Genomic DNA, 70,150 nt, shown 5'->3' with positions numbered 1-70,150 from the left:
AACTTGTGGTGTACAACCCAAATGAAATAAATCAATAGGGATTTGTACCTTAAAAATGAAAATTATTTTATAACTGAAACAAAAATAATATTTCGGATTTTCAAATCATAGTCATCCTAACAATAATAACCAAATAAGCAAAAAGATAGGTGAAGCGAAAATTTTCCACTCTTGACCATGACAAACTAAGGAGTTTGAAATTTCTACATAACCCTTTTTTTTTTTCCCCCGGCTCAGCAATCAATGTCTTATTTTAACAACGTAATTATGTTAATCACACGGCTATAAATGAAATCCATTGGTCAGAATTGGACCCTACTATAGCAAAAGACAATTTAAATTAAATATCAGATTCAATGTCCTTGAAAATTTCTTAGAAATATCTTACATCCGGTCAACTTCTTCGGCCACAGTTTGGATATTGAATGAGAGGGCAAACTACTCTTCGTACAAAATCAGTAAGTACACACACTAGAGGTTCATATAAGAACAAATATTAGGTATTGATGTGTGAATTGGTGTTCATAATTTGATAGCGTAATTTGATTTATGCAATATGAATCAAATTTTATAGCTAGTGTATTTTCAACAATCATCAAAACGATTCACCCAAAAAAAAAAAACTTTGTGATTACATGCCCAAATTTTCAATAATTTGTAACATTTGTTTGGTTGTATTGATTAGAAATGCAAACTTTCAATCCAAAAATGCAACTCACTTCACTTTCATTCAAGAATGAATATATTCTCAAGAAGAAACGGGGTAGTTAATCTCTGTAATGTGTATGACAAAAAACAAATACTATTCAAGCCTTCATTGAGAAAGGGTGTTTTTATCCCTATCAAATCTAATCCACTTGTACACGAAAGAAGGCTATCGGTTAATGAAAGTTTGATCAGTTTCCCTCATGAAAAAAGAGGTTATGAATCCACAACTCATTTTTCTACATAATTTTCGAGTTAAAAACTAGTAGAATTTACCACATAAATATCACGAGCATCCTGGCCAGTTTCGACTCAAAACTTCTTTGTTTCTCGCACTTCCATGAATATAAACTTTGGGCTCTTTTACCTGACACCAAGTAGAAAGCAGGTTTAATATTTCAAACAGAAAGGGTATCATCCCAATTGTTCAATTCAGATAAGCTCAACTTCCTACCAGTAAAATGAGTGGATAGCGATACTGAAGACGTAGCCTTGAGAACCCATTTACAGCAAAGAGACACTTGAATCCATCAACAGAAGGATGTTCACTGTTATAGATGAAACCAATAAAACCATAGAAATCAATTTCATCTGCAAACAAAAAATAATGTACTAAAAGAATAAAGAGACCTTCTTCATAATTTAAGGACACTGAAGATCTGAAACTGAATTTATTAAGGGATTGACTGCTAAGTGATCTGTGCTAATTATCCTACAATAACCTTATTCTAGACTCCGGAGCCCAAAGTAGGAAAAGATTTATTCCTTTTGTCTTTATCCTACTAACTGCCAAACTACTATAATTTTAAAAGCTCAGGTCATGACAAGAACTGGATCTATCCAAAAACAAAACCACTTATGGATTAAAAATGACACTTGCTCTCACTCATTCCAATTAGCAATTGTTAGCACAAAGGACCAGGAAAGCTACAATTCAAGTCTTTACTTCGCTGAGACTTGATCCAACAGAAAGATAAAAAGGAAGATGAGGAAAAACTCACTTTATGAGGTAGGTGAAATTTCTCTGTTTCAACTCTTCTAGGGGAATCCCTTCTTCCTTAGAATACCTGCGTTACATTGTAGTCTAATTACAAACTGATACACAAACCTTACAATATTCCAAAGAGCATCAAACATGTACAGAAACATGAAGCAGATATTCCTTTGCAAGGTATATAACTAAAATACACTATTGAGGAGATAACATAAGGATTTAAATGTAAGCATATTATCCCTACTGCAAATTTCATTTTGTTTAATTCAAAGACCACATCATCCTGAACTAGCTATAATAAAATCTTAGGACAGTAAAAGTATTAACTAGTTTGGTTCCAAAAATGATTGTTGCTTCATAAAGATTTAATAAATGACTTTCCAGATAGATAAATACCATCAGGAATATGAGTAAAGCTACCCTAAGCAAGAATCATATACCTCCATGGAAAATCACTTTCACAAAAGCGGGATATTCCATTCATAGCTGAAAACGTATCAATGTGAATCCATTGTTCATTTTTATGATTAGCAACATTACCTGTCAGAGAAAACATGAATGACCAAAAGAGACATCAAATAAATGTAAGAATTAAAATACTGAGACAAAATGCACTTCAACTAAAAAAGACAGAAGACCATGGAGGTAAGGATGGAGGGAAGAGAGAGAAGACTTACCATACTGATGAAAATATTTTAAAGCATGACCACTGGGGTAATTCTCATAGGATGCAAGGAAAGTTATGATGGTGCACCCTAGACTACAAAGATAGAAATAAATACAAAAGTGATGCAAATTATCAATCCATAAGTGAAACAGAATAAGCAAACATCCAACCTGATTAATAGTAATCCGATCATCACAAAGTACATCAACTTCCAAAAAGCTTTCTTCCTATTATTATAGCTGTAACAAATTGGAATAAAAGATCACACAGGTTGTTAGTATATTAAAGAATTTATACAGGTTGACAATCCAAAAAGATGTCAAATGCTTTGAACAATACACATTAATTTTTTTTATTCATCTGAAACTTAAAACAGACAGCACATACATTCTATTAGCTGCAAGTGCGGCAGACAAGTTGAATATTGGAACTGAGCTAATAATAAAACGAAGTTCCTGGATCATGAAAATACATTGCATTAATGTTATAAATTGTAAAGGAAAGACCATATCACAGTGAATGAGCATTATACCTTATGAGGAAGCTTAGAGTAAAGTAAAACAAAGGAGAAAACTGGAAGAATGAATAGCAGAACCCTTCTGTCAAGAAAAATCCCAAGCTGCAAGAGAGATTGCACATCAATTTAGGAAGTCGGAATTTGGAAGTGAGGGAAAGAAAAAAAAAATAAAAAAAGTACCCAAAACATTCAATAGATCTCACTAAGTCTCCTATCTCCATTTGATTAATTTAATAATCAATTACTTTTTTGACCTTTCTACCCCTTACTTAAAATAGAATCATTTCAATTACAACAGCTGAAATTAATCATTTCAATTACAACAGCTGAAATTAATCATTTCAATTACAACAGCCGAAATTATTTTAAGTAAAAATATTCAAAACCAATAATTTCATGTTCTTAAAATTTGACCTTTGCGATGCCCAAATTATAGGCACCATTTTAGGCCTCAACTTCGAAAGAGATCAGGGACCAACCTTTCATTGTGATTAGCTTATGACAGAAAGATATTATCAAAGTTTACATTTGTACTTTTAGTTTTCCTATATAGAGTGTTCTCATCTCCTGAAGAATTTTGTTTATTTTATTTGATAAAATTATGCTTCTATCAAAGAGGAATTGCTTCAAGAGTTCTCTATTAGAGAAATTAACTTCATAGAGTGTTTATGTCAAAAGAAGAATAACATTACAACATCATGATTCTAGTTACAAACGAAATGAATAAAAGCTTTTGTATAGTTATATTATGAAAAGATAAAAGAATTATTCAAAGATATTCACAAAAAATATAGGTTTTTTCCTTCAGTGACGCATCCTATTAATTCATTCTGACCAGTATTAGCATCCAGCGAAGGAGGAAGAAAATGCTTGGAACAATAAAATAAAAAGATGACAGAGAAGGTTACACTCATAATATACTCCATCTCTTGCAAGACTTACCATAAAAAGAGGGTATGCAGCAAGCAATGAGCGAGGGAGTGCAGAAGTGAAGTACCAGTGGAAGGGATGTGTCTGAAGAAAAGGTAACATTAAGAAAAACAAAAAGGTGTAAGTTTCAGATAAGTATTTTTTCCGTTATGACAACTTCTTCAAATATCTATCACCACAGAAAAGCTGATCCTCCCGGGGAACCTCAAGCAAAAAAAGGTTCTGGCTCAAGTCTAATGAAGTCTAGATCACATTCTTATTCCAATATGCAACCAAGAAAATATCCACCAGGTTTAACATCTCACTTCTAATAAGACACCCAAGAAATCAGCAACCACCTTTGAACTTCCATCAATACATCCCCAAATATTTGGAAAAAAGCAGTTACGGGATAACATGCTATAAGAGAAGTAGAAAACTGCACTACAGAACATCATTAAGACCCATACTGCAAACCAAGAAGCATGCACTAATCACCAATATGGATCAACAAATATCACATGACAAAAAACATCAGTAAAATATTTCAAATTCTAGAAAAAAACACATGGCAGAAATGAAAATTAATTAAGGATACACCCCACTCAGAACTCCGATTTTGCACAGAGTTGAACCAGAAAACTTCAAATTCAGGCCACAACAACCTTTTCCACATTATTGAATCAACCATTACAGTAAGACCTGTGCTGAAGAAAATTCAAAACCATATACTAATTCGGGGTTTTGATTTGTATATGAAAAAGAAAATGCAGAAAGTAGCATAAGGTTAACCAACCTATCGACAAGAGAGCAAACCAAAGGCAGCATTTTAATGTCCCCCATATTGAAATTGATTTAGTCTGTCATCAAAAAGATCAAAATATTAGTTAGACACAAAAAATAATACAATATTACCTAATCATAACTGACAAGAAATCATATAAGCAATTAGGAATGGCGCTACTTCATGTTAGATAGATCCCAACCGCAGCACAATCAAAGGCATAAGGGCAGCATAACAGTTCTTCATTGTAGTAAAAGTTCAAAATAGCACACAATGAAACAAAATAGATAGTAAGACTGAAGGTATCAAGCAGAACCCACCAAGAAAAGCTCTAGGCCAAGAGGGCAAAGAAGTAGAAGGATATCACATCTAAAGATGATTGTAGCAAAAATCTGTTCATTGAAAAAAAGAGCAGTAAGAATAATACAGCAAGCAAAAAGGAGATGCATGGTTACAATCTTACAATTAATTCATCAAATGGCAATAAAAACATCTATACCTGTGGGGAACAAAGCAAAGATATTTATTTTGAGATAATCAACAAAGTAATCACACATAAACATGTTTATATCATAATAATTGACATCACAAGTTTGTAACTCCTAATAAAGAATTAAGTGTACTCGGCCTTCAGATTGTGGTAGAGGAGATAAACTTTTGTTCTTCAACAATAACAGTTACACTAAAAGTTCCTCATTTACAAAATGACTTTAAAATCTACATTGATTTCTAAAAAAGGCTCATAAGTACAAAAGAATATGAATAGAAAGTTAGATGCTAAAAGCATGATTGTCCAACATATTAGGAAACACAGTAATAGAAATACTTTGCTATTATTTTAAGTAGGAAATGTTGGCACATTATGAACCAGAAAGAAAAAGGAGTGGAACCTATACTACACCTATAGGATACCACGACATGCAGCATGATTGCATTCCATCTCTGATGGATAATCTGAAATTTACAGATGGAAACACACCAGACAGTTCAGTGCTGCATAATACTTCCGCTTGAACCAATATCCATATGCCAAGTTGACTGCAAAAAAAATTAGGAAAGGAAAAAAAGAAAAAAAAAATTAACAGAAGTAGTTGTTCCATCCACTTCTTTATTTTCATCCAATGACCAAAAAGCAGCAAGGAAAATAAAAATACCTGTATCTTAGGCCACCAAAAAGAAAATGAGCATAAGAAGAGTTAAACTAGATAAAACATTTACCTACACCAAGTGCTAGTATATTTGGAAGAGGACGGGTACAATAGAATAGAAGATGAAACTGAACAGCAGTTAGTATCACAAAGAAAGCTTCTACTTGATGTCCAAACTGATCTCTAACCTGCTAAAATGAAATTAATTAACATTAGTGTTACTTGTCATACCAATTATGAACCATGAACAATATTGATACTGCTTATATCATTGTGACTAAAAATAGTCAGGAATCTACAAGCAATATTTCTTTTGTTCATTTTCAGCAAAGAAAAGGCAGCAACAAATCTACTAGTTCAACATAGATTAAAGCACAATAGTTTCATGCTGCCAGGTTACACAAAACTGCTAAGTTTAATGGAAGATGATAAAGCCTATCTAGAACATATGTCATTTCTTTTGCGCTTTGCATATATCAATTGATAGGTTAAATGATGGTATCCCTAGGATCACAAATTACAAGACCTACAAAGATATCAAGTCAAAATAAGTATTTCAGATAATAGGAAGAAAGTACACACAAATAAACACCATCAAGAACGCACCTGAAGACGGAAGAAGCGCAATGTAGATAAAATAATGCAACCTAATGCCAAACGAACTGGATAACCGCAATTAAACAAGTTAGTGAAGTTTGAGAAATTACATATATTTTGTGAGTTAGAAAATAACAAATTATTAAAGGCAAAGAAAATAAACCAAGGGTTTTACACGTTCTCCAGTCCTAATACCACATAATAGCAAGGTCATAAGATGAAAGCCATCAACTATTTGGTCCAATCTGCTAAATACCAAATAGATTCCCCACTTCCTCAAGGTATTGTGAAATCACAGATCTTTCATTGTAAAAAAACGACAAATTCTGACTTTAATTAAAAAGTTTGTTTCAGAATGGCATTACAAACTAATTGATAAGTACTTTTTCACTGGTATCTTCTTTTAAGTGCAGAAATTTACTATGGATCCCATTTGTTTTGTATCATTATTGATGGTATTATGAGATGTCATTGGAAAGTTCAATCTTCAAATGTTTGGGTAACTCATCAGAGAAGGACACTTGGATCCATCTAGACAGTTGTCCACTAAACCAAGGTCCCTTTCCATTAAAATCAACCCTTTAATGGCTCAGTCCTTTACCTAAACTTATCTCCAAAATCAAGATATGTCAAAACTCCTCAACATATGCATTCCTTTACCCAACTTCACATCCAAACATAGTAACAATCAAGACCTCGTGCTCAATATAAATATTATATCGAGCACATTACTAATTCCACTATCTCCCTACTTTAATTGCACATGTACTCATAAGAATAGTAATACTATGCACTGCCATATCACTTTGACAAGCATCTTTCAGATCAGATTCATTACACTAGTTTAAGTGTCAAAATATCAATGGTACTAACCTGCAACAAGACTATAAATCTTAGGCAAATTCAGCAAGTTCATCGCTACGACAATAGGAGATGCCAAACTTGATACAAGCAGGGAACCTACAGGAACAATGTTACATAATAATTAGTAAAGTTAAACATCTCAAACTATTCAATAGTTAATCAAGAAATAAAAATGATTTCCAATAAGCTACAAGCCTTAAATTAATCACCAGCTTACCAAGGAAAGTGCGAGGAACAACTCCTGGGAACTCCAAATGGTCATACTTATAACGAAAAATACATGAAAAAAGTTAAACTAAAGGTCCAATAAATTCCAGCCAATACCAGTTTACAAGAAGTACTAGAAATCTGAGAAAGTAAACTTACATTGTCCAAATGATGCCGATGGTATAGAATATCATGCATTGCCTTGATAAACAAAAGTTTAAGAAAGAAACAAAGTTAGCAAGTGAAGGAACAATAGACTCCAAGAAATACGTAAAGCACTTAAATCTCCAAACCAAAAAACTCATCTTTCCTAAACCTTAAACAAACCCAAATTTATAATCTTTTTACTGCTACATTAATTCAGTACGCATAGAGAAAAGAAAGCTGTCTTTAATTTAGCAACTGAAATAGAGAATTAGTTTGTATTGGCAGTTACTATCATTTTATGAAATTGAATCAAATCTATAGTATAGACTAACTTATCACCTAAAAACCAAACCAAAACAAAAGACTAATAACCTTTTGTCAAAATTTCCTTCTTTTTTTTTTTTTTTTTTTTTTTTTCCAGAAACCAAACAAAAAGTGAGACTTACTTCAGTTAGGACTACCCACTAGTCGCCAAATGAAAGTACAATCATTTATTTTGTTATGGAACAAATAATATAATCAACCAATATTGAAATCTTTGATTCTACCATTTTCTTAGAGAATTTCTTGGCAAACTGAACAAATAAAAGCTACCTGAACATTGAAGCTTTCTTCCACCTTAGTGTACGGTACCATGAATACATAAAACGCAGCTATTGACACCAAGAGCAGATCATAACCGTAGCAACCCAAATACTTCGAAGAAGAAGTGAGAGCCATTGTTGGACTCAGAGAGACAGACTCAGAATTTGTTCTGGTTGGGCTATGCAAGCGTTCTGGGCGAGCAATCGAGAACGGGCTTCCATAGGTTCAGGTTGGACTTCACCATTAAAATTACATAAACACCCTTCTTCTACCGGTTCATTAATAAAATAGTTAAAAAAAAAAAAGTGATAATTTTTTTTTTTTTTTTTGTTCTTCTTTGTATAGGACTTTTTTTTTATTTTGATAATTTATCTACTTAGAATAAAAAAAATTACCTTGTTAAAAAAAAAAAAGGTTGACGAATAAGATTAGTTTCACTAATTGAGCTTTTGAGCACATCTATATATATGTTTAAGAAAACATAGATTCAAATCAAACAAAATACAAAAAGATTTTGAATAGTTTATAATTAAATAATTTGTTTTAAACAAAATTTATCAATTAAAGGCAAAAAAATAAACCCTCGATTAATAAAATAAAACTCTGATTCAAAAATAAAATAAACCAGAAAATGAATTAATAAATCATTTTTAATAACAAATTAGCCAAAGTTTGTTATAGGGTTTAATAAATTTGTATTAATTAATTAAGATGAAATTATTTTATTACTTAACAATTTTAATATTTTTCATTCGTAAGAACGCTCCTTTTGAATATTTTGCAATAAAAAGGAATAAGAATTGGAGATAAATAAAATTTTAAGGGAAAAGAAAATGTATATATAAATATATGCATTTATTAAATGGATGAGCAAAAGAGACTTTATCAAAAAAAGAAACAAAAGAAAAATCTTTTTCTGGACTATTTCATTCTCTGCACAGATAGTTGCTCACAAGCAAGCCTTGGAGCCACAGATAGAAGCAGAAGAGTTCTCATGGAATGGAAGCCGTAAGCTGCTCGACTATGTCCCTTCACGCTTTCCCTTCAAACTCTTTCGCCTCCACCCCCATCAATGGTAACTACCCAACTTTCAAACCCAAACCAGCGTCAGCCATTGTCGGAACTCGAGCTCCTTCAACCGAGCACCGCCGCAAGAAACCTTCACCCAAATCCAAAAAGCCGCGGACTTTCACCGAGAAGGACGCATTTCCTGAGTCTCTGCCACTCCACAGCAAGAACCCACATGCCATCTACGAGGACATTCAGAGATTCGCCAGGCAGAACAAGCTCGACCAGGTCTTCACCATCTTGGACTACTTGAACCAGCAAGGTATCCCTGTTAACCCCACCACTTTCTCTTCCATTGTCGCCGCTTGTGTCCGTACGAAGTCCTTAGCTCAAGGGAAGAAGATCCATGCGCATATTCGGATGAATGGGCTGGAAAGCAACGAGTTTTTGCGCACGAAACTCGTCCATATGTATACTTCTTGCGGTGCCTTCGAAGATGCCCAGATGGTGTTCGGCGAATGTTCTAGCGGGAGTGTGTACCCATGGAATGCATTGCTTAGAGGCTCTGTAATTGCGGGTGGGCGTAGATACCGTGATGTTCTTAGTACATATTCGGAAATGCGTGCATTGGGGATTGAGTTGAATGTTTATACTTTCTCCAATGTCATCAAGAGCTTTGCTGGTGCATCAGCGTTTGCACAAGGTTTGAAGACTCATGCCCTTTTGATTAAAAATGGTTTGATTGACAGTGCTATTCTAAGGACTAGTTTGATTGATATGTACTTTAAATGTGGCAAGATTAAGCTTGCTCGTCGAGTATTTGAAGAAATTCAGGAGAGAGATATTGTAGTTTGGGGAGTGATGATTGCGGGTTTTGCACACAACAGGCTGCATACAGAAGCTTTAGAGTATGTAAGGAGGATGATAGATGAAGGGTTGAGGCCAAATTCCGTTATCTTGACTACCATTCTTCCTATAATTGGGGAAGTTTGGTCCCATAAACTAGGCAGGGAGGTCCATGCTTGTGTGTTAAAGACAAAAAGTTATTCAAAGCAAATATTCATTCAGTCTGCCTTGATTGATATGTATTGCAAGTGTGGAGACATGGAATCAGGAAGACGGGTTTTTTATCGCTCAAAGGAGAGGAATGCTATTTGTTGGACTGCTTTGATTTCGGGTTATGTTACAAATGGGAGGCTCGAGCAGGCACTGAGATCAATCATTTGGATGCAGCAGGAAGGGTTTGTGCCTGATGTTGTCACGGTTGCCACTGTGCTTCCAGTTTGTGCAGAATTGAGAGCTTTAAAGCGAGGGAAAGAGATTCATGCTTATTCTGTGAAGAATTGTTTCTTGCCCAATGTATCTGTAGTTTCTTCCTTGATGATAATGTACTCAAAGTGTGGCATCTTGAACTATAGTATAAAACTGTTTGAAGGTTTGGAGAAGAGGAATGTGATTCTATGGACAGCTATGATTGATTCATATGTTGATAATGGTTGTCTACACGAGGCACTCAGTGTGATTAGATCAATGCTCTTATCAAAGCACAGGCCAGATACGGTTGCAATGGCCAGGATGCTGAGTGTTTGTTGTGAACTAAAAAATTTGAAGCTTGGGAAGGAGATTCACGGACAAGCCTTGAAGAAAGATTTTGACTCTGTCCATTTTGTTTCAGCTGAAATTATGAAAATGTATGGGAGTTGTGGAGTACTTGATATTGCAAACTTGGTTTTTGAGAATATCCCCATCAAAGGTTCAATGACATGGACAGCAATAATAGAGGCTTATAGATATAACGGCCTGTATCAAGATGCTATTGATCTTTTTGATCAGATGGCATCTAAAGGTTTTACACCAAACCCTTTCACTTTCGAAGTAGTTTTATCTATATGTGACCAAGCTGGACTTGTTGATGAAGCTTGCCAGATCTTCAATTTGATGTCTCGTAAATATAAAATTAAGGCATCTAAAGAACAATACACTATGATGATAGGACTTCTTACACGCTTTGGTCGCGTTGACGAGGCTCAAAGATTTATACAGATGAGTTCTTTATCTTAATTGTGATCTTGGAACCCTGAATCTAGTGTAAAGTTTATTAAGTACACTCCATAATCTTCTTTGTAAGTTACTAGTGTTTTACTGATGCACAAATGTATAGAATTGTTGAAACTTGACAACATATTTGTCAACAATTATAAAAAGAGAGAAATGATTTTAGAATTTTTTAAATCAATTTGATCTATCAGATAGAAGTTCTCTGTTTGATTTTTGGTCTTGGTAACACTGATATGTATCTGAATTTATGTTGGCAAGGATTCTAGGCATGAGCATTTATTTTAGAGTCTTCTACTTTTTTTTGGTCTTTTATTCTTTAGGTAATACTTTTACTCTTTTTTGGCCGATGGTTATTTAGGAACTCCCTTTAAATCAATGCTCATTTGAAGAAACTTGCCTCTCAAAACCAAATTTGTATATCAGCCATAGTAATATAAGCTAATTTCTTCTGAACTTCCTTGTTTTACTTATATCTTTTTTTATGTCTTTCATTTCAATCAGATATATGCATTGTTATTTATCTATGATAGCATGCTATTGAATCACAAAATGTAAAAACAATAATGGATTTTTATCATATACTGACAAAATGTTTCTGATTTTGTGATCAGTCTAGTTTATAGCTTCCATGGAAGCCAGGACTTGTTGTCTCTATTGTAAGTTTAGAAAATCAGTTGAAGGAAAATTAGTTTATCAACGAAGACTTGGTAGAATTAGTAAGAAAAAGCCCTAGAAACATAAGAACAAGCAGGGTAGATGCCAAAGGAGGAAAAAAAAAAAAAAAAAACCAGATTATTGGAGCCTCTTTCAGATGCAAGAGTATCTACAAGATTATTATCTCCATATCTACCCATTACCCAGTAGATGCTGCTTTCTACAATGCTTTGAGCATTGTTCCATTACTTCATCAAAAATTAGCAGCCCTACTGGGCTGATTGAGCTATTGCGAGCATTTGGATGAAGTCTTAAGAATTCTGTGTGTTGCAAGCTGGTTCAGTGTCAGTATTAGTGAGTGGAATGCTTTTTAGGAGCCTGAGTTTCCACTTCTTAGTTAATCAAAGGACTACCATTTCCTGAAAACCTATTATCTCTTGACAATTCATTAATTAACTTTGATAGTTGGCTTTCAGAAAGCAGCATCTGAAGTTGGATGTGGTACATAAATATCCTCGTTTGGCCACTAAAATATGAAATTTATAAAATTTGTTTCTGCTGGGTTGGGCATGTATTTAAACTCTCTTATAACTATTCAATATCCTCTTACACAAAACTATGATGTTTGGCCATATCTCTTGACATGGTACTATTTCATCATCCTTGTAATTTTATTTTCAATTATTTTTTTAATAAAATTGATGATGAGCAAAGTATCATCGTTTAAATAGGGTTTCCTGTGTGCAAAACAGTTTAAATCCCAAAATATAGAACTTTACCTCTCTTTTAATTGGCAACACAAGTAAAGTGTATTTAAAAGCTACAATTGCAGAAGAGAAGATTACCCATCTGCTATTTATGTTGCATTCCCTTTCGGTAACTCTAATGAGTGCACCCTTTTAGCTATTTCGACTTTTGGTCTTTTGCCTGATTCAGAATGGGATTCAGTCAGATAAAAATAGAGCAGTGCAAAAGGATAAAGAATCACTCAAGGAATGGTTTTGGTTGTTACAGGCTTAAAAGTGCGTATATCAAGCTAAATAATATGCTGAAAGTTTTCTAACTTGATAATGATGGTTCTTGTATACTGAGGGTTACACCTTATGATACTTTTATGAGTTATACAGACCTTTTAAGTTTTAGCCTTGATTTTTGTTAGAATCTGTTATTGTTTAAAATTGACCATGTTATTAATAAGCTTTTAGTCCTGTGATCTAGCAAGCCCTGAGGAGTGAGGATCCCAGTATTATGTGGATTTTCATTTTGACATCTTTCTCCTTAGCCTAGGATATTGGATTTAAGAACCTTTCTGCTTCTGTAGATTCATAGTGCTATTAGTTTTACATCTAATTTATTCTGGAAAACAGTGTTACATGCATAGGAAAAAGAATTCTAGGATTATTTCAGTTTATAGCATCCAAATTTGTAGAATCTCCTACTTTATTTTGCACATTATTTTGAGGGTGGAGACATAAAAGTTGGACAGGTTTCATGTATACTTATTCATGGAGAGGCCACATGGAGGTTCACATATTCTCTGGTTGGTAAAAAGATTGTTTGGTTACTGTTAGATGAAGAATGTCTTGGAGTCAAATTACCATCTGTAAGAGCAAGACTAGTTAGGGATGAACCATCCTAGACATGATAGCACTTTTCTGGTAAAGGGATTTATTCATTCATTTATTCCTCCTAATAAAGTGGCTTTGTTTTCCTTGTGACATTTCATTTTCATGTAGGAGTAATAAATAATGAATGTCTTTGTGCTTCTATGACATCCAGTGGCAAACTCGAAAAGGAGATGCTTCTGAGTTACCTCCAAAAGGAACAAAGACAGATTATAATAATGATTTCCACCAAACTTTTTACTTTTGTTAGCTGCATAACTTTACAGGACAAGATGTTAGTGGTCGATCATTTTGATTAGTTGATGCAGGACAATTATCATAGCAAATGTTTGAGCAAAGGAAGATTCTCATTGGATACGATGACCATCCTCTCATTCACTGTTATATCTGGCAAGATTTCTTGTACTTGCTTTCTGCTATTTTTTGACTCTAAGTGTGCCATTTTCCTGTGGTTCATTGTTTGGTGATGTGAAGATGCTGTATGCTTGAAAATAATTGATAGTTCTGCTATATTAATATGCTTATCTTTTCTGGTGAAGCTGCATAAGGAAGAGCTCAATTTTTCATCTTTCTTTTTTCTTTTTATTTTTTTTCTCTGTTTTTTAACTGGAAGACTCGTGCGTGCCGTGCTGGAATTGGATTCACATGATATGTGGTTAACATTTACACAACTCTGAAAAATCCCAACTCTTGTTTGGCCATGTACAATAAAAAAAAAAAAGTTTTCTTTTTGAACAATTGGGCAACTTTTCTTTTTTTTCTTTTTTTTCTTTTTTGGGAAATTAATAATAGTTTCTTTAGAGCATTTTTATATCTAGCTTTAGTGTTCTTATCATAGTATCAGAACATGTAGATATATTATAATTAATATTTTCCTAAACATAATCACTGATGAGCAATTTAATTTATAATAGTACAATAAATCCATGTGCTTTTTCACAGTCAGAAAAACAGAAATTCAGAAAACTTGTTTTACAAAATCAAAATAATTGTTACGTAACTGCAAAATAAAAATAAATAAATAAATGAAGAGAATAATTTAAATAAAGAACCAAAAAAATTATTCATTCTTATCATTCTGAATCTTGCAGTTCAAGAATGGTGGAAGAATCAGAGTTACAATGAAAAGTGGTAGTTATAAGTTCTGCTTTTAAAATGAAATGTGTTTTTCTGTGAGAGATTCTTGTGGAATTTGTGTTTTTTTTTTTTTTTTTTTTTTTTTTTTTTGGGTTTTGGCTGTCAAGGTCTGGGAAAAGGAAATTCAGGAATATGCAATCTTCGTTGTGACTCATCAACCTGTGAAAACAAGCCATATGATAAAATATAAAATTAAGGATAATCTTTACCTGATGAAAAGTCATTAAGCTGGCTGATTCACATATTTGCCCTCTCCCAAATCAAGGATGCAATAACCCTTGCATTCATTCACAGTTTCACACAGCCTTCTATAATCAAAAGACATAACATTGATTGAGCCCCTTAAAACAATTTCTTTCTTCTTTTAACAAACAAATGAATTATGCCATAGCTTTTTAAAGACAACCATGAATCTCTTTCCTTAGTGAAAATAAATAAATAAATAAATAAAATAAAATAAAATGGATCATTCTAAAATGAACGACAAACTCTTTTTTTTTTTTTTTTGGCTGAATAAAATGATAATCAAATTTATCTATCACCAATTTGTATATGTACTTCAAAACATGCTAAGATGCTTGGGAAATGATACACATCACTTAAACTTCTTTGGTCTTAATGACGCTGAATTCGAAGATAGACATACAGATATATTGATTTTCGAAGATCCTAGACTATAAATTTCAATTTTTCCTTTTAAAATTCATCTCTATCGATCTATCCTTTTCACCGAAAGTGGTAGGCTCATAGTCATAGACTTACAATATTTTGAACAAATTATAAGAATATGGATGTACTAGTAGTGTTGAAATTAATTGATGTGATCGGACTTTATATAATTTTAGTTTCCATCAATATATTGCCAACCTCATTAATTATACAGCGCCTGACTTTCCAATTTGTATGTTGTCACAAACAAATTACTTCAGCTGTTGGCAAACTAGACAGATTCATTACGTTTTAGAATTTAATTAAGAAAATGAACTACCCTCCAGATATTGGATTGTGATTTGTGAAGTCATTCAGCACCGAAAGTTTTAGCTCTTTTTTACGTTATGTTTTTGTTTCTAGTTTTGTTTTTTACATTTTTTCTTTTGCATTACATGAACATATATAGGTGCATGCCTTTACACATTATATTGAACAACAACAATAAATGAATCAATAATAAAATGTTGATTATTTGGTAATAATTAAACACACAATACAAATATATATTGGGTTATATATATGAGTATAATTAGAGAGTGTTCCCAAAAAAACAAAAAGAAAAAAGAAAAAAGGAATATTTCAGGTGCTGTGACTTGTTAGGCCCTCCTTCAGGTGAATCGGCTGGCTAGCTAGCTAGTATAGAATGTAGATGTTTGGCTATAGGGGGTTTACAATTCTTTCATATTTATATACTTTAGGCTTTAATTACCTTCAAAGTTGGACTGGAAATAATTTGAGAAATGGTATAACAAATAAACATAATTTTGAGTGGGGTGAACAATCTAAGGAAATTATAAATTCCTGCCGAATTTATGGATTATAAATGTTCGCATACTATATAGTTTGTAAATGTAAACTCAGACGAAGGGTTTCACTAATCACTATAATATATATATATATATATACAACCAATTTATCAGTGTATATATATATATATATATATAACCAATCTCATATTACGTTAACGATGATTTTAATATAAGAATTTTCTTTATCAATTATTGATTTGTTTTAATAGATGAAATTTAATAATATATTTATACTTAATTAAGTTTTATAGGATATATTATTTTTAAATAAAATTTTGGTATGTCAATAAATTTATATTAGCTTATTAATTGATTTTTAATTTTTAATTTTTAAAGAAATAAAAATTAATAAAAAAAATTAATGTTAAAACCATCAGCATAACCAAATGTGAGTTTAATTAAAATATATATATTCTCAAGTAAAAACCATCTTTATTGTTTTCTATCAAATCTTTCTTATTAGTTTTTAAATCATTTCAAATGATAAAATATAAAAATAGATTTGGAATTTATATAAGTCTATATACGGTTTACTTTTTCCTTGTACAATTTAAATATTTCATTAAACACATATAGTTTACCAATTAATTTTTAAATCTAAATGTTTAAAATAATTCAAAATTTAATTAATGATAATCAAGGTCCTCATAATAAAGTATGATAAAAGAATGACTATATAGTATAATATTCTATTGGGCAGCAAAGCTAAAGATATTCTAGGCTGCTTTATATGTATATTAAACATGTTGCCTAAAAACGAAGCTATCATCGTGTGTTTATGCATAAACATCAACGGCAAGAGGATGACATTTATATTATATATGAACAAGGATATAGAACCTTCGGAAACTTAATAGGATGGCAATCCCTCAAAATCAATTTGACAAAGATTGTCACAAAGCTAATAATACATACTGGAATATTACAATAAGTTAATGTTTTTGTTCTCTCTAATTTAGCTATATATATAATGTGTATAAATTAAAAGGAGCTAAAACATTCATGTTCGGAGGAATTTGAGTCATCACAAGGAGAGTGGTTGTGTCTACCTTCATAAGTTGTGATTACCATACGACAATCCTCTGAAAGTCGTTCCACCCTTTTCTTTACTCGACAATTATTGTACGTACAACGGTAATAACTTCTGCCGTTAATCCCAAAAAAAAATAAATAAATAAAAAATATGTCAACCACCGCTTTTTATCTAAAAGCATTATAATAGAACATACAGTTGAAAATTTATAATTAAATGTATAAAAATGAACAAATACCATATGAAAATACACTAAATTATGGTAGCAGAAACTAGCTCAGCATTTTCTATGAAATTCTAGCAATTAACATTCATGTAATTGATAATTAGTACTTGCAACGATGCATTATTCTTTTTATTTGCTAACTTGATCACTCTCTTACATGAAAAATAAGTAGGGCAGCTAAAATCATCCATCTGACATCAAACACTAGGCAATTGTTTTAAGGCCTTGATATATATAGGTTTGAATGAAAAAAAAAAAAAATTAGGAATGGAAACCAATTAACCTGAATAGGAGAAGCAGTCATTGCATGCATGGTAGCTCTTATAGTATTTTGGTTCATTTAATAAGGTCGATCAACAATTAATTTAATTTTCTTTTTTGTGTTTGAAACCAAGAGCTATTGGAAAGAGGTTGGTGATGATCTCGATCGATATTTAAAGAGGAAAAAAAAAAAAAAAAAAGAAAGTGTACTGAGATAAAATGTCATAATCTTACTTAAGCCCCAATTATCCAACAGATATAAGGAAAAAATTTTGAAAGAGATGGAAACTAACTAAAGATAGAAAATTATTTGTTCATAACAAGGTAAAAATGATCTAATCAGCAATATAAGTTGATTTAAAGTGGAAATTACTTTATAGAAAAGGAAAAGAAGAGTTATTGCTCCTAAGAAAAGCTGATTCACATTTGGCCTCCTACCTTGCTCCCAAAAATGTCAAATTCTACATTTTATCTCAACTCTAGATTTCATTAAGCTCTTAATATGTTACTATTTAGTCTAGCTACTATGAGTACAAGTTGACTTAATCTTTGAATGGAATTTTGTCCATTCAAGTTATCAAAAAATTAAGATTTTTGAATAGCAAATTATTATTTTTAGTCTTTTGTTTATTGTTTAGTATTTTAATTAAGATACTCATGAATAAATTAACATATTTTTAATCATTTATTTGATATTTGATAAATAATTATACTCATAAACGAAATAAAAAATGGTATAACCTACTTGCTAAGCAAACCCACTTTGATTTTCTCCTTGAATCATTTAGCCACTAATCTTGTATTAAGTCATCGATCAGTTTATTTATTTTTTTTTTTTTTTTCCCTCTATAGCACCTCGAAGGTTCAATAAACCCTGGTAATGGTTTCATCTTCCTTAGGTGCATGGTTCTGTTACTTCTGTATGTTTTTCCTTGTCTTATGTATATAACCAAAAAATTAATACAGTTATTCTTAAAATATAAATGGTCTTAGCTTGAAGTAAATGTAATCTTAAATTGTTGGATAAGACCTAAACTTGTCTTTTTTTTAAGAGATTAGCCCTTTTTGCACATGAACTAAAAAACGAATTTTCTAGTTTTAAAATCAACCTTAATTAATTTCTTAACAAAATGTTTGGTTTCAAAACTAGAAAACTGTCTTATATCTCATGGTCAAACATCGCCTAAAAATGCATAGTGGATGTTAAGTGTGTTTTAAAATGTTTTTGGTTTGTGGGATTTTATGTTAATATTTTTATGTTCTATGGAAAGCATATGTTAGAAGAGTTCACAAGAATGTGTTCTTTGCTATGTAAGAAATGTGTACATGTCAGGTGCTTAAATGATGGTAATGTCTTCATAAATATTTGCTCTTATTGCAGGCTAGGATTTGATTTCAACTTGATTAATTTCTATTCTATTTTGTTTATGGATCGAGCATAGAAATAGTAGAAGTATCTTCTACACGGCTGGCGAATGATGAGCACGTGCATAAGAGAATAAGACAATTGGAAGTTCATAAAAGAGGGGAAGAAAAAAGATTATGACATCGATTAAAGAAGAAATATTATGGGGGATATATATAATACGACACCCTATATATCCTATAATTTTCATGGCCTCTATAACCTTAATTTTAATACTAGTGCGAAGTTATCCATCCTCCTATACATTATGTTCATAATGCAGCAATATTGAGCATATTTTGTATCTAATATATGGTCATAATTAATTGGTATTCAATAATTAAACTTAATTAACTGTAGTTAAGTGATTGAAACTTCAGACTGTATAAATTAAGCATTCAAAATTTGATTGCCTAGGCCTACATAGCTAATTAATCAAGTAATTATTTCAATTAAGGTTTAATTAATGTAAAGAAACTTAAATTAATTTTTTTCTAGTTTTATATGATGAATATTTTTTTACATTTTACTTTTATTAATTATCTTCAGTGTAACATTTCTTTAAATCGTTATCATTCATCAGTTCATATGTATGTTTTACTTTTCTTCCATTAACTAATTCAAAGCATGCAAGCAGTATATAACTCAAATAAACTCAAAATTAGTGTGAAAAATCATTTGATCAATTCCCAAATCAAAAACCAAAAGTAAAATAGATCCAATTAATTTTAATTAGTATTATATGTTCTAGTTGTATATATAAGCAACGAATGGATGAAATAATAAAATAAATTTGGAATTAGGTACCTAGGATGGAGGCTGTTCTTGACAACTTTCTGACCATATTTCCTCCACTTATAACCATCATCAAGCACATCCACATCGCTTCTGGTTTGGAAACAGAACCTTGGTTCCCTCAGCTTTCTTCTCACTTTCACTTTGCTTTTCTCTGAGGTTGAGCTCCTCCACCTGTCATTATTCATTTTTCTCCCAATTTATTAATAATACCTAGCCAGCTTCACAAGAGAGGATCCAGAAACCTCAATCTCTTCCATTATATATATATATATATATACACAATAATTGCTTTCCAGATCTTCTTGGCTTTTCTACAATATCATTATCAGCTTCAATAATATATGCAATACATATATATTATTAAATACGTGTGCCCTTTCTGCATGGACGTACTGAGTTTTCATAAATAATATGGAATCGGAGCTAGATGCCAAAATAAACTAAGCAACAACACCTAATAAAATAAATATGACACACACACACACACATATATATAGTTGTTTTATACTGGTTGCCTAATTATATGTAATCTATGTGATATTTCATACGAGATTACATATAATTAAGAGACAATTGAACAACATAAGTTGTTCATTGTCATTTAACAGAATATTCTCATATATATATATATATATATATATATATATATATATATATATTATGTATATGTGTATATAGGTTTTTAAACAGAGAGAAGGAGAGAGGAGAAAGAGTCCCACCACGAATTGCTGCCATCGCTAGCATTACCGGTACTGCAATTTTCATCATTATTAATACCCTTGGGATCCAACGTACCCACCTGTTTTAATATAGCACAATGCAAAGTTTATTAACAAAATGAAAATGGATAAACAAAAATAATTAATTTAAAATTAACCAAAAAAAAATCTCAAAAATATTTCTAGCTATATGAATTTCTTTAATTTTCGATTAATATTTATATATATATATATATATATATATATATATATATATATAAATATCTACAATTTATAACCTGGTCGTTATTCCAAGAAGATCTGGCAGCAAGATGATCACCGTGACCAAATCCCATAGTGGTGGCGGTGGCAGCGGCGGCGGCAGCAGAAGTGGTGGTTGCAGTGGAACCGCCGTTGAGAGGCGGAGTAGTTGAGTGAGAATTGTTGTTGTTGTTGTTGTTGTTGTTGTTGTTGTTAGGAGATAAGAAGCTCAAAACCTGGTTATGATCTTCAAACTGGACAAATCCCATTTCATGGATAGGTGGTGGAGGGGTAGCAGAGAATGAGACTTGAAGCTCATAATTTGGAACCCCTCTGTCTCCTTCCATTTTTTTCTTCTTATAGTTATATATATAGAAAGAAGTATAGAAATATATGCAATATTTTCCTTTCTTGATCTTGATCTTGATCTTGTTGGAGTTGGAAAAGGTTTTGGTTGAGAGATTAGTGGCTACTGGTGCATGGTGACCGTACAAGGCTGTTGGGTCTGGTAGAGAAGGAAGGGTTTTTCTTTTTTTCTTTTTTTTTTCTTTTTTTTTTCCCTTCTTTTGTTTTGTTTTGTTTTTGTGCTTGACACACGGTGTTTGTTTGGTCAACTAGTAAACGCAGGATAGAATTTTTTTTTTATTTTTTTTCCCCTGGAAAATTTAATATTCCTTTTCCATCTTCTTAAGGTTCTCTATATAGTAGTTACATAAGTCTTGCAAACCTCTCTCTCTCTCTCTCTCTCTCTCTCTCTCTCTCTCTCTCTCTCTCTCTCTCTCTCTCTATTACCAAAAAATTAAATATTAAAAAAGAAAACCCCACCCCTTTCTCTCTCTCTCTCTCATACACACCAGCATATATACACACAGTTGAAACTAATTATGATGGGAATATTGTGTACTTGAAAAAAGAGTATAGGCTATAGGATACAATGATACATTATATTTTACATTTTACCTAAAATTAGTTAAATATAGAGGGTAGTACTAAACAGGGTTTTCTTATTGCTGCAATTAGTTTCAATTGGACTACGGTTAAGATTATTAATTTCTTTTTACTAATATTTAACATGTCTTAGGAAAACTTATTAATAGAGTTTCTTTTCTATTAAAAAAAAAAAAGCTATATAAATGTTGCTTTATCTCTAATTAAAGATGCTTAATAATGGTTTTTTTTAACCTTCAAAAATAAAAATAAAATGGGAAGGGGAATAAAAAAGAAATGCGATTCGATACTTGTCAAATAATTTCTCTTTAATTTCAAGAAGTTTTTGAAAGAATAAACATTTACCAAAGATTCTAAACAATGTTAATTTAATTTGAATAGTTATTTTATTTATTTATTTATTTTTATCACAACATGGGAGCGGGAGCATATATAGTCATTTCAATTAAAGGTTGTTCATGAATTTGGTTTCTATTTTATTGAATTCATTAATCCAAACGGTTAAAAAAGTAATCGATTGTGAAACACATATCTTCTTCTAGATTTACATAAACATGTTTTCTCCCACCAAAACTGTAAAAAAGTAGATTAATATTTAGGGAAACGTTGTTATCTCACGTGAGAAAGCATTTGGGATGAGGAAAATGTCATCAATTTGGATATGAAGTCTGATCCAAATCATTATCAAACACTGTTTTTAAAATGTTAACATCTCCATCTTTCCTGCCTTGTGCATCACATGTCATGACAATAATCCTACCCAAAACTATAAAACAAATTAATTCCAATATAACTCTCTCTCTCTCTCTCTCTCTCTCAACGTATTTATATATATATATATATATGAACTGAAAAAAAGTATTAAGTAATCGTTAGCAAGTTTTATTTGTCAACATTAAAATGACACAAAAAAAAAAAAAAACTTTTTTTTTATAGAGTGATACAAACACTAAATTGAAAACTTCAAATATTTTAAAATTTGAGAACATATTAAATTACTATTTATTTCAAAATTTTAAATTATTAAATTTTTTTTAAAATCTATATAGGATTTCAAAGTTTTAATTCTGATATTATATTGAATTATAATTTTTATTGGAAGGTAAATCATCATTATATTTAGATCAACTTAACACTTTTTCTAATATGTAAATCCAATTTCTTCAGACTCGTTTTAAGATCCTTACGTATGTTCTTGATTTTGGATGAACGTTTTGACTAAACATGTATGGAATTACTACATGGATATGAATTGTGTGAAAGGCATGGAGCTAAAGTCAAACACCAATTAAATTTCTTTATGGTTTTAGAAATAATTGTCTTCAGAAACATTATAACATTATAATATGATTAACGTTAATCAACATTAATGTATACATTAAAAATAAAATAAAAATAAAAACTTTAATGCATACATGTATAGGTTCAAATCGTAGAATAAGATAACCAAACAAAAAAGAAAAGACATGCATCATATATAATTAACATTAATATATATTATACATCTATATATAATTTTATTCTATTGGGTCTTGTCACTGATTACAATGTCCAGAAAAATACAATGTCCCAGCAAAATTAGGGGGTGGTTAATAGAAATGGGATATATATACACATATATATATATATATATATATATAGATATAGATATAGATATACACTCGTTATTGCATTCTGCATGTGTAGAGATGAGAGCATGTCGCCTAGATCCTACTTGTCTCTTGCTCCCCCACAGCACATGCATTGTGACTTCCAGAATACTGTTCTTTATTTCTTATGCATTGTAATTAAAATATTTCTTCGATTATATTACTTCTTTGCCCCCTTTTTCTCTGATTTTAGCAGAAAATTAAATATATCAATGGTTAACCTCACACTTGGAGAGTTATTAATATAAGGCAACTTTTATAATTTATGAAACTTTTTAATCAAATCAGAGATGATAATAACTTGCTCTATTAAGTATATTAACAATATTTCACATAAATTAAGACTCCAAATCCAAAGTATATAAACAATTATCAGCCTAGTGTATAAACAATTATCAGCCTACCTCCTATCTCCAACATACATATAAACTTGAATTTTTAGGGGGAAAAAGTGGTGCTTAAACAATAATAAATATATATGAATTCAAAAGGGGAAAAAAATTTAGATAATTAGTGGTGTTTCTAACTTCATTAGCTATTGTTGTGTATTCATGTTCCAATTTTCTTTCAATATTTGCGTAGTGCATATTCAAGAAAAAGAAAGCGGTTAGAGAATCTGCGCTTTGGTATTTTATAGGTAGTGGAGATTTATGGCCGATGGTTAATATGAATATTCCAACGCCTAACAAACTTCCCACCGAGGGAAAGAATTAAACAAATTATTTATATTAATTTAGCAAAATATTGGCTGTGCCTTAAAATGTTTTCATCTCTACTAAAAACATTATTTAATTTGTCATTCGTTTTAAGGAAGCATTATTGAAAAAAAATATATAAAAAAAATAAAGAAGAAGAAAGAATTTCTATATCAGGACATATCTGTGTATATGTACATATATATATATATATATATATATGTATAGTTGTCACAAAATACTACCTATAAGTTGTATACCATATACCCATAGTTTGCTTTTAGAAAGAAATTATTAACTGAATTATAATTAACCAGCATTAAGTTTAACTGAATTATAAGTTTATGCACAACCAATTTAACAATAAAGTCATTGTTTTTTCATACAATAATTTTGATTTTAAATCCTCTCTTCCAATATTAAAAATAAAAATTAAACAAATATTTATTAATTGAAGATCATGTTCATAAGGGCTAGGAAGTTAAATTTAGAAAAAAAGATAATTAGCATTTTCTCCTACTTTTTGTACAGGAGTCTTGTTATTATCCTGAAAATATACCAATTAAACCTTTACCAAAAAAAAGAAGAAAATATACCTATTAAACCTTTACCAAAAAATAGAAGAAAATATACCAATTGAGCGTATAAAAAAATGCAAGGAAAATATTGGAAAGGAAAAGAAACGAAGAAGAGGGTCTAAAGGGCAATGAGTGGTGGGGGAACATCAAAACTTCAATCCATGTCATAGAGGCAGTTGAAAGAAGGAAAACGATAGAGCTAGCCTCTCAAATGCTGCCAAATCAAATTCCAATATATATATAATCTCTAATATTTGTCCACACCTTTCTCTGCAAAAAGCTTTTCACTGAATAACTATAATAATAACCCCCACAATACACACAAATTCCATATATGTATTTCCTTCTCTCTCAGTCCTTCTCCCCTCTCTCTCTCTCTCTCTCTCTCTCTCTTTTTTCCTTCCACTCAGTCTCACCTGTTACTTCATCCACAGTTGCTTTCTCTCTCGTCCTCTCTTCCATGAAAAGACCCTCCCAACTTCCCCCACAATACCAACAACAACAACAACTACTACAACTAGAAATCTCTCTCTCTCTCTCTCTCTCCGTCTCTCTCTCTCTCTCTCTCTTTCTCTCTCTCTCTCTCTCTCTCACACACACACACACACACACACACACACAACTATAGGGTTCAACTTTTGGGGGAGTGTTAAGTCTTTGATGGAATCCTGAAGCAGTATATAATAATATGAAAATCTTTTCAAACTCCCATTTGCACTGACTAAATTCACGCCTTGACTTGTGCTACACATGTAGCTTCTCTTCCAAAATCGAAAGCGTCATCACCAGCAAAGAGGCAAAGCTCATGCTACTCCCAATTAGCTTATCTTCACACTATTCAAAACTTCTGATAAGACAAACCTTCCATGACACAGAGTGCATTATGTTTACTTTGCCTGAATTTCAAAGTCTTTATATATTAAAGCATATATATATATATATATATTTATATATTTGTTTATACAACAAATTTTCCATCAAAACGTGTTAATGGGATTACCATGCAGATTGAAATGTATTTTTTCAAAAAAATATACAATTACTTAAAAATGCACACATATAAAAAGATACATTCAAATTTATATTTATACATTCAAATAGTCAAAGTAAAAAAAGAAAAAAAATTCTCTCAAAAAACGGATTGGTATGTATAAATATATAAACATTTTATAGAAGAAACTATTAAATAAAACATGTTTCACTTATAACTGATATGAATTTCTATGTCAAATGATATATTCAATTTTTTTTTTTTTTTATTTCTTGTGAACATTATAACCATGAGAGGGGGATTTTATCCAAGTCCAGGTTTGGAGGTAATTTATTTGTTGCCTTGTGTTGGATTTTATTTATCTATTTTACGGCTTAGTTATCCTATTTAATTCATTTTTTCAACCATTAACATATTGGCACTCTCTCCAACCACGCCGCCCCAACACCCTCCCCCCCCCCAAACGACAACAAAAAGGAAAAAAACAATAATAATATGTTGGCAAATGCTGTACTCTTTTTCTGAAATTTTTAGAACACGTACATGGTCCTAATATGTTACCATATTATTAATTTGGATAATCATGAAAATCACCGAATCAAAAACACGATACGAAGTACATATGAGCTTGTTGTATCTACCCATCGTTTATTATTTTGTGGGCTAGTATTTACATAGCTGTATCGACAAATTCCAGAAAACAAAAAAAACATTCCCATTTATTAAACTTTTTTTTATTTTTTGTATGTTCTAACTAGCTTATTAGAATAACATTTCACATTTATTATATTTCTATTAATCTTTAATTTCTTATTATTTTGGAAAAAAAAAAAGAATTAGTTTTCAGATTTAGAAGAAAGGCATCTTTGTCAAAGAATTTACAATGGACGAAGAAATCTTATGCTTATGTGCCAGGCTTTCAAAGATGGTCGGTCCAATTAAAAACATACTATATATATATAGTATTTTTTCTTCTCTGGTGGGGGATACAAAAGAAGAAAAAGTAGCAGCATTTTATCTTAGAACGTAAATACATATCTGCAATATTTGAAATTCTTCATTTCGTATTTTAAAGTCAAATATATTATGTATCGAATAAGGTTCGGAAATTTTTATATGTATAAATTTGTTATATAACAAAAATATTAATTTTAAGACATAGTCTTTGCAGTTCCTTCATGTTAAGGAAACTTATTTCAAACATAATATATAAATATATATATATATATATAGATATATATATATTTATATAGTCAATCTCACATTAGGATCATTTAATGAATTTTTCTTTTTTGGTAAATTTAATAAATTTTTTTTTGAAAACTTCATTTATCAATTTTTGAATCTCTTTAAAAGTCGAGATTAAATATATATTTAAAGTTTTATATAAGTTTAGTCAAACTAAAATACAAAATGTGCAAAGTGAATCTATTAAAACTTACATAAATCAATGCATTTTTAAATCTTAATTTTTTAAAGAAATCCAATAGATCAAAAAGATGTTTATGGTGGAAAATTTATCAAGGTATTCTCATTAAAGACAATATATATATATATATATATATATATATATATATATTTATATGAATTTCAATTGAGCCGACAAAGTGAAAAGGAATGACATGTCCATTTAATTGAAAAAGAAAAGGTCTAGTGAGATGTGTATGGTCATAATACATAATGTGGAAAATGTATACATAAAAACATGATGCTGATAGAGACACAAACAATAGAAAATCAAAGCCTTTGTCAACAAGTATATACACAATATACAGTACATATATATATATATATATTATATTTAATGTATATGCAAGAAAATTTAACCTCCAAGATAATGGCGGTGACAAATTCCGGCTTTTATGTTCAAAATTTCTCCCTTTCGGCTCCTTTCTCATTGTTTGAACTCGTGCAGGTGAGAATGGTTTTAGTGCATATATATTTTGTATAATGTCTTTTTTTTTTTTTTTTTAAATGCCAATTTTCGTTGTTGGTTTTAGCGCGAGAATGGTTTTGGTATATCTTTCAAAGTTTCACCTGAAAATGTCATTCAAAAAAGAAATAGTTTCAGGCGAAAAAAAGAGAGAGATGGACAAAAAAGTCCAAGAGTGCTCCAATTAATTAAAATTGAAACTGATCGGTTGAATCTCATATAAAGAATGTTTTTGTATACTTTATGGTTAATATATATGATAAAAAAGTACAATCAAGAACAATTAATGTCCTGCAGAATAAGATTAATTAATTTAATGGTAAAAAGAATTCACTAATTGTTAAAAATGACTAGTGTACATAAAACGTTCACTAATCATAAGCCAAAAAATGTAACTAATTAAGCTTCTTGATATTCCCTAACCAAAAATAAGTCTAGGATATATAATGATTGATTTTCTAATATTCCTGCATTCTATAAGGGGAAAAATAAAGCAAAGAACGTACACTTTTATTTTATTTTTTATTTTTTGTTTCATATCAAAGAATTTATACTTCAAACTATGTATTATGTTGTGTTTGACATGAATTATGTGCCCTCTCTATCTTTCTCTCACTCTGTCTAGATATAAAATTCTTAAAGAAATGTTCTCATTCACGAATAACCAGAAATACATAATTAGATAGCTATTTGGAAGTTTACAAGCAAGTTGTGAAGATGGAGCCAAATGACTAGATATAGATAATCATTCAAAATAAATTAAAGAAAAAAAAATCTAAGAGACAAAAGAAAAGATTTTAAAAATCCTAAAGTGGAGAATTAGTAAAAGTCGAAAATTTTTTAAAGTAAATTGTTAATAAAAAATTTAAAATTGAAGGCAACAATAGTGGCACATCTGAAATTAGATTCTGAAATTAGATGCTTGCCATTTTTTTTTTTTTAACAAAGTAGCTTCTATTTTATATATATATATATATATATATATATAGATATAACTTTTCTATATGGATTTGCGAGCCTATTATAAAGTGGGTGTAAGTTCATTTTCGTATATAATTAATGGCCTTTGCAATACATGTTGTTTGGGTATATATCACATGAAATTCATGTAATAAATGTTCAGTTTGTTTCTTCTAGGTTCTGAAGCTGCTATAATGGGCTGCAAAAAGTTTTTATTTTTATTTTTTTAATTTATATAAAGTTTTTATTCTTTTAATTTATATAAAAATGTGATAAGTAACGAGAAAAAAAAAATAACAGGGATACGTTCTAACAAGAAATCACTTGATTTATTATTGGAGTCCATTATAGTATGGCTCAGAGCTTTAAACAAAAAAAAATAATCAATAAATGTTCCCAATAATATCGGCATAAACCTACTGTAGGACTATATATATATATATATATATATATTTGGATTATTAAGATTACTTAGACTTAAGACCTGTTCGTTAGTTTATACGGTATACCTAAATAAAAAAAGTCTTTATTATTATTATTATTATTATTTCCTAGACAAACAAGTCACATGTCCCTTAAAACTTCTATAGAAAGATCTTGTATATAAAATATATAGGACAAGTTAAATTCTGATTATCTGCAAATTTATCATTTGTGTGTCTAATATTCTCTCTCTCTCTCTCTCTCTCTCTCTCTCTCTCTCTTTAAGTAATTTATCTATCTTAAGCTTTTTTTTTTTTTTTCCAGATCCTCTGTTTCTCACACATTCTAGTAATTATCGTCATTTTTTTTTTTCATATTTGTATAATACAAGTAGTTTTTCTTAAAAACAATTTCTGAATGTCTTTTTTTTTTTTTTTTGGAAAATTTTCTAAGCGTCTTTAGTATTAGGTCATGGACACAATAGTAATTTAAAGTTATTAATTATTCTAAAGTTAAAAAATCTATGAAGTGAAGTTAACTCAGCCATAAGATAGTAGATTTGAAATACTATTATTTGGCATTTTCAATTAAAAATTGTTAATAATAATAATAATGAATAAAAATAAAAATATCATGGATTAATAATTTTAGGATCATTTTGTCAAGAAATTAATTGAGCTAGCTAGCAATGCAGAATTAACAATGAAAATTAATAAATTGCTTGATGAAACTTCTTTTCTTGGAGAGTTTTTTTTTTTTTTATATATATAATCATTAAGATTACACGAATATAATATATCTCATATGGAGAAGTTTGTACATTACCACTAAGTTACCCCCAAAAAAATATTTTTTTTGGAGCATTAATTTTTCTTTATGATGTAAGTTCCTATATATTCACAAAAGTTATATATTTAACTTGTCATAACATGAATGGCTATTATCAAATTTTCTTAATTCATTTATAATATCCAAAATAAAAATATATTTGATATTATTTCAAGTAGCAGAATTAGTCAAGTACAATAAAAAAATGATAATAATCATAATAATAATAATAATAATGATAAGAAGAAGAAGAAGAAGAAGGAAAACAAAATGCACGTACGTTTCTTTTTGGACATTTATTTAATTAGGATAAAGATTTTTAACACAATTTTCACTGACAATTAATTGATAAAAAACAAAAGCAAGAAAAAAAAATGAAATAAAAAAACTTAAGGGAATATTCTTCAAGCTTTTATGTTTTGACATGCAAAAGATTAAATCATGTATGTTACCCACTATAGAAGGAAGGGGGACCTAGTGGCTAAAATTTGTGCAAATTCTTTTACTACTTCTAATCAAATTGATTTTTTAATTGTTTTCCTTTGTTTGGATGGAAAAAATGTAACACCAATATTACTATCTTTTACCTTAAAGATTTAAAGTTAAAGTAATAATAATAATATTTTTATTATTATTATTATTATCTCGAAATTTATTAGAAAATCCAAATGGAGATATATTAATAGAGATGACGGTGACAATCAATATTGCAAGCCATCTTCTCTGTGATGTTCATGATTGCAAAATATGTCATCTCAATAATTCGATATGACTATAGCTTTCAAATTGCAACAATATGTATATATATATATATATATATAATTTAATTAGTTATTGGGAAAGCTCTTTATTTATTTTGAAACAATATTATCCTTTTACACAATCAAAAATAAAAAACCTATCTAAAAATTCATTAATATTTTTAGATTTACGAAAATTTATTTCAACTTTTTGCCCCAAAAAAAAAAAAAAAAAAAGAAAGAAAGAAAAAAGCCCACACACACATACACACAGATACTATGTCTATAAACAAACACCAAAAGCTGCTCAGCATGATTGTCAATTATATTGATGAAATCAGGGAACTATACATGAAGACTCTAAGCAAGATATTAAATAGAGCCTGTAAATTCTAATTAAAATATTATATCCTTACAAAATATGAAGCCCTCTAAATATATAAATATAGGAAATGATAATTGCTCTAGAAAAAGAAGATTTAGAAGGTTACCCTGAAACTGAAATCCTATAATTTCAGTTCAGGACATCCCACTCCTGCCAGTGGCATACAATAATGTCAATAAAATTTAAAGACAACCAAAACATGCATATGTTTATACGTTCACCGAGCTGATTTTTTTTTTTTTTTTTAATCTTATAGATATTGAAAATAGAGATTTGAACTCAAACTTTCAATTTGTGAAACAATAAATTTTGTCATTAGATTGTTTCTAAATTGTCCCTAAACTTGCTTTCCTGAACACTACGCTTTGTAGTTTTTTAGTTATTTGGGAAATTTCTTGATAAAGAAAAAATGGGGACAAAAGTTAAGAAACATCAAGGCCAACAAGACTATTTGAGCTATCAAGACGAACAATCCTCCTTCCTGAATGCATTTTTGCTTTAATAACCAACAATATTCAACGAGAAAAATGCTATATATATTAATTCTTATAGAAGTTTACCAAGATGAAAATGTGTGAGAGAGAGAGAGAGAGAGAGAGAGAGAGAGAGAGAGAGAGAGAGAGAGAGAGAGAGTTTGCATAATGAGAAACAAGATAGGGTTAGATCATGTAGTGTTGTTGGGAGCCTTACAAAGTAGTGATAAAATGAAAAAGGAATTTTTTTTTTCATTCCATAAGTTGAAGCGAGACAATATTCACCAAAAAAAAAAAAAGATGAAGCGAGACAATGTGATTGAAATAAAATGACTCGAAAAAAAATTCCTCTCCTAGGGAAAAAAACCAAAAAAAAATAAAATAAAATAAAATAAAATGAGATGTAAGTTTACCCACAGAGACCCGACATCTTGATGATTTCAAAATATAAAATTCAAAAGTGTAATAAGTAATCCTCCCAAAGAGATTACAACTCGAAGCAATAAGAGAGAAAGGAAACAGAAACCATGGCCATTGACAGTACACAAATGAATGCTGAATTCCATGCATCAATCATAACCTTTCAATCAATTTTCTAAAGTCTTCCATTTCTCATCATGATAGAGTGAGGCATCGGATATTTGGTGGGTCCTATTTTGTATTAAAATTCCTCCCATCCCCCTGTTTCTTTTCCTTTCTCTTTCCTTTCCCTTCAAATTCCTTTCCTTGGCCCTTTTTTTGTTTCACAAGAAGTCTTGAAATTTTAAAGGGAATGTTTTCCTACGGATGAAACTCAACAATCCATCACCAACTTTTCCACATATTAAACCCCTTTTAGTTTTCAACTACATATTTCCAATATAGTCCAAAAAATAGACTAACATATTGGTCATATCAAATTACGGACAATCTTGCATTCCTAATTGAAAATTTATGAAGTTTCAAAAAAAAAAAAAAAAAAAATTCTCACTACGATTTTGCTGGCTAATCCTTCCATCGAACTCGAATGTATATGAAATTTTTTACATTTAAACCACTTAAAGTTAAATAAATCTTTTATCTCTAAAACTAATTATTTGATCTCTATATGTAGTATTATGGATGGCCTAAGTATTAAATAAATATTTGTAAATTTAGCATAATCAATTATTCACTTATAAGGTCCATTTATGCTATTAATTGGACTTGTTTATTATTTTGTAGTAGATCATTGGTCACACATTCTTTATAAAACTTCAGTTGGCCCATTGAACTGGAGGACCAATTCTCTTTATTAGCCCATTAACTTACTATATTTTTCTATTATTATATTTATTATTAAATTATTTATTTTGTTTGCCTTAAAAATTAATGGATAAGTCTGATTTGCACAAACTATAATGGATCTAGGGCAAATAAACAAATACATGTGGTATTTTTGTGATTAGGATTTTCAAGAATCAATTTGAAAATGGTTTGAGTGTAATGTGTCCATAGACACTACTATTACGTTGTTTTTTTTCTTTGAGAATTAAATATTCAATTTATCAATAATTGCGTTTGGAGTTTAGTATTTTATATTTTAATAAAATTTATTATGTATATTTTAGATTCGCATAATTAAGATAAAATCTTACACTAAGGTAATCTTTGAAACAGATGCCCTCTCAGTGTTTGACGCATTATATAGAAAAGAGAAAAACCTTCTCCATTGGGCATCTGAAAGCCTTTTTAATGATGTATTATTGTATAGTTCAAATTTTCATAGCTTAAAGTTTGTTTAGCCTCCTAGGATAGCTAATAGATTTTTGTATTTTTGTCATTAGACCAATGGATCCAAGTTGGCTGTGTATTCAATATATGTTCCAAAAGAGTGTACTTAAAGGAAACCTTTTGAATCTAAGTCTTCTATTTGGTCTTTTTTTTTTTTTTTTTTTTTTTGGGTTTCTGTGAATTCCCAGTTCAAGCCAAAAGAAAAAAAAAAGTTTTATTACATTTTTTTTTCTTTTTTTCTTTTTTTTCTCTGTGTTGAGTTTGAACCGTATGGATCATCGCTTTTGCTCACCTTTTTTTTCTTATTGGTGGACATTCAAAAAATTTGTTCCCCTCTAGCTTCTTCCAAATTAAAACTACTTTTTAGTTTTAAAAAGAAAACCCCATAGTCATAATTGGGGCCTTGAAACAAACATTCTATAGCAAATTTGAACACATTGAAAACATGGAGAACAATATTTATTTATACATTAGGACAATTAATGGTGAAGAATTTTTTTGCTGTGCTGCGGCTAAAAGCGTGCATCGGAACAAGGAATGTTACTTTATTATGTAAATATCCAGTTGATATCTGGTGCAATCTCAATTGGAACCTTTAACCAAAAGTAAATAAATAAAAATGTTTCAAAATTGAAACTTTCCAAAGCTCTAATAATAATGTCACCTCACTCCTGCTTATTCAAGGGACTGCTTTTTTTACTTTTTTTTTTCTAAACATTATTCAAGGGACGGTTGGACGGTTGGAGTGGTTTATAGTGTATTCCCTAAAACAATCCAGGTTCAAATCAAATTATGATGGTCTTCTAAAACCTTATAATTATAAATTTCTTTTACAATATATATATATATATATATGTATTTTTTACTTTTTATCCTTTTGGAAGATCTAAAGTGACTTCACGGAATAGGTTTAAACTTGAAAATCATACCAATTTTACTTTTTATCCTTTTAGAGGATCTAAAGCTACTTCATATATTAGGTTTAAAACTTGAAAATCATACCAAACTTTATATATATAAAAGGAATTTATAGATGCATCTCTAGGCACAGTTTGGCAAGTGGCAAAAATCCCTTAGAAGAGTGAAAATTTTTATATGTTTGGATGGTTATAAAAAATAAAAACTGTAAATTAAAAATCTAATTCAAAAATTTTAAAATAGATAAGAAAATTATTCTCATCTATACATACGTCATTCTTAAAATTTAAAGAAAACTTAATTATGGATTTTCTAAAAGGACAAATTCACCCTTAATTTATAAGACAAAACCCAGTTTAATTACCTTCAAATTTTAAAATTTAAATGACTAGCTAAACATTTCAGAAGGAAAACTGACGCATCATGTTCTCAAAAAAGAAATAGAATATTGATTTTTCATGTTTTCAAAAAAAAAAAAAAAAAGAAAAAAAGAAAACTGATTTCTTATGAAATTAATTTAAGAGAAACTGAATCCCAAATGGGGAATTATTTTTTTTTTTTTTTGGAATAAAGTGTTTCCAAGAACTAAATTTATTGAAGGAAATAACAAGAATCTCTTATCTTTTTTTCTTTTTAATAGAGTAAAAAGTTTTGAATTCTGGTTTAATTTTGTTACGGGAAATAATGATGTTGCCATCAAATTGTTCTAACCATCTCTAATCTCTTTCAATCTACTAAAGTTCAAAATAATGAAAAAAAAAAAATCAGATCAACTGACTTCATTTGACCACCCAATCCATGTTTTCATTTAAAAAGAAAAAGACCCAAAAAAGACCCAAAAAAAAAAAATACAAAAAACAAAAACATAAACAAAACAAAAAAACAAAAGCATGGAGGCCCAAGATGATGCCCAAGCTCTACTTTCAAACATAAAAAACAAGATTTGACCCATTTCAAATAAGAGCTCAAATCTTTTCAAGTCCAATCTTTTTAACCTGTTAGGAAGATTGAGCCCATGGTGTGTCATTAAGAATCCAAATGGCCCACCTTTTTCAACTTTTTATTATTTGTTTTTTGGATTTCCCCTTACTTTTTCCTTCTTTTAAGATGCATAATTGGACCTTGTTCTTCTTTTCCTTGTGTATGCTACTTTTTGTCTTTACAAATTTACTTTTATATCTAATATATATATGTTTCCCCATCTATGACCCAATCCATTTATAACTAAGATTATATAACTGTAGCTGTTAGATTGTAATAATGTTTCAAAATACATTTTAAATTTTTAATCCAATATAATCAGGCTGAATAATTCATATAGTATAAAAATAATTTTAGTAACAAAATGATACTTCATTTTCCAATTGAAAGTTATTATTGATAACTACGTTTAAAGAAATCCATGAACCATAGGGCCCATAGCTTTGCATGATTAGTTGACTTACCTTCAATACTACTTTTTTTTTCTTTACTTAGTCAATAATTAATCTTGAAGGAAGAGAAAATAATTTATTATTAATTTAAATTGCATTGATTACCATTTTGAAATGTAAATTACATTGAAGTATTATAAAATTTTCTTTAATTTTTTTATTGCGTCATCTTCTACTCTCTATATACTACATTTTGAGAACACACATATTACAATGCAATAAAAAAATATATATATATATATATTTTTTTTTTTTGAAAATACTGAAAAATATAGAGTTAATAATTTATAACAAATGCAGAGTTAATAATTTATTTTTGAGAACACACACTACTATTTCGCTATCAGATTATGTGGCCACAGCTCAATGGCTCCGCCTGGCCGTTCACCTGCAAAAAGATTAATAATTAAAAAAGCATTAAAAAGTAAAGCAAAAATAAAAATAAAATCTTCGGCGAATATTCCGTGGAGAGTAGGGTTAGGGTTTTTCCCATATAGCAAAGTTTGTTTGTGTGTGTGTGTGTGTGTGTGTGTGTGTGTGTATATATATATATACAGCCTATTCTCTCCCTCACTCTCGTCACTGAACTCGGTCTCTCTGAAACAGTTAGTATTACTGCGTAGCTCACTGAAGCAAAAATGGAGCAAACTTTCATCATGATCAAGCCCGATGGAGTCCAGAGAGGCCTGGTATGAATTTCTTTTGTGATTTTAGGCGTGGTAACTTTAAAAACTACTCTAATCTTTCATAGTTTTTTGTGGGTTTCTTGAAATTTTTGTTTTTTTTTTTTAATGATTTCTTGACAAATTGTACGGATGTAGTGTTTGGTTGGTGGGAAATTTTGGGAAAAAAGAAATGAGTGTTATGGTTGTCTTTTCGGGTAGGGCCGAGGAAGAAATCATTTCTTGCTTAAATCTGAAGTTTATGTGCGCGATTATTTTTATGCTGGTGCTGAATAATAGTTTCCGTAGACTAGCGTTTTGATTGTTGCTTGAGAATCAGAAGAATCGAAAAGAAAGTCTTGCGATTTTTTTTTTTTTTTCTTTTTGATGTTTCAATCTTGTATATTGGATAAGCCAGAACCATTCACACAACTTAGTGGCGGTTGAATGTAAAGATTTTTGCCTGGGTTGGGAATTAAAAATTTAATATTTGTGAGAAGAAATAAACGACAAGATCTAACATGTTATTCCTATTTTTTAGTCTTTTAAAGGCAGCTCAATTTTCTCATAGACTTGCATCTTTTTTCATTTTCAGGTTGGTGATATTATTGGCAGGTTCGAGAAGAAGGGATTCACTTTGAAAGGTGAATTTTTATTAAAAGTTAATTGGATGGTGTCATTTAAATACGAAAGTTTGGTATTATTCACAATGTTTTCTAATTGATAAAAAGTGATTGGTCCGCATAGAATTCATCTGAACTTTAGAGTTTTCCTCGCCTAGTATTTGATAGTTCATTCCCAAATAACTAACACAGCTAGCAAACGTTATGCAATTGAAGATTTGAGTATCAATTTCTATTTATACTGTAGTTTTCTGGCAATATTTGAATTTTTTATCTTCGAAGTTTCCAAATAGAATATGTGAATTGATGTATCTATGGGAATTTTCATTTAAAAAAAAAAGAAAAAAAAGTGCACAGCAAAATTTGGTTTTAGATTTGGTGATATTAAAATTGTTTTCTCTCCAATTGAATATGTTTATTGATTTGTTAGGTTTGAAGCTCATTACTGTTGATCGTCCTTTTGCTGAGAGACACTATGCTGACCTCTCTGCAAAGCCCTTTTTCAGTGGCTTGGTTGATTACATTATTTCTGGACCCGTTGTTGCTATGATCTGGGAGGGTAAGAATGTTGTGACTACTGGTCGGAAGATTGTTGGAGCCACCAACCCTGCAGAGTCTGCCCCTGGAACCATCCGTGGTGATTATGCCATTGACATTGGCAGGTAAATTACTTCTTCTTTAGTAGCTTCGGAGGGATATTGTAAAATATCTCATTTACTAGTTTATGAATTATGATTATGATGTTGGTGGTGGAAAACCTGTTGGGAATTTTTTTTTTCTTTTTTTTTTTTTTTTTCCTCCTAATATAGTTTGGATTAGAAGCAACATCTCTTCTTTTGGTTAACATAAGGTCTGGTTTGGCTCAAAATAGTTGATCTAGATGTGGAAATATGCCCAACTGTTTTTTTGGTTTGTCAAGTATCTTTTGGAATAACTCTTGGATATGTTGGGGATTATAATGTTTAATTAAGGGTAATGAGTTCTAGCTTCTAAGAGCAGGTTTTGAAGTTTATGTTGTGGCATCGTTATGAAGTGGTTTCCAGTCTACTGTATTGACACGAAGGAATCATTTTGAATTTGCAGGAATGTCATTCATGGTAGCGACTCAGTTGAGAGTGCAAGGAAGGAGATTGCACTCTGGTTCCCTGATGGCTCTGTTAACTGGCAGAGCAGCCTTCACCCTTGGGTTTATGAATAAACTCTGATTGAGCCATGTGTTGCTGCCAAGATCCTTTTGCTACCTCATTTAGTCTTTCTTTCTCCATATCTGCTAGGTATCAGGATGTGACTTCATTTAAGCTGCAGTTTGTCATGCTGTCTCCTTGGAATCTAGAGATGCAAGCTTATGAAGTTTTTAAACTTAGTGATGCTAAACTTGTTCGATTTTATTGTGAACCTGCTAAAATTTGAGTTTGTGATCCGTGAGTTTTTAAGTGTGGAAATCTTGGTTGTCATATTTGATAGGCGTCTTAATCTAAAGTACATTTTGTTTAAAATAAATTCCAAAATTGATTATCAACTAAATTATATGCTCATTTATGTGATCTGATCACCTTTATCTGATCCAAGGGGGTGATCGGACGGAACTGGAAGTTTGTCATTTGTCTGATGTTGGTATAATGCTTAAATAAGACTAGGCAAGTAAACAGTTGAAACAACGCAGCTACAATGATTGGGGATGCCTCTTTGATCAAGATTTTTAAAGGAAGTTGGTTAGAGCCTAATAGTTGTATATGATACATGCTAAAGTGATGGCAAATAGCTCGGAAAATTCTCCAGGAAACTCAATAAAAGTGAAAGATTGACTAGTTTAGTCTTGAATCACATTCTAACGAGGGCTTCCTTGTTCCTTTTATTTTTTATATTTGGTCCAACATCAAGACCAGTAATAGCCAAAAAAAAACAAAAAAAAATAGAACCAAAAGCAAAAACGAAAAACCAGCTATAATAGCTCTGGTTGGGAGGCTAGAATTGGCAACTAGGCTCAAAACGGAAAAGCCAAACTGAATGGATAGAATGAAAGCCATTTACAAATTTGCAAATTATTTCTTTGACAAATTTAGAATGATGTTCAGCATGCACAAGAAACCTGAGAGACAATTTTCCAGAAAACAAATAATATTTTAAATCACAGAGAAATTCGATACTGCAGGTGATTAAACTACTCATTTAGAATTCACTAAGTTCTTAATAAGCGTTGAAGAATATTGTGCCTAAGATGTGCTGGTTTTTTTCCCCCAATTGTTGGACTTCAAAATGAACTCACCAGTCAAAAAAATAAAAATAAAAATAAAAATGGAAACACAAATCAACATTCTTAAAGTTTGATACAATGGTATTTTCATAATTTGACATGCCGTGTGAGAAGAGATTAAAATGCTGTATATGAAACCTGAATGAAATCACATTAGGTTTTAGCCTTACAACCTCAAGAAACTAAACACCTTCCGGAGAATCAAATCAAAATATTCCAACTTGCAGCAATAAAAAGTTGAAAGCACCTTTGTCATTTACAAACACAATCGAGTCAGAAGCAACAAGTGTCCTGTGGATGGCGCACATAAACCGGCTGCGATAGCTATCTTGTAGACTTCAAGTACTTCTGTACTATCGCGAAAGAAGGCCATATGAGGGCAATTCTTCAAGCCGTGTTATATCTTCAAGCAGAAGCTCTTTTTCCAGCTGTCGACGTGTGGATTTCATCACTGTCTGTTAGGAACACAAGACAAAAGGGAAAGAAATGAGCAAAACATATAACCTAACGTGTTTGAGTGAATTTGCCACTATCCACACCCCAAAGGCAAAAAGCCTATGTCATTAAGATAGGGTAAAAGATAACAACCAGTTCTCAAACACATGATTATTTAATACAATCAAAAATATACTCCGGTAATCCTTCACACGAGCATTAATAGCACTATTTTACTGTTTGGGACATATAACTTGATCAGACGAATATGCCAGAAAATTAATAGAAAATGCAGAGATTAAACAATGGCCATTGTTTAGATCATCTCCTGTCTTCCAGTATCTAAAAAGGTAAATTCAGATTCAGAAAATACATACATTAAAATCCATATATGATGCACGCATTGTGAGCCACTGATGATCCATTAGCTTGAATGTGATGCAATAAAGAAGGTCAAATGCAAGCTCGTTATCTGTCATGCAAAACATAGAAAATAATTATTACTTTAGTCAAATTCATGAAACATGTTAAAAGAGCTACTTTGGGAGCAAGAGTGCCTCCTACCACACCACTTGACTATAGAACCTTAAGAAATAAGAATGTGGCCGTGGCTCTAGAATACCATCCCAACATACCTGCAAGGAACTTCAAGAAAGTTGCTCCAACCAGCGTTCTTGGTTTGACTGTTAAGAGTAGAAAATTTATTAGTTAACCAATGAAGAATATTTAAAAACCAAAACTTTTGAAAAGTGAAACCCTCAAAAATTCCACTTCTCCAAAACATTGTAATTGCATCTATCAGAAATACATCTACCAAAAATGTGATAGCACTCTGGCTGTCATGAATAACATACAAGCTCCAGAAGGGTCAAAATATTGGAAAGGAAGAAAAAGAAAAGAAAAAAGACAATATTTTAATAAACAAAAAAATAAAACTATTAAAGGACCTGCTTCAAGATCGAGCATCTGAATAAGCATGAATGTAATGTTCACACCAGCCACAGCAAATGGGTATTCCCAAACCGAGCGATCACCTTCCTGCTTTCGAAGGAGATCCTGGAAGGATTTCTGTTTCAAACAACCAGTTCTCAACAAAATGCAATATAAAACGGATATAAAGATAGGAATATAACTTTGTATACTACCAAAAGTCTTACAGAACCAAAAATCATGTTCAAACACGCAAAAATTTTGTATTAATCAAGAAGAGGTGCTAGTTATGAGTCCCAAGCACTCAATTTGAAATGACCCCAGTGCACTCTCATTTACTTGGTCATTTTCCATGAAAATTTAAATCTACTTTTTTCTTTCCTTTCTGGTAATTTGCACAACTACAAATCTATACAATTAACATGAAACAACATTACATTATTGCAATATTAACAGACCAAGCTAAACAAGTAGGCCTGCTCAATAGCATTTAATAAATAAGTTTATTGCTATTTATCACTAACATATTAAGAACACGATACTTAGTGTAGGGGCAGTGAAAAAAAAGACAGATCCTGTACAAGGAAAGCAGTAGCAGAGGCAGCACTTTATCTGATTTGCAGAACTAAGAAAACTAATATTTCTCACAAACAATATTGTACGGAATAAATAAAATTTCTCTTTTATAGAAGATAACACTTCAATTGAAGCTGCAAGTGCCAACCAGCAAAACTCTGTTTACTACAGTTTGGGGCCAGACTAAAATCAGTACTCATATTTATAAGTCATACATAAAGGAAATTAAAATATTTAACTTTAAAAATGAAGTTTTAACATTTAGAATTTCACCTGAAGAAAATCTCACCTGTTGAACAATTGTATTAATCCACTTATCTAATCAAATTAATAAAGATTATCAGAATTGATTTCTTCATTTTCACAAACAGTTTATTTGTTTAGGAATATATTTCAGATGATAAAGTGATAAAAGAAGATTTTCAAGTCCTTCTCCAAGGAGATCCTCATCTTTGTTTACTTCCCCTAAGTCTAAACCTGATAGTGGCATGAAAATAAAAGCCCTTTTCTCATAATAAGAAAAACAGACTCTTAATTACATATTTTAATTAGAATTAAGCCTACTAGTCAAAACAAAAATGCAACGCCCACAAATTACAGGCGGTAACAATCTGTAAGAACCAAGGGAGATGAAGAGTGTGCCATTCACATGGAAACATTTAAATGGGTATTACATGGAGAAAGCTCAAAGAGGACCAGTTCCTCAAAAAGTGGGTAAATATAAATCTTGATAGGAAATTATGCTTTTTTCAGTAATCTACAAATTATCACATCAGAGAACACTTCAAGAAACTAAGTTTTCTGTAGTGGGGAAAAAATCATCCTTCGTATTGTGGCAACTTTTAATAAGAAGTATCTAATTAATGAAATATTCATGATTTTTACTTCAATCAAATACTTGGCAATTAGTTCTTTCAAGTGGAAGAAAAGGTTGAACAGCAACATAAATTTTTAAAAGTATTTTCCCGTATTACATGATCAAAAAAGAAAAAATCCTTTCAATATTCCAGACATTAATTCACTTTCAGACAAAACCAGCAAAAAGGGATCTAGAAGATTTACAGAAGCAGGAGATGATACTGATCGTACCGGAAAATTCCTGGCAAAAAATAACAAATTCTCCAATGATATGAAACCACCACCCCTACCAGATAAATCCAAACATCAAACAGTTAGTCACCAAACAGAAGGAAAAAGAAGATAAGAAAGTGAGGATGGGGGAATCTGTCAGACTAACAATATATAAGGCGTAAAACTGGTTAAACAGTATCTACCTAAAATCTGTTGATGGGTCCTTTCCTTGCCACCCCATTTCCTTCCATTGATCAGATATTAAACCATGAAGTTCTTCTTCGGGAAAGGCAGCATTCCAAAGAGCCCTTAGAGCTTCCTACAATAATGCAGAAATACAAATAACAGGAATAGCATTCACACTTCAAGAAGCAAAACGAAAATACGGATGATCCATGAGCATAGGGACCATAAAGATAGATTAATAAGGAAGCATTCAATTCCTCTCATATTTGATAGTTTAAAGTGCATCTTTCACTTCCTACACCATAAGAATATTCAGCTAAAAAGATACCTGATGCTCAAGGATTGAACTATCATAAGCAACATCTATCCGGTTCTGTAGTCTCTGCAAGCATTCCTCCTGACAAAGCCCAATCAAAATATAAGGGTATCTGAGAGAAGTCAGAAGACAACTTTAATAGCTCCGGTAGTTCATGTGTTACACAAACCAAAAGCGTAACTTGATAAGACATGCCTGATAGATCTAATACCTCACGATTTAAGCCAAGGTTGTTGACAATATATCTAAAAATCCCAACAAAGATTAAAAAACAAATTATATGAACCAGAAAAGCATGAGAAGCTGAGTGCAAAACAATCACCACATGGCAAAAAATTGGTTAACATAAGCAAATCTTTTAGAGCTGAAAATCAACAAGGCTTTGGAGAAGACTTTCCTAAAGTTTTACGGATCATGATATATAACATGTTAATGCCCCTTAGGATCCTCATATGAAGATCTCCTTAAAAAACGTATCAAGTGTAAAAGACAAACTATTTGTAGGAAACAGAAGCAACTAAATCATAATAAAACAAGAAAATCTACTCATAAATCAAACAACTAATGTATAACCAAACAAACAAAAATATATACTAAAATCTGAAATTTTAGTCACAACAACCAAGAGATAACTCCCTGAACTCTCTCAGCAACATGTTTGACAAACATTCTATCTGACAAAGTTCATAAGTTTTAGCAAACTATACACTTGGAATGTCAAAGAATATTGACCACTATGTATTTCTTCTAACCCCGATCAAATAAATTAACTAACCACCTTATCACATATCAGCAGCCAATCAAGGAAATTTAAGCTACATAAACAGCCACGAAAGAAAGTAAAGGAACAGGGAAAACAAGAACAATAAATGGAAAATGTGAATTGCCTCCTAAAATAACTCTATTCTTGAAAACTAACCTAAAATAACTCTATTCTTGAAAACTAACTTAATAAGGGGCACAAGACATCACATGACGTAAATGATGGCGGGAAAAAGAGAAGTGGAAACCATAGGAGGATGGCAGCTAGTCAATGAAATCACAAGCACGCTACCTGGGCAGGGGTTAAATCAAACGAAGGACGGGCATCACTCTCTCTTCTCTGTGCACACACACAAGAAAGCCCTCTACCAAGCCATGCTGCTGACCCTGCTACAACCTCAGCTGTAACAAAATAAACCACACATCAACTACCAAAGAGTTTCTAAGTAGACTACAGATAATTTTTCTGTTGCTATATGGTGCCAGAAGAGTTCAATTATTCTGTTGAAAAGGAAGAAACAAAAGAAAAATATGAAACAGTTTATGCATGTTAATGCTTCATGGTACCAAACCACCATTTCCCCATAACAGAATTTAAGAATGTGGCAGAAGTTAAAAACAATTTGCAATCAAACGTAGCAGCTACACGTATTGCTACTATATATACTATAAAAATTAGAATAAGCTAATTGAATTTTAAAATTTATAATAAAATTGTTAAAAGCCAAAATTTAAAAATAAAAAATAAAAATAAAAATAAAAACAGTAATAGAACTCCAAGTGTCGATAATAACAATTCCATTTACACGAGTCGCAGCACTCATAGGGCAAGAAATGCCACATGGGATTTGAGTCCCTATACTGCCTACAAACGTAAATTTGAAGAAACAACCCTCATTTTGTGTAAATCAAATAAGCAGTCACAAAAAATACCTAAATACAAGCTGTAAACTAAGATAAATTTAATTTTAAAAAAATTGCACGACCAGATAAGATATTTTCTGAGTTTCAATTCAAGCTCTCTAAACTTGGAGACACTAAAACGCCAGATAAACAAAAAGATAAAGGGAGGAAAAAAAAATCATAATTCACCCACCACAGCAAATTTGAATATCAGAAAGCATCAAGGTACTGATTGCTTCAAGGACACTCCAAGCTATATACAACAATCTCACTCACAGATCTAAACTCTAAAAAAATAATAAAAAATAGGAAAATAGAACTGTTGGACAAGATAAAGCGAGCGATAAAAAGGTTTTAATATTTATATAGAAGAAAATTGGGGAAGAAGAGAGAGATAGAGAGAGAAAGAGAGAGAATAAAAAACAATAAAAATAAAAAGGTATAGCCAAGGAAAAGAAATTAAAAGAGTACCAGAGGTTGAATGGCAGGTGTTGCCTCGGTCAAGACCTTGAGAAATCCTCCTGACAGCAACAAATGAACCTCCACCACCTCCTCTGTCGTCCATATTCTTCTTCCACTACACCATCACAACTAAATTCACACACACTTCCCTCCACCTCCAATTTCCCAAACCCTAACCAAAAATGAAAAACTCTGTCCTCCAAAATTAACAACTCAGAAAAAACACGCAGATAACTTTAAAAAAAAAAATTAAAAATAAGTGAAAATGCAAAACGAAACCTAATCAACAATCCGATTAAAAGCTTCCTAAAACCTGAAGATTTTGTTTACGTTCTCTCACTCCCCCCCGAGCAATCCACCACCAAAAAGGAAATGCAGAGAGAACCAGCACTTTTACCCGATTAGGAAACAAGCAAGAAAGAGTCCAAAAACCGCTAAGGATTAGTCCAGAATCCGAAGAAGATTAGAAAACGAAGAAGTTCTCCGGCAATCGAAACAAAGAAAACAGTCCAATTAGGTCCGATAACACGAAAACTTAAAAGAGCAAAAAGCACGACAGCGATCGAAAATGTAGGAAGAGAAAAAGGAGATTTTCTTGGATGAATGAGAAAGAATCTTTGAGCGAAAATGTCTTAGGGTTTTTCCAAGATCTGAGACCTCCACTCCCTTATAGAGTCAGTTACACAGAGCTCTCTCTCTCTCTCTCTCTCTCTCTCTCTCGCTCTTCTATATCTCTCTTATCTTTCTTTCTCGCATTCTCTTCTTTCTCTCTTTTGTTTGTTTACAAAGACAGAAAAAGAAAAATAAAAGAGAAATCGGAGCTTACGAAAAAGGGTTTTATATTTAATTATTATTGTTTATTAATATTAATTTTATTTAGTTATAAAATTCTTTATACTTCTTATTATTTATTTATTTATTTTATGTTGAGAGTAACGGAACCATGAAACAGTGATAGTGACGGAGTTCCAAAGTAGGAAAAAGAGGAGGCAACGGGGCCTGGAGGGGTGTTTTAGTCATTTTGGACATTAGTTTAGTTGGTCGTATTGAAATTTTTTTTTTCTTTTTTTTAATTCCTAATGATCCTATTTTTCTTTTCTCTTTTTTTTTTTTTTTGGGAAATATTAGTGTTTTTCTTCCTTATGGATCTCCTAATTCAATTATTTTTGTCATTTGATTAGAAAGGAAAAAACATTAAGTTTATTATTTTATATTTAGTTCAATTTGATTTATAGAATGTACAATTATAGGATTTGTATGATTTTTGTTTTCTTTTTCTTTTTTTTTTTTAAAAAAAATTCAAAATTTCAAAGCATAATCGGCTTAAGCATATTGTCAGCTCTTAAAAGGTTTTGACTCGTTGGCCAAAAATACCATTCGGTTGGAACTTAGAAAATGACTCTTATATTTAAATTAGTTATATTTATGTGGTATATCATTTGGAAAAGTTAAAACACATTTTATTTGAATTTCGTAAATAAGTTTTGATTTTAAATTAGTAAAGAAAAAGACTATAAAACATGGGATGCGTAAACAATATATGTATATATAACATTGTTTAATAAACAAAATTATTAAAAAAATGATATTTACTTTTACTTGACCTTTTCTTAAAAATTAAAAGTTGAATATATATATATATATATATATATATTGAACAATGAAGAATTAAAAAATTGGAAATAGTCAACCAATTAAATCTTTTTTATGGGCCCTTGGCATTTTCGCCATCCTAAAGAGCATCAATCTAAAAAGGGGGAACTTGTACATTCATGTATCCTTTAGCCATTTCTTTTCAATTTTTAAAGTTTTCAATTTTGATCTTTCATTAGCCTTTAAGTATTACAAGCATTGCGTCCAAACGAAGAAAAAGTAATAACTACATCCTCAATATTAATAATTATTAATATTTATTAACATTTTATTCAATATTATTTGTTGTTATTATTATTCCTATTATTGTTGTTGTTGTTATTGTTATTATTTATCAACCTAAAGTGGATTGAAGAAAAAGAAAACAAATATAAATCAACTTACAATAATATTGGCATAACTTTGAAAGGAAAAAAAAAAAAAAAATCTTAGCCAATAATGATAAGATGAGATAAAAGATCCTATTCCAACCCCAATATCGAAAGTGCCTTTAATTTTGATGTAGCTACATACAACTTTATTGACCTAACAAATAAAAAAAAAATTGTAATAATTATTGACAAATATAGGCATCCATTAAAATCAAGATCATTGTCGATTTTTTAAAAATAAATAAATAAAAATCTTAATAATTGAACTTTCTTTAATTTACTCATTCAATTTCCTTAACGTTTACAACTTATATAATATTTTACAAATATAATTAAGGAGTCAGTGTTTTTAACTTATTTACATTTTCAACCATTAACATGAGAAAAGAAAAGAAACCACAACGTTGAAGAAAAGAAATAGAAATATGAATTAAATTAGGAGATGAAATGAAAAGACAAAGTTGACCTAAGGAAGAAAAGAGGAAGAAAAAGGTCACATAATCACATGGGATGATAGCAAAAGATTAAGCATGGGCATGATGGATGAGTTCATTTATGGTAGTGACCCTACTCTTTTTTTTTTTTTTTTTTTTTTGTGGCTAAAGACCCTACTCATTTACATCATTTTGTACTTTGCTCCTTTATTATTGATGCCTCCAAATTAGACCTATGGTCCACACGCATGGCTTTGCCCAACAAAGATATTGCTTTGCCCACTTTACGTGGACCTCAATCTACCATGCATGTATATATATAATATACTAATTCTTACCTTTTTTTTTTTTTTTTACTATACATACATGCATAAATATGTATATATGTATGTATTTATGTATACTATTTGATGGCACACTGCATGTATTTTTATCTTAAAAGTTGAAACTGAAGCATTTTCCAATTAGATACGACAACAAGTTTTTGACTTTGGATATATACACCCAAATGTCGATTCTATAGCACAACGAGTTTTGGTATTTGAATATCATTGTTTTTTTATGAACGATCATGACACCGATTTTGTCGATTTTGTCGATTTGGTGATGTTTTTTTTGAAGGTTTAAGAAAATTGTGATGGATTTTATGAAGATTCAATTTGATTTCTCTTTGTCCAAGAATTAAACAACGACAATAATGATTAACAACAAGAGGGCAAGTATATTACCAAAAGGAAACCAACAAAAGAATTTGAATTCAAAACCTATATATCTAATATAGATTTATGTATGCAGTCAAGGATTTAGATTGATTCCTTCTTAAATGCGGAAGATGAAGAGAATCATTAGGTAAGAGAATGAAATATCAACATGCAGTCAAGGATTTAGATTGATTCCTTCTTAAATGCGGAAGATGAAGAGAATCATTAGGTAAGAGAATGAAATATCAACCCCATGGAATTAGAGCATGAGAAACAATGGAAATTAACTTTCAAAGATATATATCAATCATATGAGAAATATTGTCTTTCAAGATTAACATTAATTATAATATTATATATATATATATATATATATAAGTCAATAAGGACATGATATATGCATGGCCAATGTTGCTTTAAACTGAATACCAAGTGATATTAACAGGGATTTGGTAACAACTCGAAAACTAAAGCATTTAATTGGAAAGAAACACACTTTTCATCTACATATATAGTGTGTTGTTATCAATGTTCTTCTCATTTGAATGTTAAGATTTATATATTTGAAATTTAAGAGTAATAAAAACACTTCAAAAACCGTTTTATCTCATTTCCGCCACTTTAAAATTCATTGTATTAATTTATTCCCTCTATCTATATATATAATATATTATATACTTTCCTTTTTATTATTTTATATTGAAAGTAACTGAGAGAAATATTTGAATTTTGAATTTTTTGTCGGGAAAACAAATAATGGCTTTACTAATAGGCTACTTCGGAAGGACTATTCCATATACACTTGCAATTGCAACAGGAATTTTACAAGAATTTTAATGGAGGGCCTATATATACTTGGGAAGGGGATGGTGCTTTGTTCTGATGCGTGCATGATTACATATCATTTTTTCATTGGACCTCCACAAACAAAATCTTATCGCCATAATTGTTTGGTGGCTTTATGGTGTCATCCATTATACATATATGCAAAAGCTTCATGATATTCAAGCTAAACTCCTTGTGTTTGACAATTGACAACTCCATTTTTTGGAAAATATTCTATTACTCTATAGTTGGATTTTCCATTATTGAAAACAGGGACAAGCTAAAAGATTATTTACCCTTATGCATGGTTTTTTTTTTTTTGGGGCATAAATATAAAACTCATAATTAAAAAAAAATGTTCTTTTAAAAAAGTTATCATAATTAAATTCCATATTCCCAATAAAAATAGTAATTAATATATAATTATAGAAGCAGAAAGCTCCATAGTTTGCTGTCTAATACAGTATCATGTAAAGGATTTAAAGGAATTACCAACTATTTGGTAAGCAGTCAGCTGGACATGGCACAAGTTACCAAACTAGATCAGAACACAATGATATACTATGGCTTTGAATGTATGGCTTTGAATATACACACACACACACACGCACACACACACTTTGGAGCTTGTTAGGTAAAAAGCTATCTATATGCATATGCCAGCTTGTGTAGTTTCCTTTACAACCAATTCCACATAATTCTTTGATTTCTAAGATTAGACTCTTGGTCAAGTTGGCAAAAAGTTGAGTTCTAGTTTCAACACTTGGGGAAAATTTATTAATCATCCATATTTGGTGTAACTACAAGTAGGGAATATAAAGAAGTTATTTATATATACAATTAGCTTTTACTTGCAAATGGTGTTACATCTATAATATGCAAATAATTCAAACTCATGTCAAAATTTCATTTAGGCACTACACATATGTATACCGTTATGATTTATTGAGCTACTTATCCCATTTTATTGTTAGCTATATAGGAGTAAGATCAGCAAATAATTTATGACAATATTAATTCATAGCCTTTTTTTTTTATGTTTTAGTATTAAAAACCTAGTAAGAAAAAATGAACCCTTTAATAAAAGTCCATTAAATTGTCAAGTAGTGTATAAATAATATAGGATTTTTTAAAAAAAATCGAATTAAAAAAATTTATATATTTCATTTTTTATCTTCATTAGTATTGTGCTACATCAATATTATACACCTTAAGATGAGCTAGGTAGCTTACTTAAATCAAAACTCTATATGTATAATCAAACCCTAAATGAAATAAACCTATATGTTCCCATCAAGTGCGTCACCAATTTGTATATGTTTTATATTTTATTATTTTAATTGTCCAAAATATTATTAATTATTCTGAAAAAGATATATTTTAGTTATCACCATTTTTTTGCTGGTAGATTAGCAAGTAAAAAATAAAAAAGGCAATGCATAATTTTATTTAGTTATTTATTGAAAGGTAATTGATGATATTTATAGGAGTTAATTGCATTTTGATATTATCTAGTTTAAGAATATAGCAATTTTGGCCCTTAGTTTTAAAACTCATTATATTGAATTTTCAGTCTTCAAATTGTTATAAATTAAGCTATAATTGAATTTTAACTAATAAAAGTATAATAGTCATCTTTGAGTTGCACATGAGTTATTAAGATGAATTTTAAAAAACAAAGTACTAAAATGTAAAATTTTAAAATTATATTAAAAATCTATAATTTTATATTTAATTTAATATATTATATTATAAAAGATTCTTATTTCTTGTCCCATTTCTAAAAATTGAATTTCAGTACTGTATTTTTTTTTTTTTAAACAATACATTTTAATGCTCCATGTGCAATTCATATGGGATTACGCCTGGCAATGTATCATATTAAATCGTGTTCGTATCGTATTGTGCCGTGTTTATGTGGAATTAAGGTAACCCAAACAATACCCGTTAAATTTTCGTGTGAAAATAGATAAATCCGAACCCATTCGATAAATTCTCGTGTAATCCGTTACACAACCTGTTAACTTATTAATAATAAATATAAATTTGAAAATTTAAATTTCACTTAGTTTTGAAATAATAAAATAATATATTTTTAAAAAAATTACAAAGGTTTTTGTTTACTTTTAAATTCTTTAAAAATTAAATTAAAAAAGAATAAATCAATACATGTTTAACAATAAATTAAGTAATTTTAATATTATAAAACTTGTATAATTACTAAAATACTTTTTTTTAATGGGTCTAATGGATTTATCGTGTTCTACTCGTTAAAACCCGTTAATTTATTGGATCTTACTATGTAATATTAATATACATCCGACATAATATCATCAACCTAAATCCATAAATTATCTTATAGGTTTGTGTCATATTCTCGTATTGTATGAGATTTTGTTAGGCCTATATGGGATGATAAGTTTCCGTTAGTTAAAAGCTAGCTGTGATTTAATTTGCAACAAATCTAAAATTGAGAGTTTAATATGATAGATTGTAAAACCATAAGCCAAATTTACAGCATTTTGGGAAAAAAAAAATCGAGAGTTTAATATGGTAGGTTGTAAAACTAAAAGCCAAATTTACAAAATTTTGTTAAAAACAAAAAAAAAAAGTATCAAAATATGATTAACCACCCCATCTATGGCTATTAAATGTTGAGTGTCTTATGTGCCTAGCCATTTACGAATAGTGTTAATATATCCTGGCCCACTGGTATAGATTAAACAATAATTTAAATAAAAAAAAACAGATCAACAAATTAAATCAACCAAGTCAAAAATATTCATCATTAATAAAAAGTCAAAGCAAATCTCACCTTTTATATATATATATATATATATATATCAAGTAAGCCATTATTATATGAATTGAATGATAAAATTTCGAATCGATTTCTTCAAGATACTAATTGATATCATATCTTGCTAAATATCATCGATCAATATTCTTCGTCTTAACTTATCTAACAGTGTGTTTTGACTAAAGACAAATGAGTAATTGGCAATTTGTGACAATATTGGTCCTTTAAAAAATGAAAACAAAAATTGCAACCACAAAAGTTTAATTAATTTTCTTTTTAAGAGTATCGAATTAATTACATTTTAGTATTTGTACTTTGGCATAATTGTACATTAAACTCTCAAATTAAATATTTTTCATATTAAATCATCAATTTATAATTTATTTTATGTTAGACCTTAATTACAAATAAGATAAAGGGAAAAAATTGATTAATTGAATAATAATAAAAAGTAATTAATTTTTTCAATTTTTATCTTTTTTATAAATTATTTTGAAAAATAAAGATCAAAGGTGAAATAAATTATAAAATGAAGAACTAATTTAAAATATTTTAATTATAAAAGTCCAATGTTTAATGTGATTTAAATATGGCATTAATTAACCCAAGAATGTAATATAATGCATCGTCAAAAACAATAAGGAAAGAACAACCAACTGAAATTTAAAAAAAAAAAAAAAGTGTTATATAATATTATGATTTTGTTTATATGGGTGTCATCATTATTTAAATAAACTTAAACTATTAATCTTTTGATTATATGGTTTATCTACCAGTCCAATATGGCATGAAAATTTGGTTACTTCTTTTTATTATTATTATTATTATTACCTCACACATATGAGTGGATATTACCACTAGTGATATTTTATTTTATTTTATTTTATCTTTTTGTGTGGTGGTGAAAACTTTGATATACAAAAAGGTGGAACATTTATTAAAGTAATATTGCTAATTATGTTTACTTTAGTCAAAACTATGATTTGCTTGTCATTTATGTTATATTTCTTCGCAAAAAGCAAATAATAGATATCTTCTACATATTTCCTCACAGCTCGAATTTTGATTCTTGTGCTTAATTAATTTCTATTTGATCAAGACCTTTTTCGGAAACACGAAGCAACCAAAAAATTCGATTTTAATTGGGCGCAGGTCTCTATGGCATCTATAATCATACTTTTTTTTTTTAATTTTTTATTTGAGGGTATATAATCATACTTAAAAGGTATATTTTTAAAATCTCTAATAAACAAAGCAAATAGAAATTAATTAAAAAATGGTAATGATTTCCTAGATGAGCATATATTTTATCCAAATGTCTTGATCACTGCAGCCACACCTGGAGGTCTTGGTTTCAACGTCAGAGGATTATAAAATTTAGAGATTAATTACACCCTTAATAATTGGAGCTTAGAAAGCTTAATTAATATTGCTGTAGCCAAGTTCTTTGGATTAATGATATAAAATATTTATTTTATTTAAAAAATGCAATTTCAGTGTTGAGAGGTTTTGGAATGCAGATTTGATAAAATCTATGCTTCTAACTGATTACTAAGTTTTTTAGAAAATATAATAAAAAAAAGCTATAAATTATTTTCCTCCGGCAAGAAGCTAGACCCCTTTTTTTTTTTTTTTTTTTCTCTTTTTTATTAATGTCAATACTATTATATATATATCCATAAAAATAAATCATAAATTCATGAGCTTTTTAATGTATGAGTTAACGTCCTAATGAAAAATAGCTTAGTGAATATCTAGCAAAGATTAGAATTAGATCCTTCTGTCCCTACATAAGAAAAAAGAAAAAATTATCAAGAAACAGTATTCTTGAACTAACTGAAATGAACCAAAATCTAAATTAGTAGCTTAATATGTTTGGTATAATATATATATATATATATAGTTGTTTGTAATAAGTATAATATGTGATTTAATATAAATCAATCATGGATAGTTTTTATATCTAAATTCATGCATGGTTTTAATATTGCAAGTCAAACATGTCTTTTGAAAATTAATTAATCTGGTCTTCTACTTAGTTACTAGTGTTTTTCACCAAAGAAATACTCGGTTAGCAGTATTGCAAATCTTGGAATTTTATTTGAAGAAAAAAGGCAAAAAAAAAGTTGCACATGTATGGAAATGATCATGTAAGAAGCACATGAAAATAGATAGCCGTGAAAGTGAGAGACAAGGACATAATTTTAAATGGTTAAGAATCTATTAATACATACTTATGGGTTTTGGGCATGGATTAAAAAAAAAAAAAAAAATACAAAGAAAAGCTGTTTCCCTTTTCAGGTAACACCCACATTCAATTAAAGAAGATGATCAGAGAAAGCAAGCACTATCTAAACCAAACTTTTTCTTTTGATTTTGTTCCATCAATTCAAGATGTGTGGAATTCTCATAACAACAGCTAAAAAAATTATAAAGGAAAGAAAAAAGAAGAAGTTGTGGATTGGTTTGGTTCCTGACCTAACATCTTTTAGGTGATCAAAAAGATTACTCATATCACAATGTCACTCACACCCATTAGTGGCCACTGGTCAAGCTCTTTCTTAGCTGTCACTGTTAGACAGTTTTTTTAGGTTCAATTGAACCTACACAAATACTTTTTTGGTTTGGTTTGGTTAGTATTGTACCTAGCATTATAAATTTATCCATTTATTTTTTTTGGTAAATCATTCTAAATCTAGCAAATATATAAAGAATCTAAATCACTTATTTATTTTTTATTTTTTTAAATTTATCAAAAGTGTTGTGTTATTATTTTATTCATTTGTATTTAATTTCATTCATTAAGTTGTTTTTCACAACTGAGATATTGTCTTTATATATATATATATATTGAGTGTTTAGGAATTCAAATTTAAAGTTCTTGTAAGCAAAAATAATGTCTTTATCATTATATTTAACATTTAAAATTTAGAGAACATAATATTATTCTAACCACGTATAATCGAAAAGTAAAACTATATAATTTGAAGAAAGGAGTTTCTTGAGATTTTTTTTTTTTTTTTTTTTTTTTTTGGGTCCAAGAAGAAGATGGAAAATGGACATAGAATAGTTCAATGTTGAGGTGATAACAGAGATCTCAAACTGCAATTACCAGAACCAAAATCATGCCAATTTAATTTAGCAGGAATTAAAAAAAAAAAAAATCAACTGAAGCTTTAATTCAGATTCTATTTAAAAGAAACGAAAAAAAAAAAAAATTCATCCACTATTTATATATGGTGAACCTTTGTAAGATTTAAATGAAGCACAAGCTAAGGGAACACATTTAAAGATAATATGGCCTAGAATTCCCACACATAGAGTTATGGTGGAGCCAATGTGTTGAAGGTTGAAAGGACCTTAAAAAAAAAAAAAAACCAAGTATTCACTTAGCCATATACATTGAATAGTTTTGGTTATAAAGTTCCTAGAGAACATGTTGGGAATAAACTTGTCCCTTCATAGCCAATTTTATTGATAAATTCCTTTTCTTATTATTATTTTTTTCAATAATTAAAAAATTAATAGAATTGATTTCACTTTTTATTTTATTTTTACTTTAACTAATAACAAATCACCTTTTTATATCACACATTGATTGGTTTAAAATGCTGAGAAATTAATTTGGTCTAAAGTTTGAAATTTTGATGAAAAATCAAGATTAAATAATATTTCATACACTTTGTTCTGAGTTATAACTTTTTTATAAAAAAGAAAAAAAAATCTTTTGGGACCAAAATTTTCTATCGAAATTCAAGTTGAAAGAGAAATTGGGTAAACAAATGGTTTTATCATTATTCAACAAGACCAGATCAGATAAAGGATTTGAGCCCAATTTCAATGAGGTATGCCAAACGCACTTGACCCACCAGTGCCTTGAAAGCCAGTAAATACTTTAATTTCCTACGAATCAAAGGTCAGAAAACAGAAATTAGTAATTAATTAATTAATTAATAGAGTGAAGAATCATAAGAATTGGGTCAAATTATTTATTAATTGCTGTCTCATCCGTCAAAGCCAAGCTTCCAAATAAATAAATAAAATAAAATAAAATAAAATCAAACTTTACTTTGCGGAACGGATCCAAAGAGATGACCCGGTTTAGGATCCGATCCACTACCATATGGGCCATTCTGGCATGGGTTTATCCATTAGTTCCTCAACACTCTTGTCTTCTCAAACGAACATATCGAAATTCCAAAAATGCCCTCACTGTCCCTCCACCTCTGCTCCGGCACCTGCACCGGAACCACCATCATCCACCGGAAAGACCACCTGGGTTTCAATCGCTCACTGGCCTTCACTTCCGGAGCACATAGCCTCTTCACTTCTCTCTCCTTCACATCCACCATTTTCCCAAAACCAAGCTCCGGAAAGCTTGTCTCCCAGTATCAGAACAAACCCAACCGTGGCAAAGAGAAAACGCCGCCGTTGAAGGGAAAGAACAAGGACAATGTTTGGAGCGTCGACAACGAGCTCGCCACCAAGGAAAAACAGAGAGCTGCTCGTAGAGGTCAGAAAGGAAGAAGGGGCTTTGCGAGGAAGAAGAATAGAGATGGTGCTGGTAGAGTTGCAATGGTCTCTGGTGCTATGCTAATGGAGGTCGAAACCGTTCTTCAAACTCAGGTAAGTTCTGGTCTTTCCTATTCTTTTACGTGCTTTTTCTTTCTGGGTTGTGTTTAATTTCTTCAACTTGTTCTTCAATTTTATCAAAAGCATTACTTTATTTTTCAGGAACCTGTAATAAAACCAGTGTGGAATACATTTGCTAGTAGTGTTAGTGGGATATGGAAAGGGGTTGGGGCAGCATTTTCACCCATTACAGCTGAAATTGAACCAATTGAAATTGGAACTAGGAATGAGAATTTATATGATTGCTATACACTTTCCTGCATTGAGGCTGTGCCATCCTCTTCTGGAGCGACTACATCTCAAATTCAAAGAAAGATCAATTGGGTGACTTTAAATCCTTATGGTGAGATACCGCAGCATAATGGTGGTAGTGCTGGAACTAAAGAAGGTGAGGCATCCTCTTTGCCTACATTTGAGTCTTTTGACTTTGATAGAAGTGATGTGATGGAAGAAGATACCATGGGAGATGAACCAGGTCTCGTTTTCTTTGAGGTAAGGTTTAATCATATACCCCTTGTTGATGATTAATTAGAGTTCAAATGTTACCAGGGATGGAAATGTTTATTAGCTTGTAGACTTCACACAATCTGATTCTAATGGACAATATTTTACACAATGTGAAAATGTAGAAAGAATTGAGAGGTCATCGTTTCTTAACTAATAAGGAAGGTGCTAACAAGTCCATATGGTTTAATGCATGTTGTTTGCATGTTCTCGAGTACCAGGGTGAACGGCTTAATGATCCAGTTTATTGATTTGCAGGATGGATCTTATTCTAGGGGTCCTGTTGATATCCCGGTTGGTGAACATGATGATTCTAAGTATTACCTTTCACCTACTTTCAAATTTGAACAGGTGAGATTTCACTGCAGAGTCCAACAGTGTCAAGTAATTAGTAATTACATGGTTAAATTAGTAATTACACGGTTAACTTGTACTCTTTTCTGCAATAGATTGATTTTTGTATGTAGGTTGTTGTTATTCATTTATAATTGTTGTGTGTATGTGCACAAGTAGCACTTGCGCCAGTCTACATGGTACTGTTCTATGATGTGATTGCCTTTTGTTGTGGTAATGCCAAAATGACTTGTTTGCACTATTTAAGAGCCTGTGAACAAATATATACAAATGCTGAGCAATCGATGTTATAACTGCAAATAAGAGTTGTTACTGCTTATCAGTTAGCATGAATGTGGAACAATTCTTTTCTCTTCTTATAAATGGTTTATATTATGATCATACAAGTTTAGCTTCTCATATTTCTTTGTGCTAGTTTAAGTGTATAGTAGTGGTTCAAGGAGGTTTAGCACTGGTAAGTGAATTGAGGCAGACTCAATTAGATATGCTGCTGTTTCTTTCAATTCTAAAAAAAAGGGTGGTTTAAGGAGTGAAAAAAGATCGAAGAGGTGGAATTGATTGTAGAGCACTGATGCAATGATATAGCTACACGCTAATGTTATTTCAGCAATGGTTAAGGTAGCGCTTTGAGCTATTCTTGCAACTGAGGTAACAAATGTTGTAGTATTAGTGATTTTTGCAATATCAGTCATGGTGGTTGTGGCTGGTACGTTGATTACTGAAGTATTGGTGGTGATTTTTTTGATTTTTGTTTATTTTACGATCATATATGATGGGCTGTTTCTTCACTTGCAATAACTTATTTGCAATTTTGCTCCCAAATCCATTAACTTTTGACATGATATGTAATAATGCAGGGTGATCTTAATTATATTGATTTTCTGTTATTTCATTTTATACTTTAGTAAATAGTTATTCAGTTTCTTTATATTTCATGCTTCAGTGCTTGGTTAAAGGTTGCCACAAGAGGCTTCGCATTGTTCACACTATAGAATTCAGCAATGGTGGTTCAGACATACAGATTATGAGAGTTGCCATTTATGAAGAAAAGTGGGTCAGTCCTGCCAATCTTCGCAATCTCAGGTATTTCTCTTGCTTCATTTCCATTTGCACTTCAGAATATTTTAGTCGCTAGTTTGCTACAATGTGTTAACTAGTGGATGTTCTTCTGTTGTCTTTTAATTTATAGATCACAGGGAGCAATCCTGTATGCCTCTTTTTGGACAAAATATGATGATTCATCTGTCAAATTATTTGCCTTTTGGGTATTCCATGATTAATTTGATTTATAGGTCAACATTAATTCAATACTTATCCATATTCACTATCTGACTCTATGTTAAAGTGATAAGAGTTAGAAACATGAGAGATTAACACATTAATCATGTTAGCAGTAGAGGTATTTTTTATAAATTTTCATTTATTGTTGTGTAATTCTGTTCCCTCTTTAATCTAACGGTGTAGCTAATGTCATAAACAGTGATATGGATTTCGATTTGAAGCCATTCTCTCAGCGCAAACGAACCCAGCCATCAGAGCTGACTGGGTCATGGAAGGTGTTCGAGGTCAGTGCTACTCCAATATTTGGTGATGAAACGGCCAACGAGCAAGAAAATAGCTCTCCCTATGTCTATCTTTGCACAGAGACTCTCAAGAAGAGGAGCTTGCCTGAGAGTTCTGTTTACTTTGGAGAGGAAGAGATGCTGGACATGCAAGATGTCACTATGCTTTGGCTTCCGGGTGGTGTTACTGGCTATGTTGATGTAAAGAAGGATGGCATCCTTTGTATTGGTTTTGGGTGGTACTCTGACGAAGGAATCAACCTTGTTATGGAGAGGGATTATGGAGTAGATGGAAAGCTCAAGGAGGTTCGATATAAATCGGAGGTAAAGAGAAGGTGGTCTGATCCACTCCCTGTGTAGATTTTTCCCTTGAAGATCAATTTTGATGTATTGCTTTTTTTCATTAGTGATTGCTTTATATCGCCATCTAATTAAGAAGCTCCAACACAGCAGTGATTGTTTTCTTTCTGTTGCATAGTCAATTGAAGTTCAGCAGGGCTTTGATGTATATATTTTGAAGATGTCAAAATTGAGACTGTTAAAAGGAAAGAACTACTCTGGTACGAACTGAAATGAAGTTGAAAGGCTTCTTTTAGCAGCTTGAAGATTCTTTCACAATTTTAATTTTGGGGCAAAAGTCATAATAAAATTACATAACATGGATATCATCTGTATATATTTTGTTTCTTAAGATAACGTAACAGTTATTATAATTTGCCATTCCATAGCCTTTTAAATTTTATATGAAAAAAATTACAAGTTGTCAACACAGGCAAAGAAATGTAATATCAACAGTATGAACATGGATATTTCTCAACTACAATTTTATTAGTAAGAGATCAATGGTACAAATTGGAACATGTTTACCATCTTCGAACTCTTTTTTTTTTTTTTTTTTTTTTTTTTTGGGGGTTATTTTTTACCAGAAGAAAAAACAATGTGTTGCAAATCACGTTTTTCATTTTAAATGACGACTATTTATAAAACAATTTCAAAAAGAATGTACAAAAATGAATGACATTCTTATTTGGGTAACTTCCCATGCAAGTGTCCGTGTATCTCAACATTCAGGCCGAACTGTGAGTCATGTTCATCAAAATGCTTTCAAGGAGCGTAAAAGAGTCCATTTACACTGATTTCTCTCCCTCTGGTCCTATATCCCATGGAAGCAAAGGGAGAAGCAATAACGTGCATGACGAATTTGACAATGATTACCATTAAAAAGAAATAAAATTGGCGATAGACTGCTGACAAATGTAATTTCATCCAAGGTATTCTTTAACTTGCAAAATAATTAAATGCCAAATATGATCAACTTGCCTCTGTAATGGATAATCTAACTGAGAAATACTTTATGTGAGGTCATAAGAGAGTGGTCTATGAAAAGCATCATAATTTTTGGAGCTGAACTACATCATACGTGATACCAAAATGAGCTACATTCCACAAGAATTATGTCTTAACAAAAACTAAAACTAAAAATAAAAATAAAATCATTTTTGGCAACGAATATCCTCTTTCTTTGTAAGAAAACACCCCAAAAAATGTACAGATTTAGAAGACAGGGAATCCTGATTTTACCCGTCACTTAGGCTTCAGTGAATATGGTTCTTTGTAAGTTTACTATGAAGGCACAGACAAAATGATGAAGACTAATTGATTTGAAGCAAATTATATTTTATCATTGCTCCAATTCACTTAAATATATTCCTGAACTACAACATTACTTCCTGAGATTTTAATTTGCAGTCTCTCCATTTCTAGTGTTGTCTCCAAAACCCTTCAATGCCACTGGCAGATTCCCATTACCACTTTTGACTCACAAAGGCAATACAGCTGCAACAACTTTTTCTAATAGATTTCTCTCAATACCCTCTTGGAGAAATTCTTCAATAGCTTCTACCTTCCCTCCTGAATCAATCAGAACACTGCAAAATCCTTGACGGCTTCAATAATCCAGAATGGCATTAAAGCTGAACTCATCTAAGACTACTGTTTTGATTCCCTACTTACCATGAACTAGTGCGTACGAGTTAAAATAAAGGGCAATATGGTTTGGAAGGACTTGGTATCTTGCTATTCAAGTTAAAGCTACCTACTTCAATTCACTTTTCTGATGAATCCAACAATGAAAAATCTTGTCTCAAGACTCTGCAAGAACAACGAAAAGTTCGTTCTCCCTTATATTCTCAATGCAAGAACTCAACACCGTATAGATTTCATCCTTCTGGGGATGATTCCGATCCCCAGTAGCAAAAACATGAACTTTGTTTTTTATCTCGATCCAACTGCAGCCTGGTACCCTCTTCATCCCCTTCTCTTTCATTTCTCTCCTAATTACAGAAACGCTCTGCCATCTACCAGCTGCAGAGTGTGCATTGGACAGCATCACATATGATGACACATCTTCAGGGTCCAAAGCCAAGATTTTCCTGGCAGCAAACTCTGCCAAATCGATGTTTGAATGGATCTGACAACCACTAAGCAGGGCTTTCCAAAATCCAATTCCTGGATCAAAAGGCAAATCGTGAATAAACTCCTCAGCTTGTCTGAAACGCCCAGACCGAGAGAGTAAGTCAACCATACAAGCATAGTGCTCTGGTTTTAGCATTCTGGGGTGTTCAAGTCTCACCCTATTAAAGTAGAAATAAGCCTCATCAACAAGGCCAGTATGATTACAAGCCCATAACAATCCAAGAAGTGTGACACCATTAGGTTCACAACCTGATACCTGCATCCTTTTTAAAAAGCTTATAGCTTCCTGTCCTCTACCATTTTGAGCATAACCACAAATCACTGCATTCCAAGAAACCAAATTTCTTTCCCCAAGTTTGTTGAAAACCAAGAGACTCTCTTCCATGCTTCCACATTTTGCATAAAAGCTTACAAGAGAATTGCCTACAAACACATCAAGCTTACCCAAGAACTTAACAGCACAGGCATGAAAAGCTCTGCCAATTCCAAGTGCTGTTATATTGGCAGCTGCAGTAATGACACAGGGGAAAGAAGAATGGTTAGGAATCAACCCTTGTTGAAGCATCTCGACGAAAAGATTAACTGCCTCTTCATTGTGGCCTGTCTGGCTATACCCGCCAATCATTGCATTCCAAGAAACAATGTTTCTCTCTGGCATTGCTTTAAAAAGACGAAGAGCATCTTCAATTCTGTCCCTATTCAGGTACCCACATATCAAAGTCGTGTAAGAAACAACATTTGGAAAGTGGGTATCTTCAAAAGCCCGCCTAGCGTTCTCAATGCTACTCAACTTAGCATAAAAATCCAAAAGCGCACTTCCCACAAAGACATTCCCATGCAAACCAATCTTGGTTGCACATGCATGAAGTTGCTGGCCTACATGAATGTCTCCCAACGCAGTTGAGGAGTGAACCAAAGTCCCAAATGTGAACTCATTGGGTCTAATATCCGAGAGCAACATTCTAGCAAAGAGATAGACGGCCTCTTCATGGCGGTTCTGCCGAGCAAAGTGGCCGATTATGGCCGTGGCCGATACTATGCTCAAGTCAGACGATTCGTCGAACAATTTGCACGCATTCAAGAAAGCATTTGATTTAGATTTAGAGTGGGACAAAACAGATTCTAATTGAACATCTGAGACTCCTTGTTTAAACACACTGTGATTTTCTTTCTGGGTTTCAATAAGAAGTGAACAAGGTGAAGTGGATGTTTTCCAGCGTGCGAGTTGGAAAAATGAGAGAGGTGATTTCATGAGCTAACTCAGTGAGCTTTGGTGTGTGAGTTCTTTTTGTTGTCTGTTAGCAAAATACTGCTGAGGCAATCCATCAAGACCCATCAATCTTGAGCTGAGAATGCGCCGTCGTTAGTTGTACGTGCATGTTTGGCTCCGGATTCCGGCGGATAACTCCTCCACGCTCAAACTTTGTATTTTTTGAATAATATATATAAATAAAATACCAGTAATTAAGTTTACAAATATTTTGGACCGTTTCCACCAATTTAATCAATTAAAAAACGCTAATAAAATTGACAGAACATGAGAAAATATGTGTCATTTAACATAAGGGATAAAAATTAAAATGGATATATTATACTGTATATTTTTTAGATTTTTTTATAATTATTATAATAGAATATTTTTATATTTTTATTATAATTGAATATTTTTGTGTTTATATTTTTATAATTTTATAAAAATATCTCTTTGTAATTAAAAAAATCTAAAAAATATGTAGTGTAATATATCCAAATTAAAATAGCCCACCCACCCGTGGTATCTTGCATTTTGATTTCTTGGATTTTCTTTTTCCTCTTTTTGGCCTTCTGTTATTTTAAAAATGGTACACAATGGGTTTTTATTTGTATTTGTACTTGTATTTTTAGTTTGGCTGTTGGGTGTATTACTTCACAATTTGCTAATTTATAATATGCATGGGCTTAAAAAAGATTGGCTCTCTTTCCAGTTTCCAATATTAATTTCAGCCTGGAACAAATTTTTTTTTTTTTATTAGCTAGCTGGGGAGTGGAGCGTATAAACGTTAGGAAAGCTAAGATTGATTTTTTTTTTTTTTATATAAAAAAAAATACAGAAAGAATACAAAATGTTAATAAATTCGTATTCTACGAACACAGACACATATACAGAATAGAAGAGTCGTAGCAGCGTACAAAATAAACTTTGGACATTGTGAATATTGGGCGTATGAAGATTCCGAGTTATTCATATGCTAGCTGCTGGTCCCAATCCCATGACTTTTTAATAATCTCTCATGCTCTGCAAGTAAGCCCCCCAAACATAACTACAAGTTTTTATATTTCGCCATTCCATGACCTTTTTAAGTCTTATTTGGAAAAAATTACAAGTTGACAACATAGGCAAAACAATGGAATATCAATTGTAGGAATATGAATATTGTTTCTCAATTCTAAAATAAAATTTTGTTAGTATGAGATCAATGAGACAATGGAATTTGTATACCATCTTCCATTTTGTTTTTGTTTTTCCTTTTTTCCACTCTTTTTTTTTTTTGTTTTTTGTTTCTTCCCTCCCCAAAACTAAAGAAATGAGAATTCTGTTTACACGTCTTTCTGGAAAGAAAAAAATTGCAACTCATGTTACATTTTAAATGATGATTATTTATAAAACAATTTCAAAAGAAGCTAAATAAATGAATGACATTCTTATGCCATTAAAGTGTACCATAACATTTTCAGGCTGAACTTCGAGCTGTGTTCATCAAAATGCTTTCGAGGAGAGTAAAAAAGTTCATTTACGCTGATTTCTCTCCCCCTGTTCCTATAGCAAAGGGAGAAGCAATAAGCAAGCATGACGCATTTGACAATAACTACCACTAAGAAGAAACATAATTGGCTGAAATATGTAATTTCATCTAAGGCAATTCTTTAACTAGTGGAATAATCTGGCTTAAACCATGCTAAATATAATTAACTTGCATCTGAAATAGATAACCTAACTCAGAAACATTGGCTGTGAGGTCATAATAGAGTAGTGCTAAGAATATGCATTTCATATTATTGTTACAGTGCAATTCAAAAGCAGTCTCATAATTTTTGGAGTGGAACAACATCATACAACACAAAAAGAGCAATATTCCACCAGAATTCTGTGTCTTAAATGTGAGATGGAACACTAGTTTAAACTTAAACACACACAGACACACCACAAAAATAGAAAAATTATCTTTGAGAAAGAAGAATTACCCTTGTTATCTGTATGAACCCACCCCCAAAAAGAGTAAAGATTAAGAAGCTAGGGAATCCTGATTTTACCCATGACAGAGGCTTCATCGAATGTGGTTCTTGGTAAGATTACTATGAAATCATAGACTGAATGATGAAGTCTAAATGATTTGAAAAATATGAAGTTTTACCATTGGTCCAATTCACTTATATATATCCCTCAACAACAACACTCTTTCCTGATATTTTAGTTTGCAATTTCTTCATTTCTAGTCTTCTCCTCAAACCCTTCAATGCAACTGGCAGATTCCCATTATCAATTTCGACCCACAAAGGCAATACCTCTACAACAACTTTTTGCAACAAATTTCGCTCAATGCCCTCTTGGAGAAACTCTTTGATAGCTTCTACCTTCCCTCTTGACTCAATCAAAACGCTACAAAATCCTTGACGGCTACAATATTCCAGAATGGCATTTAAGTTGAGCTCACCTAAGACTACTCTTTCAATTCCCTTCTGAGCCATTTTTGGGTCTTCTACCATCTCTTTGTCAGTGAATATAATCAGCTTACTAGCTGTTTCTATGGCCAAACTAGAGATATTAGTAGAGGAACTATGGTTTCTGGCTGCTATAATCCATAGAGGTTGATTGGCTCCAGGTTCTTGGGATGCAGGAAATTGAAATTTGTCATTTATTGAGGCTGAAGAAAGTATAACTGCATCATATTCTTGAAGCAATTGTGAGTAGTATCCACCAGGCTCTTCAGCTCCTTCCCCAAGCTGGTCTACAATGTGGCCATTGACTGAGAGGGAATATCTACAGGTCAGGGAGAGACCATTAAATACAATACTTGGACATTTATATTTCCACTTGAGAATATCCTTCCAAATACATTCTAAAAGAACATACCACAAAACACAGACTTTGAATTATCACAACCAATTGAAAAGTACCAAAACACCCAAGGGAAAAAAGTTGTAATTGTATTATCATCCTCAGGGTAAATTTACCTTAATGTGACAAAAGGCTTCCCTGTCAACATTTTATGGATGTAAGACTCATTGAGCATCTTGCATAATTCTTGTTCTACACCTACTGTAACTTCAATTCCTGCATCTTTCAATCTGTCCACTCCTTTTGATGCTACAATTGGATTTGGATCTACCATTCCCACCACCACCCTTTTTACTTTAGCATTAATTAACGCCTCTGTGCATGGTGGAGTTCTTCCATAGTGATTACATGGTTCCAAGCTCACATATGCTGTTGCATTTTCAGCCAAGTTTCCAGCATCTCTAAGAGCAAAAACCTGTAGAATTACCCCCAAACTCAATATGCTATTCTCAAATAAATTGATCAACAAAACCCAGCACAGTTAACATTTTCCGAATATAAGAAAAATAATGTATATTAGGTTTCTTAGAAACCAAAAATATTACTTCAAAAAATCTAAGAAATCATTTGGAACCATCTCAAGTTTTATGTTTTTTTCCCAAAACATATACTCTCTCTTTAAGCATACTAGCCTTTTTTTAGAACTCCACCCAAAATATTCAACACAAAAGACAGAAACTTTACAAGTAAGAAAATGCCGGTGCTATCCAAAGCAAGAAAGTTTATAGCTCGCAAACAATGCAATGAAAATGAAAGAAGAGGGAAGAACGAAACATTGATTTTAAAGTTTCAAGTTTTAAGATTTGTGCTAATCTCCACATACAGATAAACTATTCGTTTAATGCGTACTAAAAGTATAAAGACTCACAGATAATTATAAGATTATGGTTCTAGCACTGGAAGGAAAAATATAATTAAATTAACCATTGAATTCACAAATTTTCTTTTGGAAAATAGAATATTACCTCGGCATGAGGCTGGCCAGCTTTAGGATGAAACCCTTCACCAACAATTTTTCCATCCTTGACAATAACACAACCAACCAAAGGATTGGGGCTGGTACACCCAATAGCCTTCCTTGCAATCTCCACACACCTCCTCACATAAAACCCATCTCCATTATCGTCTTCTACCACTCCACATCTTATCCTAACCAAACCATCATGATTTCCCAAACCAGTAGGCAATTTGGATACCCTTTTAAGAGACTTAAAAAACCCAGATGTGGAACTTAGATTAAAAACACAGAGTTTAGTAGTCAGACGGTGTGTTGATGAGAAAGTGGGTGAGAGACTACACGGAGAAAGAGTAGAATTGGGAAGTGAAAATCTTTGGACTTGCATTTTTCTTAACAAAAGGAAAAAGAAATCCCAGTTGAAGAATGAATACCAGCAGCTTGAGAGAAAATGTTGGTGGAATTTTAAACTTATCAATGCCTGATTAATCAGGATTGAAACATACTGAAAACAAATGGAGAAAAAAGAACGCCAATGGGGACCAAAGAAACTGAGAGACTAACCACAGAAAAAATGACGAGCTGCAAAATTCTACTGACGACGTCGTTTCCAATTGAGCCTTGTAGTTGTAGAGGTTTCTCTGACCAAAGTATTAAAAGTCTGTATGGCTATGGAGACCGGACCGGAGTGGTCGAACCTGGGAGAGCTTCAAGAAATCTGAAACGGCGTCGTAGGAGCTCCACCCGAATCCTGTTTTTATCGGGCGAGGCTCATTGAGATCGGACTTCATATATCCAGCCCAAAAAATTGAACCGACCCGTGACCCAAAACCCATGCTCCCCTCAAACCCTCCTCCACAAAACCCTGCTGGAACGGAGAGAGAACTGGACGAGAAACAGAGGGAGAGAGAAAGAGAGGCCTTCACTTTGTACAACCAGAGAGAGAAACACACATTCCGAAGAAGAAGAAGAAGAAGAAGAAGAAGAAGAAGATGAGGTTGCTAACCCACAACATGCTGGCCTCGAACATCAAGGGCGTCACCAATGGCTTCCCTCTCCGAATCGAAGTCGAGAAAGCGATTGAAAAACAGGTCGATTTCAACCCGGAATTCCTCAAGAACATGTTCACCAAAATCCACTGGAAAGCACTTGTAGATGCTTCTCGTATCATGGGCTTCGCCGAGCTTCCCGAGGAGGCCGATAGCTCCATGCTTGAATCCGATGACTTCCTGAGGAATTTCCACCATGCCCTTCTGGAGCTTCACCTCGAGGAAGGTGCTCTTGTTTGTCCCGAAACCGGTCGGAGATTTCCTGTTAATAAGGGAATTCCTAATATGCTTCTTCATGAGGACGAGGTGTGATTTTTCTTTTGCATAGGTATTGGTGGTATTTGTAATGGAAAGTATTCGAAGTTTGGATTTTTATTGAATGGAAAAATTAGGGTTTTTCAAAGTTAGTTTAACTCCTTACTTTCTCCTACCCCCTTTTGTATTTTTCTCTCATTCTCATTTTGTTTGGAATCCATGAATCCTTAAATTACCTCCAGAAAAATCTCAATTGCATAAGGGGAAGGGAAGAAAAAAAAAAAAAGGCTTTCAATTCTGTAAAAGTTACCTAGATTATTTGGTTTTAAACTGTTTGTGGAAAAAGAAAAAAAAAAAACTATATATTTAAGTTGGATAATTGGAAATTTTGGTTGAATAATCATTCTTGTCGGTGAATCTGGGGTCATTAAATTACTTCTTCTGCCTCCTCATATACATGGTTTTTACATGGTCTGTGCTCTCTGTATGACAGTCTTGATTATTGCATATGGTATAGCCGTTGTGTAATCTAACAGAGCTTTAGCATTTAGCATATGCTGTAGCCCTTGTGTGATCTAAAAAGCATTAGTAGTTAGCGGTGATACCATATTTAGGCTATGTAGACCAGTCATGGTAGTGAAGGAATCATTTCTCATTTTCAGTCTTCATTCTTCCAATAAATTATGTGTTATAACCTAATTTCTGCACTTTGGTTTGCCTATTCAACTGAAAGTTCCAAGAACTAGCTTCTTGGTTAATTAAAATTTCAAATTTGATGGACCACAGACGATAAAAGGAGACTGGTTACCTGTAGGGACTCTTCCTGAAGCTCTTGCTCTAGTAGGTTATTTTTGTAATTATGGTGGAAAATTTTGGTGTTTGTTCTCAAGATGCTATCATATATATATTTTTTATTATTATGTTAATGCCCTTATTACTTGGACAAACAAATGCTGATAATACATACATGATCTTCTGTTCTCATATGTATTGGTTGTGTGCTTGAATACATGTCCACATGATTAGAAAATGATACAGCTCATTGGCTTTTTCTATAAAATTAAACTTTCTCAGCATGCAACATTTTTAGGTTCCAACAGTTTGACTTCGTTATGGTTCAGCATGACACAATAAGTTCTCCGATAGATCTTGAACTTGAGAAACTCTCTGGTTGGTTTTTCCCTTTTTTTTTTTTTTTTTTTTTTTTCAATTTTCTTTTTCCTTTTTGTTATTGTTCATTGTATGAACAATACTATGCTTCAGTTGAATGTTATTGCTGTGAGCTCCTGTGTATAGTTCTGTAGTTGTGATGGATGAGAAGGAAATTTTCTTTTCTATATATGCTGCGATTTTACAATTATGGGTTGCATGTATGATCATTGCATAGAAAACATATATTTGTAAAAGTCCTCATGGCAATATGTTAGATAATTAACCTCGATAACTGTATATTATATTAATTTTAACCTATTGTTTTTTGGTGCATATGCCGTGGACCATGGTGATTATTGGTAATTTAGCAATGAGGAGGGGAAGTGTTAGTTACACACCCAAATTGACAACTTTGGAGAAACTTTTGGAATTCTTATTTGCTTATTTCGACCATTTGCCTTACTGCTCAACGCTTCTGAATTCAAAATGCAATTAACAAATCGTAAAGGCTTTTACGCCCCTAAAACTTCCTCGATAATCATAACATGGATCATAATATATAAAAATGTAAAAACGAACTAGCGAGACCACCTTGACCAGGAATGATCGCTGAAACTTTTCCATGATTATATGTATCTATTTCAGAAAAGGTTTCTCATATCGCATTCTATATCTATGTGGTCCTTGGCCTATGTTTGTCCAACAACGTCATGCATATGGAATGTTTATTGAAATAGCGATTAACCTTTGACTGCAAAAAGGGATTGAAAATCTAGCTACATCTAAGCTTTGCTAGGTTCAATAGAGTACATAGCTCACAGCCAATGGCCTTTTTTTTTTCATATATGGAAAAGAAATGGCAGATCATGGTATTTCACAAACCAGCTAGCTACATTCTTTTGGGCTTGCTCACACTTTAAACCTAGCTAGCTCCAATTGGTTTCATTATATGATATGCATATATATCTTTGTTTATGATCAAACTTGTTTGCTTCGTAGCCAAAATAGAGGAAAAAAAAAAAAAATTATCAAACTTGTTGGCGCATAAAAATTATCAAACTTGTTGGCACATACTTTCACTCTTGCTTTTTTCGGTAAATATATTTTCCCTTTTTTCCTTGTTTGCATATATATCACCCTTAAATATTTGAGGCATTCCTTCATGCCTGAAGTTGAATAAAAGCCAATAGAAACCCATCTTTCTGTTTCTTGACAACAAATTACCAGTTCTCATTTTGGCACGTAGACCTTTCTTTCAAAGTTTCATGTACAGCACCTCACCATACCAGCTACTAGCATTTTTGCCACGTTACCTATATTAGAATCTATACATTATATACTATATATATATATATATATATAGATGTATAGATACACTGAAATATTGTTTGGATAATAAAAAAGGTCATTTAAGACGGCTTCCTAAAGTTCTTTTCCCTGTCGAATGGCACCTTGAAAAACTAGACTACATTCAATAGAGCATGTACAATCATCACCTAAAGCTAGCGCGCCCGTATTTGACAAAATTGAATTTCAATACAATATCCTTCTCCGCTATTAAATGGAAGGTGTATTTTAATGTCCTCTGTTTATATCCTGTTGGATACCAAATAATTCTTTCACCCACGAGGTCTGAAC

The 70,150-nt window shown here is 31.3% G+C and overlaps 9 protein-coding genes across 18 annotated transcripts; 4 read left to right on the top strand and 5 right to left on the bottom strand.

Annotated features, from left to right (window-relative positions):
• Positions 1-701: 701 nt before the first annotated feature.
• On the bottom strand, positions 702-8,379 carry LOC132803813 (dol-P-Man:Man(7)GlcNAc(2)-PP-Dol alpha-1,6-mannosyltransferase). 3 transcript variants are annotated; one of them, XM_060817378.1, is made up of 19 exons: positions 8,134-8,379; positions 7,552-7,593; positions 7,403-7,448; positions 7,195-7,281; positions 6,331-6,386; positions 5,795-5,912; positions 5,556-5,614; positions 4,897-4,968; positions 4,589-4,652; positions 4,391-4,494; positions 3,826-3,897; positions 2,899-2,985; positions 2,754-2,821; positions 2,537-2,605; positions 2,377-2,459; positions 2,140-2,239; positions 1,707-1,772; positions 1,160-1,253; positions 702-1,072 (listed from the first exon to the last, which is right to left on the bottom strand). In XM_060817378.1, the coding sequence occupies exons 1-19, from the start codon at positions 8,257-8,259 to the stop codon at positions 992-994; spliced, it is 1,494 nt and encodes a 497-aa protein (XP_060673361.1). In that variant the 5' UTR covers positions 8,260-8,379; the 3' UTR covers positions 702-991. The 3 variants fall into 3 exon arrangements, with proteins under 3 accessions (XP_060673361.1, XP_060673362.1, XP_060673363.1); XM_060817379.1 differs by having other exon boundaries at positions 7,403-7,426; positions 8,134-8,216; XM_060817380.1 differs by lacking the exon at positions 7,403-7,448 and having other exon boundaries at positions 8,134-8,222.
• A 616-nt stretch (positions 8,380-8,995) lies between these two features.
• LOC132803893 (pentatricopeptide repeat-containing protein At1g71460, chloroplastic) lies at positions 8,996-11,400 on the top strand. The gene has a single exon (XM_060817699.1). The coding sequence runs from the start codon at positions 9,124-9,126 to the stop codon at positions 11,191-11,193; it is 2,070 nt and encodes a 689-aa protein (XP_060673682.1). The 5' UTR covers positions 8,996-9,123; the 3' UTR covers positions 11,194-11,400.
• A 5,509-nt stretch (positions 11,401-16,909) lies between these two features.
• On the bottom strand, positions 16,910-21,505 carry LOC132803814 (probable WRKY transcription factor 12). The gene is made up of 4 exons (XM_060817381.1): positions 20,847-21,505; positions 20,569-20,648; positions 19,859-20,020; positions 16,910-17,270 (listed from the first exon to the last, which is right to left on the bottom strand). The coding sequence occupies exons 1-4, from the start codon at positions 21,153-21,155 to the stop codon at positions 17,108-17,110; spliced, it is 714 nt and encodes a 237-aa protein (XP_060673364.1). The 5' UTR covers positions 21,156-21,505; the 3' UTR covers positions 16,910-17,107.
• A 14,474-nt stretch (positions 21,506-35,979) lies between these two features.
• Positions 35,980-38,323, top strand: LOC132803720 (nucleoside diphosphate kinase 1). Its single transcript, XM_060817106.1, has 4 exons — positions 35,980-36,203; positions 36,772-36,820; positions 37,230-37,461; positions 37,883-38,323. The coding sequence occupies exons 1-4, from the start codon at positions 36,153-36,155 to the stop codon at positions 37,995-37,997; spliced, it is 447 nt and encodes a 148-aa protein (XP_060673089.1). The 5' UTR covers positions 35,980-36,152; the 3' UTR covers positions 37,998-38,323.
• A 760-nt stretch (positions 38,324-39,083) lies between these two features.
• Positions 39,084-45,490, bottom strand: LOC132803719 (uncharacterized). 6 transcript variants are annotated; one of them, XM_060817100.1, is made up of 10 exons: positions 45,008-45,490; positions 44,704-44,886; positions 43,622-43,731; positions 42,580-42,648; positions 42,269-42,384; positions 42,057-42,138; positions 40,436-40,556; positions 40,124-40,171; positions 39,866-39,960; positions 39,084-39,508 (listed from the first exon to the last, which is right to left on the bottom strand). In XM_060817100.1, the coding sequence occupies exons 2-10, from the start codon at positions 44,795-44,797 to the stop codon at positions 39,407-39,409; spliced, it is 837 nt and encodes a 278-aa protein (XP_060673083.1). In that variant the 5' UTR covers positions 44,798-44,886; positions 45,008-45,490; the 3' UTR covers positions 39,084-39,406. The 6 variants fall into 6 exon arrangements, with proteins under 6 accessions (XP_060673083.1, XP_060673084.1, XP_060673085.1 ...); XM_060817101.1 differs by having other exon boundaries at positions 44,704-44,866; XM_060817102.1 differs by having other exon boundaries at positions 44,704-44,809.
• Positions 45,491-55,635: 10,145 nt separating this feature from the next.
• Positions 55,636-59,128, top strand: LOC132803878 (uncharacterized). The gene is made up of 5 exons (XM_060817667.1): positions 55,636-56,104; positions 56,213-56,602; positions 56,873-56,965; positions 57,912-58,051; positions 58,449-59,128. The coding sequence occupies exons 1-5, from the start codon at positions 55,682-55,684 to the stop codon at positions 58,888-58,890; spliced, it is 1,488 nt and encodes a 495-aa protein (XP_060673650.1). The 5' UTR covers positions 55,636-55,681; the 3' UTR covers positions 58,891-59,128.
• Positions 59,129-59,903: 775 nt separating this feature from the next.
• On the bottom strand, positions 59,904-62,534 carry LOC132803746 (pentatricopeptide repeat-containing protein At5g42450, mitochondrial). The gene has a single exon (XM_060817252.1). It carries the CDS (start codon positions 62,255-62,257, stop codon positions 60,674-60,676), a length of 1,584 nt encoding a protein of 527 aa, XP_060673235.1. The 5' UTR covers positions 62,258-62,534; the 3' UTR covers positions 59,904-60,673.
• A 565-nt stretch (positions 62,535-63,099) lies between these two features.
• LOC132803747 (riboflavin biosynthesis protein PYRD, chloroplastic) lies at positions 63,100-66,777 on the bottom strand. Of its 3 annotated transcripts, none has more exons than XR_009638987.1 (4): positions 66,067-66,777; positions 65,218-65,516; positions 64,228-65,023; positions 63,100-63,802 (listed from the first exon to the last, which is right to left on the bottom strand). XR_009638987.1 is itself a non-coding variant. In XM_060817253.1 (3 exons), the coding sequence occupies exons 1-3, from the start codon at positions 66,442-66,444 to the stop codon at positions 64,414-64,416; spliced, it is 1,287 nt and encodes a 428-aa protein (XP_060673236.1). In that variant the 5' UTR covers positions 66,445-66,777; the 3' UTR covers positions 63,982-64,413. The 3 variants fall into 3 exon arrangements, 1 of the variants encoding a protein (XP_060673236.1); XR_009638988.1 differs by having other exon boundaries at positions 63,100-63,796; XM_060817253.1 differs by lacking the exon at positions 63,100-63,802 and having other exon boundaries at positions 63,982-65,023.
• A 146-nt stretch (positions 66,778-66,923) lies between these two features.
• LOC132803748 (multifunctional methyltransferase subunit TRM112 homolog A-like) lies at positions 66,924-67,518 on the top strand. Its single transcript, XM_060817254.1, has one exon. The coding sequence runs from the start codon at positions 67,049-67,051 to the stop codon at positions 67,415-67,417; it is 369 nt and encodes a 122-aa protein (XP_060673237.1). The 5' UTR covers positions 66,924-67,048; the 3' UTR covers positions 67,418-67,518.
• The last annotated feature ends 2,632 nt before the right edge of the window (positions 67,519-70,150 follow it).

This window comes from Ziziphus jujuba, chromosome 5 (assembly GCF_031755915.1).
Source record: "Ziziphus jujuba cultivar Dongzao chromosome 5, ASM3175591v1".
NCBI classification, from domain to species: Eukaryota; Viridiplantae; Streptophyta; class Magnoliopsida; order Rosales; family Rhamnaceae; genus Ziziphus; species Ziziphus jujuba.
Note: the sequence above shows the minus strand (reverse complement) of the source record. Positions and strands in the feature narration are given on the sequence as shown.

Excerpts from the sequence above, each read along its gene's own strand:
- LOC132803748 (XM_060817254.1), top strand. The coding sequence starts at position 67,049 with ATGAGGTTGCTAACCCACAACATGCTGGCCTCGAACATCAAGGGCGTC.
- LOC132803720 (XM_060817106.1), top strand. The coding sequence starts at position 36,153 with ATGGAGCAAACTTTCATCATGATCAAGCCCGATGGAGTCCAGAGAGGC. Across the intron at positions 36,821-37,229 it reads GAAGGGATTCACTTTGAAAG|GTTTGAAGCTCATTACTGTT; the intron begins GTGAATTTTTAT and ends TTGATTTGTTAG. Across the intron at positions 37,462-37,882 it reads TATGCCATTGACATTGGCAG|GAATGTCATTCATGGTAGCG; the intron begins GTAAATTACTTC and ends TTGAATTTGCAG.
- LOC132803719 (XM_060817100.1), bottom strand. The coding sequence starts at position 44,797 with ATGGACGACAGAGGAGGTGGTGGAGGTTCATTTGTTGCTGTCAGGAGG. Across the intron at positions 40,172-40,435 it reads GATGCTCGATCTTGAAGCAG|TCAAACCAAGAACGCTGGTT; the intron begins GTCCTTTAATAG and ends TACTCTTAACAG. Across the intron at positions 39,509-39,865 it reads CATCATATATGGATTTTAAT|ACAGTGATGAAATCCACACG; the intron begins GTATGTATTTTC and ends TGTTCCTAACAG.
- LOC132803893 (XM_060817699.1), top strand. The coding sequence starts at position 9,124 with ATGGAAGCCGTAAGCTGCTCGACTATGTCCCTTCACGCTTTCCCTTCA.
- LOC132803878 (XM_060817667.1), top strand. The coding sequence starts at position 55,682 with ATGCCCTCACTGTCCCTCCACCTCTGCTCCGGCACCTGCACCGGAACC. Across the intron at positions 56,603-56,872 it reads CAGGTCTCGTTTTCTTTGAG|GATGGATCTTATTCTAGGGG; the intron begins GTAAGGTTTAAT and ends ATTGATTTGCAG. Across the intron at positions 56,966-57,911 it reads CTACTTTCAAATTTGAACAG|TGCTTGGTTAAAGGTTGCCA; the intron begins GTGAGATTTCAC and ends TTCATGCTTCAG.
- LOC132803746 (XM_060817252.1), bottom strand. The coding sequence starts at position 62,257 with ATGAAATCACCTCTCTCATTTTTCCAACTCGCACGCTGGAAAACATCC.
- LOC132803747 (XM_060817253.1), bottom strand. The coding sequence starts at position 66,444 with ATGCAAGTCCAAAGATTTTCACTTCCCAATTCTACTCTTTCTCCGTGT. Across the intron at positions 65,517-66,066 it reads CTGGCCAGCCTCATGCCGAG|GTTTTTGCTCTTAGAGATGC; the intron begins GTAATATTCTAT and ends GTAATTCTACAG. Across the intron at positions 65,024-65,217 it reads AAGCCTTTTGTCACATTAAG|ATATTCCCTCTCAGTCAATG; the intron begins GTAAATTTACCC and ends CCTGACCTGTAG.
- LOC132803813 (XM_060817378.1), bottom strand. The coding sequence starts at position 8,259 with ATGGCTCTCACTTCTTCTTCGAAGTATTTGGGTTGCTACGGTTATGAT. Across the intron at positions 7,282-7,402 it reads TGTTCCTCGCACTTTCCTTG|GTTCCCTGCTTGTATCAAGT; the intron begins GTAAGCTGGTGA and ends TTGTTCCTGTAG. Across the intron at positions 1,254-1,706 it reads AATTTCACCTACCTCATAAA|TGAACATCCTTCTGTTGATG; the intron begins GTGAGTTTTTCC and ends CATCTATAACAG.
- LOC132803814 (XM_060817381.1), bottom strand. The coding sequence starts at position 21,155 with ATGGAAGGAGACAGAGGGGTTCCAAATTATGAGCTTCAAGTCTCATTC. Across the intron at positions 20,649-20,846 it reads CTTCTTGGAATAACGACCAG|GTGGGTACGTTGGATCCCAA; the intron begins GTTATAAATTGT and ends ATATTAAAACAG. Across the intron at positions 17,271-19,858 it reads AAGAACAGCCTCCATCCTAG|AAGTTATTACCGTTGTACGT; the intron begins GTACCTAATTCC and ends GATTAACGGCAG.